The sequence below is a fragment of the Diceros bicornis genome, chromosome 16 (assembly GCF_020826845.1).
Source record: "Diceros bicornis minor isolate mBicDic1 chromosome 16, mDicBic1.mat.cur, whole genome shotgun sequence".
NCBI lineage: Eukaryota > Metazoa > Chordata > Mammalia > Perissodactyla > Rhinocerotidae > Diceros > Diceros bicornis.
In genome coordinates, this window is record NC_080755.1 from 25,622,029 (window position 1) to 25,694,117 (window position 72,089).

General features: G+C 37.3%; 1 protein-coding gene across 2 annotated transcripts; it reads right to left on the minus strand.

Moving 5' to 3' along the window:
• Positions 1-5,537: 5,537 nt before the first annotated feature.
• Positions 5,538-53,236, minus strand: DSC3 (desmocollin 3). 2 transcript variants are annotated; one of them, XM_058556934.1, is made up of 17 exons: positions 52,850-53,236; positions 42,415-42,499; positions 40,599-40,795; positions 38,729-38,848; positions 34,938-35,093; positions 33,541-33,685; positions 30,528-30,694; positions 27,779-27,913; positions 27,199-27,384; positions 21,250-21,509; positions 20,992-21,134; positions 19,646-19,870; positions 16,677-16,901; positions 14,381-14,502; positions 10,160-10,417; positions 8,337-8,379; positions 8,196-8,258 (listed from the first exon to the last, which is right to left on the minus strand). In XM_058556934.1, exons 1-16 carry the CDS (start codon positions 52,913-52,915, stop codon positions 8,353-8,355), a joined length of 2,517 nt encoding a protein of 838 aa, XP_058412917.1. In that variant the 5' UTR covers positions 52,916-53,236; the 3' UTR covers positions 8,196-8,258; positions 8,337-8,352. The 2 variants fall into 2 exon arrangements, with proteins under 2 accessions (XP_058412916.1, XP_058412917.1); XM_058556933.1 differs by lacking the exon at positions 8,337-8,379 and having other exon boundaries at positions 5,538-8,258.
• Between the last annotated feature and the right edge of the window lie 18,853 nt (positions 53,237-72,089).

Below are 72,089 nucleotides of genomic sequence, written 5' to 3' on the forward strand. Positions count from 1 at the left end.
CGCACTGTGACATGCAAATAAGAGGATCGGGCAGTTGGCCGAGCTCGGGTGCAAACTAAGTTCTAACTCAGGGAGGCGGTAAATATAAGACAAAAAGCAGAAGGAGAAATGAGCAAGAGGAAGAGTCTGAGGAGGAGAAGAAAATAAAGGGAAGAGAAGACTGAAGGAAGAGAAGTAAGAGGAAGAAGAAAACCTTTTGCGTGTCCTAACTCATCTCACCTATGGGGTCGCCACTGTTGTGACTCATGTCTCTCCTCTGCTCAGAACCCTCTAACAGGCTCTTACCTTATTCAAAGTAAGGTCTCAGACCACTATTATAGACACAGAACCCTACACGATGTGGCTTCCCACTACGACACCACCTCCCTACCTCTTCGCCCTCTTCCCCTCTTCCACTCAACTTCAGCTGCGCCAGCTTTATGCAACATACCGAGCAAAATCCTACCTCAGAGCATTCATGTCAGCTGCTTCCTTTTCCCAGAGCGTTCTCTCCCCTCTCTTGCTCCCATATCTACGTGGCTTCCTCACTCACTTCCTTTAGGTTTTTGCTCAAATGTTGCCTAATTATAAGCGCCTCTGTAACCACTCAATAAAATAATAATCTCCCGTAATTCTCTATGCCCCTTATTCTGCTGTATTATTTCTTTATATCGTTTCTTGCTGCATGACATATTATACACGTATTTGTACGTTTGTTGATCTGTCTCCCCTCCCTTCTTGGGATTTAATTGTCACAAGAAGACAGAGTTTGGCTATTTTATCCACTGCTATATCTTTAGCATCTAGAACTGTGCCTGGCATGTGCTTGTTGACGAAGAAACAATTGTCAATGAATGAATGAATGAATGAATGAACCTTGCTTTAAACTGAAACACGTTGAGATTAAGTAGTTTACCCAGGTTACTTGGCAAGTTAAATACTTTTCCCGTGCTGAACCAAACAATTTCTGTACCTATTTAGAACATAAATTGCATTCAAATTTGAAGCTTATGTTTTGTTTGCATGCATGTGTGTTTTGGGAGTTTTTTTGTCCTTCTCTTTGGATCATTGTTCTAATGTTGTCTTAGCCTCATCTATCAAGATAATAATCTTACTCTATTGTTACACATTTGGTATGCGTGATGGTGTGTAAATTGGAGATAGGAAATTAGTTTAATTGGCTGCCTCACATCGTAATTTGCTCGATTAGATTACCTAGTAAATCTGGTCAGAAGATAGAGGAGCTGATAACTTTTTCAAGTGTTAGTAAATATAGTAAAAAAAAAAAAAAAAAAAAGGAGTGGGGGCCTCCTGCTGAAGATCTCAGGAGGAGAAACTCTTCATGCAGATTTCCAACTGGGTGACGTAGCATAAACTCGCTGAAACTTGGACACAATCCATGAATAGATGAGTGAGAGAGAACCCTAATTTTAATCTGATAAAATTTACATTTTTATTTCTTTTTTGCCACATAGCTAATTAGGGGGTGAGGGGAGTGTCAAGGCAAAGGCAAATTAAGTTATGAAAAAATATTGACATTTTCTACATCTGCATGTGTGATCATGGATAATACTTGTGGCCTAGGTTAACATTATGTATAACACAAAATTCATTCTAAATGATACATCATCTCTCTGAATCAAGAGGGTGAGGTGAATAAGGTTTCCTTTTGAAGAATACAGTGTTTTGAGAATTGGACTGAGGAAAGTATTCGTGTCTAACTCTGAGGCACCATTCTCACTGTGGATCACATAGATCCAGCTTCACCAAGTTAGAATCACAGAACAAAAACACAGCCAAACCAATGTGATTCTAATAAAAGTCACATCACCTTTTTTCTCTCTACTTTGTTTTTTCTTCCTTCTATGCCTAGTATACTCAAGCCATTTTCTTGTATTTCCCCAAATAACCTTATATTATTATACATCTGCTTTAACTTGTCTATGATGATTCATATTAAGGAAAAACACCAGAAATTTCAACATATTAGGAATCTCTTGAAATTGCATTTCAGCTTGGAACCCATCACATCATGTCAGAGAAATTTGCATCGTCTATGAGCCAGAATGCCAATGTCTCAGCACAACTCTGTAACCAGTAGTGCAGTTGAACTCCACAGACTCAGATTTACTTCTATACAGGAAGCGAATCCATTAAGATTAAAATGGAAATCTATCTTTTAATAAAATAAATGTATATACACTTATATCACACAGCATATATTTACCTTAATGTATTTTGAAAACAATAAAATCAATAAAAATAATTTGAGAATTTAGTAACAAATATTCAGGTTTCTTCTGGAAACACATTGCATCTATTAGCTTGCCCTGATGTAAAATACTGGCTGATAATATCCAAAGTCTATATTTTCCTCCCACTATGTTTGCATTGTGTACTGGAGATGGAGAATGATTACAGAAGAGATAGGTTGCAAGCATTGGCATAGGTTGCCAATGTGGAGCATTTTTCAAATTGGCTTCTGAAGATCCTTCTGCTTTTGAAGTCATATGTAATAGCAACAATGTGCTTCTCTGACACTGCCCACCTAGTTGTGCAGCCCCAGGGGTCTTCTGGCTGCGCTCAGGCACAGAAGAGATCTGAGTGACTGAAGGATGTGTCCTCCACTCTCTTGTAGATGCTTGAAAAGGAGCCAAGGACGCTGGGAGCAGGAGGCGAAGACAGAACACCAAGCCTCTCCTACCTTGAGGACTCATGGAACTCACCTGGCCCGAAGAACACTGTAAACAGTTTATCTTAAAGGGAAGTATGTGTTTGTTTTTCAATGTGGTGAAAACACGTAACATGAGATCTACCTTCAATAAATGTTTAATCCTTTAAAAAAAAAAATTAAAAATGTTACCAATGTTCATTGTAGAAAATAAACACAAAATATAAATCAACCATAATTCCATCGTCTGGAGAGAATCTGTTAAGGTCTTCCATTTTCTCTATATAAGCATAAAACTTTTTGTTAAAAAGAGATTAGATGTTGGGGCCGGGCTGGTGGTGTACGGGTTAAGTGCGTGCATTCCGCTCCCGCGTCCCGGTGTTCACAGGTTGGGATCTCGGGCGCAGACCTACCTACACACTACTTATCAAGCCATGCTGTGGCAGGTGTCCCACATATAAAGTAAAGGAAGATGGGCATGGATGTTAGCCCAGGGCCAATCTTCCTCAGCAAAAAGAGGATGATTGGCAACGGATGTTATCTCACGGCTAATCTTCCTCACCAAAAAAAAAAAAATTAGAAAAAAAAGAGATTAGATATTGTCTTGTGGTATATTCAACTATATAATTTTACTGCCTATATACCTAACACTTATAAATCTTTTGCTATGTACAAGCAATATTCTATGTGCTTTAAATATATTAACCCATTTAATCATTCCAACAACCCCATGCGGCTGGTATTGTTATTTTGATTTTAAAGATGAGAAAACTAGGACTTACACAGGGGATAAGTAGCCTTTCTAAAGTCATATAGACATTAAGTCACAGAGCCAGGATTCACATTCAAACAGCAGGCCTCTAGAGTCTACTCTTCTCAACCACTATGACCCAATATTTAACCAAACCAATTCTGCCGGACACCTGGAATCTATCCAATGTTTTGCTATCACAAACAGAAATTTAGCAAACATTCTTAAAGCCAAATATTTGCAGACAGAAATAATGATCACAATAAAAGTTCCTGAAATTGAAATTGCAGTTCATATTATATTAAAATTTAAAGCTTTGATACAACTCAAATTTTTGAAATGGTCAGCCTTACATTTGTGGGAAGCATACACACACACACACACACACACACATACACATGCGCACACATACACATGCGCGCACACACACACACACAGGGAAAAGATTTGCACTGAGCACACAGCACATAATTTGGTTATGATTAAAACTCAGAGGTCATATACCCTGTAAGTGGCAGAACCAAGATTGGAATATTGCTTGTTTTTTTTTTTTAAAACTCATAATGTTTCCCTTTGACGACACTGCTTCTCCAAATAAGAATCCTGTATCAGTGTGTTATTTCTGGAACACTCTGCAATTACAACCACCTTCTAATACTTCTTTGCCCAATCAAAATAAGATAGATAGACAGGTAGATAGATAGATAGATAGACAGATAGATAGATATAGAGATAGAGACAGATAGATACTGTTTATAAAGCTGTGCTCCAAATGGCAACCTCCCTCCAAACAGTATGATATATATTAATGATGTTGACAATTTGATAATGACCTGATCTCTAAAATATCCGCCAGTAATACAACGATGACATTACAGAGGATCTCTATTTCCATGCCAGCCTTAAGCACAATTTTTCAATATGATCACCTTGGAATCATTTAATCTCTAAACACAGCAAAGACAAGAAATCAAGTGAACATTGTTTTATTACATCCTATATCTGTAAATACTACTTTACACATCCGATTTTTGCTTATTTTAAGCTGCCATGTTTCTTTAAAAGCAAAGTAACTTCTTTTAATAGCAAAATTAAAGCTCTGTTAGAAATGTTGCAAAACAAACCTTACTGCATTTCAGACAGTTAACTGCTTCTTTATAAAAATAAGAAAACACAATCTGTACGTTTACATTAAAATTCAAGAGCATTTGCTGGAAAAAAATGAAAGCTTTAAAAAGATATTTTCTTTCACACTAAAACAGCATAATTTTCACCTTACACATATAAGGAAAGAAGAATACTACATGTTAAAAATAAGAAGACTTTAAAAGGAAAATTACCCTTTCAAAAGAATAAGTCTAAAAATCTAGATTTCAGGGCAAATTAGAAAACAGAAAATGTAGCATCAAATAAAAAATTTTAGACACATATTTAATTGAAGACCTTCTATCTTAGTGCCCAGAGGGCTCCATAAGGAATAAACATTCCCTCTGAATGCCTTGTTTGTTCTGCACAACCGGTTCAGGCCCATTCTGTAAATACCTTAGACTCCATGCAGTCAGCTCTCTTCTCGATTCCACACTCCAAATAAGGTGAGGTGGGGAGGAAGGGTTGGTGATACTTCACCAAAATCAAATGCAGCTGCCACAGGCTAGAAACAAGAAGGAAAAGGAAGGGCCTAGCCTAGGAAAAATTAAATAGCAAGCAATGGTGCCTTTACTACCCCTCACGTTCCTTTGTTGGCCTCTCTCCTTGCCCTTGAAGGCCTGAGTTTTCATGTTGTTCTCTGACTGTCCAAATAACCCAGTTGAGCTTGTACTCTCCCAAAGTTCCCTGTATCCCGAAATGACGACTTTATCTTTTTCTTTCCTCTATTCAAAATTCCTATTTCTTTTATTATTTTAAAAATCCTCGTAAGAAATCAATCTCATAAAAATTAATTAATACTAAAGGGTGATTGACAGCCTGGAGCCTTTTGCCGCCTAAGTGTTATTGACAATGTTGGGAAAGAGATTTGGGGGCCTGATAGGTGGGCTGGATTTCCTTCAATCACACTAGCACTACTTTAAAAGAGGGCACTGAGGGGACCGGCCCGGTGGCGCAAGTGGTTAAGTGCACACGCTCTGCTGCGGTGGCCCAGGGTCCGCCGGTTCAGATCCTGGGCATGCACCAACACACCGCTTGTCAAGCCATGCTGTGGCGGCATCCCATATAAAGTAGAGGAAGATGGGCATGGATGTTAGCCTAGGGCCAGTCTTCCTCAGCAAAAAAAAAAGAGGAGGATTGGCAGATATTAGCTCAGGGCTGATCTTCCTCACAAAAATAAAAAATAAAAAAAAACAGAGCAGTGAGTATGAAAATGACATTTTACAGTTCCCAGGCTCTGATTAGAACACAGTGCAAACGGTGACAGGTTTGTGGGCTTCGGTCTTAAGACAGTCAGGCCCCACTCAATCCTTTCAATAAGATTTGCCCCCCCTCAGCTCCCTTTATCCTCTAAAATCTGACCAAGAGGACATGGTTATTTGGCTCTAAATTTTTTTAAAATGTTGCTTGGTAGGAGAGAGAAAGAAAATGGTGATAGATGATTTATTTTCACCAGAATTAGCTTACATAAAGTTTTTAGTAATAGCTCCAAGAAAAAACATTTCATCTCTGGAACCTAGCCACCAGAGGTCAGGAAACCCCAGCTGTGATAGCCATTCACCAGTTTGCACCCAATTTGTGGATGCAGAAATAGACTGCAAGGCAAATCTACTGCTCCACCTGGTTCCCTCTTTTCTTTCCACTGAAACCAAAAAAGTTTAATTAGCTGTATGCAGTCTTAAACAAATTACACAAATGTACATGAAGTATTTCCTGCTATTCTTAGTCATCATGCAACACATAAGAACTAAGCATGAGAGGCTCTCTCTTTTTTAAACACTCTATTTCCATTGTAGGACAGACTCCAGCCTCATTTTAAATGATTATCATCTCCTTTGTTTTTCATTTCATTTTAAATGTTGCATTGATTGTCACATATGTGTATGTGTGTACATACAGTCAGTTCAAACTACATTCTTACAGAACATTGCCACTTCATGGGCTAGCTCAATAAATTCAGCCTCCAAAGTCAAATTTTTGGGGGTGGGGTGAGGGGTTAGGGAACAAGTCTCAATTCTTTATAGCTGCAAAATTTTTATGTTAATTTAGTCTTAATTGTTTCTCTTCCAAAATCTTCTTCAACTGGTGATACCAAATATTTGTTGTCTATTTTTTATACTGTCACTTGAAATGAGTATACGATAATGTGATATTAGATTTATCATAAGATTAGATATTAGTTATTTTGAGTTTAAACAGCATTGCTATGGGGTATTTTGCAAGGCCTTCCAGGGGTTCTATCGCATGAACAAATTTGAAAAGCACGAAATTTAAGCAATATCTTGGAAGGTATTAAATTGCACCTAGGGGTTAAGTTTCACTACATTCTTTTGGTTCTTTACAGCATTTTGTAATATTTACGTGCTTAATAAGGAGCAATATATTTTATTTGATAATGATAGTGAATGGAAATGCACGCTTATCCCTCGTTGCTACCCATAACTATCATGGGAGTTTGTTTATTCAGACTACATAGCATAACCACATCCACCTCAAGACAACATACTCTAATCGCAAATGACTACCACTGAGAGAAAATAAAGTCATACGTGCTAAGCTCACAAATGAAAATATGAAAGTACAATATCCCAGAGAAGAAAAGCAGCTTTTTCTCAGCATAATTTTCATTACAGGCGAGTTATCAACAGCAGTCGTGAATCTCAGGGAGAAAAAATGTTAAGACTTGTGATTACAATCTCAATAGAAGATCTTAGTATTTTTCCATTTAAAATATTGGCAATAACTCTCTGTATGGTGAATATAGTTTTGTTTTTTGAGAATAAGGAAACAGACATATTCCTCATAATAATCGTTTTGTAAACCATAAAACACACTTTCAAAAACATAAAAACAACACAAATTTTCGGTCTACACTTTCTTAGTATAGTTTCAAGTTGTGGCTATGTATTTTTGAGACCCTACTAGAGCAATCAAGTAGATAAGACTACTCTTCATGATCTTGTTGCTAACCAGAATGAAAACAAAATTCTAGTAGTCTTAGGGGCTACTGACTAGGTGCTACTTACTTTTTAGAACTAAAACATCCAACATCATTTGTCATAGTGTTTGATATAATCCTATTCCACTTAAATCTAAATCTGGGACAAGAAGAGAATTTCTAGCCCAGATAGCTGTTCTGCTATATTCAAACATGCACAGCTTACCTATTGTTGGACTAATATTTACCCAACATATTTATTAGGAAAATATCTGTAAAGGAGAGCAGGTCCTTTATAGGCCTTAACTCAGCGCTACAGCATGAGATTTGCTAGTTGTCTTTTTACTCAGTGGTAAAAAAGGCAAAATACGTTTTAACGTTTTAAACTTCTGGAAAAGATAAGCAACAAATTGCTATAAAAATACAAATTGGTAAATAGCACAATTCACAATTTAGAAAAACTGTTATATATATTCATATATATATATTAGAAATTGAAATTGAATTTTACGATATCCCTTTTGGAATCCTCCAGAATGTCTGGCAAAGACATGCCTAATTGTAGCACTTCAACGTTATCTCTTTGTGCATGTTTCTGCTAATGCAGTAAATTTGGCTTCCAAATTATTTAAAAAGTCAAGGCCATCTTCCTCCTGCTTTTCACTGCAGCAACCTACAGAACCAGCTGGAGATCCTCTTCCTTCATAGTTGTATGAAAGGACATAATCTTGAGACGGCATGTGGTTTTCGCTCTGATTACATAGATGCAACTTCTGTAAAATACGAAAAAGAATTGTATTATTGTTTTAAACACACAAACATATGAACATAAAATTTATTTTTTTATTTACCTTTTATGTTTAATTTTTAACCAGTGTGTCCTCTAATGGGGTCCTACACACAAAAAATGCACATGATTGGTCGATATCACAACCATACCATAAAGTCAGTATATTTTACATTTCTAATCATTTATACAAATAAAAAATTATATATACAAATATATATAAGTACATTTGAATCATCATTAAATGCTTATTCCTAAATTTTATATTTAGTGTCCAGGCTAGTCCACAGCATGGTGACAATATGCAAAGTGGTTAAGAATTTGAGCTTGGATAGTCAAACAGTCCTGATTTTGAGTCATAGCTCTGGCTTTACCAGCTAGCTTTATGACTTTGAGAAAGTTACCAAACATCTTTAAGTTTCACTTTCCTTACATCTAAAATGGGAATACAGACAGTGACTGTCTCACAAGATTGTTATTAAATGACAAAATAAGAATGCATGAAAAATACCCTTATTATGCCCAGCATATAGCAAATGTTTAATAAATGTTAACCAAAATTGCTATTATATGCATTTATAAACTAGGTAAGAATTGCCTTCAGAATCGAGTTTCCAAGATAGCCAAAACATGACAAAATGAGAGATGCACAGGGAAATTAAAAATAATCAACATAACCCACGTTGCAAAAACTGGGCCTTTAGAATAGAGAAGCCAAGCATACAGCCACATCTACCCTCACTATCTGTCACTGGCCCGTCTGTCGATTTGTCAACTCCTGTGCCTCCTCCCTTTCTCACCTGTGTGCCCAATCCCTCCCTAACCCAGAGCTTGTTTCCTTGGCTTACATTATCGGGTGTCTTTCTTCATGGCCATTTTAGCCTCACATCCCATTACGTGATGTGCACATTGAATAACACTCCTAAGAGTGCTTTTTAAGCCTCACTCCTTCTCAACCTGATCTGATATGATACTGACTGTCTAGAAACAGAGAAAGGATTAACACTTGAATTTGACAAAAAAAAATTATGCTATGGGCATATAATAAGCTACAGCCATGTCATGGAATGTTGCCCATTTGCAGCCCATCAAAGGATTAAGGGCTTCTGGTGCAGTGTTTCTGTTACAATGGTACTGAAACCCTCTGATAAAAGAAGTGAAAACTTAGTACCAGAAAGAATATTTAATCAAGTGGTTCTCTACCTGGGCTGCACATCTGAATCACCTGAAGAGCTTTAAAAAAACAAAAAAAAGCCAAACCAATGAAATCAGTCTCTTTCAAGGTGGAGTACAGGGATTAGTATTTTTTAAAAGCTCTCCAGGAGATTTTGATGTGCTGCCAGGATTGAAAGTCCCTTATTTAACCACTCTTTCCTTGCTTTCTTCTGAATAAAAATACTTTATCTTTGCATCGTGCTTTTTACGTTAAAAATAGTTCATATAGATCATATTATTTAATGTTCATCCTAGAATTGTGTACAGATGCTTTGTTTTCACAGAGAAATGCAGATTTGATTTGCAGAGTTTTGTGATTGTGAGGAATGAGATTTTTTTTCATATTCTTCTTTATTTATTAAAAGAGTTCATGAGGTAAACACATACCTAAAAATGAAATGTAACTTTAGTGAGGGATATTAGAAACCTCCAATTTTCATGAGATCTTAGGAATTAAAAGAAATACGACAGATGAAGTAAAATCCCTTTTATATTAAATAATGTAACAAAATCAAAGAGCAGAGAACAAAATAGCCAGAGAGTGAGAGAGAAAGAAGACACATTGAAGAACACAGAAAAGTAGTTTCTGAAAAATATATGCTAATTTCAATTTCTTATTGTTCTCTACTTGGACATTTAAATTGCGGGATCAAATCACTTAGGGAAACTCACTTCACCAAGTCGGGACTGGGTGTAATTATACCACTCTGAGCAAGTGTATCTGCAGTTGTCCGTCTCCACGTGTCCTCCCCTGCAGGAATCCAGGGTGTGATGATGTCCGGCCCCGCAGGACGATTCCAAGGTCTGGTGCCCTCCTTTTGTCATTTCAATGGTTTCCTGTCCTCCATTTTTGACTCCGGATCCCACAATCCCACAAAAGCCTTGACTGGAGTTGTTGACTGTCTGGATCATAAACTCATTGCCAGAACACTGAAATAAAATAATATAAGACCATTCACATTGGGAAGAAATGGATTTCAAGTAAAGTCACAAGAAGGCAAGGGAGAGAGAACATTTACTCAATGTTGTATTCATTCACTCATTCATTCTACAGACATTTATCACTTTGCAATTAGGTGCCCAGTCTAGGGATGCAAAGATGGATATGGTCCCTCAGTGGCTCCAAGAAGCTCTTATTCCAGTGAGGCAGAAAATAGATTATTACTTTAAGAATGTAATTATTCTGTTATATTGGTGAACACAGAATGCTACAGGAGCACAGAGAAAGAGCATTAAAATCTAAACCCAGAAAGGATAAGTGAGGTAGTCTGGGAAAACTCTGAGCTGAGGGACTCCTACGAGAAATGCGGAGAAGAATACACTATCTGCAGGATGGTCTAGAGACAAAGGCAAACAGGATGCTTTAGGGGACCTCAACTTCAACCTGCTGAGAATGGCTACCACATAGAGTTCAAAGAACAAGAGAAAACTGAAAAGGTTATAAAAGGCCAGAAGACATAAAGGTCTATATGCCATGCTGAAAAATTTTGACCTTCATGGAGATTATGGGGATTCAAAGAAGAGTTTTCATAACAGGGGAGGAACATATTGTAAAAAATCATTCTAGGCAATAATGTGGAAGACAAATAAGAAAAAGACAAGTTTAGTGTCATGGAGATCAAAGAGGTCATTGTATTATTCTAGGTGAAAAATGATAAGAATCTAAGCCAAAGTAGAAGTAGTGATGATTAAAAGAAGTGGATGGACTCCATAGAGAGCTTATTGGTGGTCAGGTGGATGAGGCAGCAAAGGGAAAGTCCAGGAATCATTTCTATGTGTTCTGCTTGTGCAACTAGATTGATGGTACAATTCACACCGAAATAGGGAAGAAGGAAGCGCTTATGGGCAAGAGGAGGGTGAGCAATTCAATTTTGGACATGGTTAACTTGAGAAACTTGTGGGACGTCCAAGATGAGTATATGAATATGTGGATCCGGAGCTCAGGTGAGAGATCCGAGCCGGAGATAGAATTCTGGAGTCATTACCCTATGGGTGGTAGTTGAAGCCCTGGGAATAAATGAGATCACACGGAGAAAATTGCAGACCAAAGAAAAGGTTAAGAATAAAATCACGCACAAAAAAATCACATTTTAAGAGGTGGCTAAAGGAATGAGAGCTGTGACAGAATTGATCTGGAATAGCCACTGAGATGACAGAGGGAACTGAAGAGGCACGACTCTGAAGCCATGCAAAGAAGGATTATGGTGAGGAGGTCAATATTGTAGGAAAAAAAGCAACGTAGGATAAGAACTGGTTCAAATAAAGTAAGAACCTATTGGGTTCAAGTGAAAAAGTGGCCAATGAGTGAACAGGAAATGATGTCATAGAGAAATTGAGTATAAATCTTTCTTTCCAAAAGATCAGTTTCAAAGAGAAGGATATGGAGGGAACTAGAGAAAGACAGAGTCAAGGGAATGTTTTAAAATGAAAAAGATTGGTTGATGAAACATTAACGTAATGTTGGAACTTCACACCAACCCTCTAGGCCATAGGTGAGACGTTTAGTTACAATGGTAACCTCAGCGTGGCGGTTCTCATTTTAAACCGTTACTTTCATGACAAGACCTCCATTATAATCAGGCTCCATTGTGCCATCTTCTCGCCAATTTACTCTTTTTCGTATTTAATAAGCAGAGCCTCTAACTAAACTGGAAGATTTTCAAGTTGAGATGATTTACTGAACCTGAAATATATCTGTAAATGTCATACACACTATCTCACTGCCTTAGGAAAAAATGTCAGAAAAAAAGAAGAGAATTTGCCACCTACCCTATACGTTTGCTTAGGTTGCTGCTATAGTAAATTTCTATTACAAAAGACAAAACTTCTGATGATCAAATCTCCTTGATGGTACAATTTTATCACTATATATACATGTTCAGAGGTCATATTTCTAAGCTAATGAAAGGAGAATTGAAAAGAAACTAAAATCAAGGCTGAGCCCAGAGTGCTGTTTCGCATTCTCTCTCCTCCCTTCCTTCCTACCCACCTCCAAGTGCATTCCCCAAAGTTTATTCTCACAGGGTATCAACAACTCCCCCTCCATCTCAGTGATTTACAGATTTGCTTTTCCAGTTCTGATCTGTCACCCGACTCCTAACCCCATCTGAATGCCTTTAACTTGAACTCAGATCCAGAACTAGTCACCACCTTTACTCATCGTACTAAAATGGGTTTATATATTCACTATGAAATTTTGTTACATTTTGTAAAAATATGTCTAAAATTATGTTCTGGTATAAACTAATAATTCCAAGTCCTTTTGAGCAGTGTTCCTAACAGAGAACAGGTAAATATGTGTGACTATGATACAGTGAAGCGTCTGATCAGCTCTAGCTTCAAATGGCAAAGAACAAATATTAAGTAAAACTCATTCATTCCATTCTCAGATATATAATAAAATTTACTATCTATACAAGGACTATCAAGGCACTGAAACTATTTTCTGAATGGGAGATAATTACAGGGTTCCACATGGAGACAAAGCTATGATTTGGCACGATATTGGGGAAGAAGTGAAAGAGAGAATAGTCAATAAGAAAAGCATCTTCGCCTTGTGAGATAGAAAAGGCTTAATACATCCTCATTGTTCCTGGCTATAGTATCTGTCACTTTGACTCCACTTTTTACTTTGTCCCTCAAAAGTAAAAAATCTTATCATTTATACATTTAAAACATTCCTTATCCATCCCTATTTTAATATCCCAATTACCATCATCCTAATAGAGTCATCTCATGCTTAAATTATCAAAAGATCCTAATCCTTTATCTTCCCCATCCCTAATGTCGTCCTATTCTTGTTAGTCACCCTCCTGATTCAGCATCACACTGCTCACATTGTTTCACTTCCGTGCAAAGCCTTGACTGGCTCTCTCACCAAGAGAATAAATCCGAAATCCTTAGTGTGACATACGAAAGTCCCATCTCCCACTCCTCTCTTACATCCTCTCCCCTCAAAGCCTACCTCAATCTTCAAGTCTCTATTCCAACTCATCACTTCTTCCATTCCAAGTCAATTTATTTACTATTCGTTAAATAATCCCTAAACTTTATCATCTCCTTTCTTATTCTTTTGCCTGTTTTCCTTCTCTTTAGCTATTCCCACCATCTCTTCACTTTCAAACCCTTCGTATTCTTTAAATTATAGAGTAATCTGCACCTCTTTCACAGGGACTTTGGTTGATCCAGATGACATGAATATACTCATGTATCATAAGTATCTTTGAACTCAGACAGTGCTCTATCATATTGGTGCTAGTGGTTTACTGTCATGTTCCTATTTATTTTTCCCATGAAAGTAGTTTGTATTTCTCATAAATAAATTTGAAATCTTTTTGAGGGGGAGAACATGGCCTGTAAGAACTTTTTTTATGTACTTCCCAAAAAACAAGAAGCGTGGTGCCCAGCTCCTCAGAGGTCCCAAGAAATATACAAGGAAGGAGAGTAGCAGTAATCTTCCAATCTCTACCCCCCACCCCCACACACACTTTATTCAAACATATATTTCTTTGATATTTTTCTTAGTTTATCTTGAGAACTTTTAGCAAGTTTATTTTTCCCATTATAAATGGTCAAAGAGTTAGAAAAACAAATAATATCTGGAAATATACATTGTAGAGAACAGCCAAAAAGATTGTTATAAATTCACAACATCAAAGAACAAATTTTAAATCATAACACTACAGAGGGGAAAAAAGATAACTAAAACAATACATCTGGTTTAAGAAGTTTAATAAATACTGCTACATAAATATTTGAATATTGACAGATAAAATACTTATGCCTACAAAATCTGACCAAATTAAAAATATAAATTAACTCCTAAGTTTTGATGAGTTAAAAAATTTTGGGGAGATACTCAGAGATAAATAGTTATTTAAAAAAATTACTTACCACCTTATCATTGCCAGGTGCTTCTGTGTTTGATATAATTAAGTTTTGCTGTGCTAAATCTTCAGGAAAATGTTTCTTATTTCTGACACCAACAACTCCACATACTAAAGTTAGCAAGACACCTAAGTTACAAAAAAAAAAAACAAAAAAGTTAACATATATAGAATAAAATAGTCATCTTTTATTTCTTATTACCTAAGGCACACAGGAGGAAAATTAAACCACTAAGCATGGTGTCCCATGAATTACCTTGGCCTTGCTAAATTGACAAGCCATGATTTAGCTTAGAGTTTAAAATTTGAAGTGATTATATGTATATTTTGATTATAGCCCTTTTTAAGAGTCTGAATTCTACCCATCATGTTGAAGTACTTAGAATCATGAGTTAAGTAGTAAATTTTTTAAAAAATGACATTTATTTAAAAGGAAACTTTAAAGAGATTTACTGATTCCCAAAAGGATGGTTTGCCTTTAGGAAAACATGACAAAACAGACTTTTTTCCCAGAATAGATTTATCTCCAAGTATCTTAAAACCTACTTTGTACTTGGTCTATTCAGAATTTTCATTCTACATCATAATTGTGGGAGGTTGAAATATGTGATAATAAAACTAGTAGTAATAACAACAACATTCTTTACAATGTTCTACAAGCCCCTGTACCGAGGATTGCCAAACCACCGCCCCAAATTCAGCCCACCATGTGTTTTTGTATAATCCATGAGTTATGGTTTTTATATTTTTAAGTGGTTGAAAAAAATCAAAACAATAATATTTTATTACATGTGACAATTACATGACATTCAAATTTTAGTGTCTATAAATAAAGTTCTATTGGAACATAGCCATGCTCATTATTTAAATATATTCCATGGCTGCTTTCTTGCTACAAGGGCAGATTTGATTGGTTACAACTAAACCGTATGTCCTGTAAAGTTTAAAATATATACTATCTGGCCCTTTACAGAAAACATGTACCAACCCCTGCCTATTCTCTGTGGCCCCTTGTTACCTTTTTGGTTCCATTTCTCACTCCTCTTCTCCTCATCCACTGCTCTCTAGCCACACTGGTCTCCCTGCCATTCCTTCATTTCTCCATGCTTACTCTCATCTTACCGTCTTTGAACTGACTTTCCCTCTGACTGAAGGCTCTTTGCCCAGGTGTCTCACTTGGTTCACTCTCACTTCTTTCAAATATCATCAAAGGTAACCTTCTCGGTGAGGCCTGACCTAACCATCTAATGAAAATTGCAATCACTAGCGCCAATCCCCCGCACTCACCCACACACTCTCTACAGCTCTACAGATCCTAATTATTTTGCTCTATTTTTTTCCTCTACAGAATTTAATTTATTTGTTTACCATCACAAGGCAGACTGTTTGTTTTTGTTTGTACATTTTTGTGTGTTTTGCTGATGGATGAATCCCAAGCACCCAGACACGGTTTCCAGCATGTAGTAGGTATCCAATATATATTTATTTTGTTGAGTTGATGAAAAATAATGAATACTTATTGGAAATATACCATGCACTGTTCTAAGCTCTTTACATGCATTAACTCAATTAATCCTCAGTGCTACCCCATAAAGTAGGCAACTATAATTATACCCTCTTACAGAGGAGGAAACTGAAGCACAGTTAAGTAACCTGCCCCAGGTCACATGGCTTGCAAATGATAGGGCTGGGGCACAAACCCAGACAGTCTGGTTCCAGAATCTTACTCTTAACCACTACTCCTATCACAGAACCAAGGAACAACAGCTAATCTAGGCTGGAGGTTTGGATAGAAATAAAAAGGGAGGAAAAAATATGATACCATTGGGAACTACACAACTGGTGAGAAGAAGGTCAACAGAATTCCAAACTGGCAAGATATACCCAAGAAGAGATATTGCTGTTATCTGAACGCCTCCCATAAGTCTGTGGCTGATGGTGAGAAGGCATGAAATGAAAGTGGCTTTTAATGGACTTCAATATAGCAGAAGATTTAGATTATTTCATTTAGACCTAAAAGGGATAGTACTAGCACCAAGAAATAAAAGCTATACGTTGACAGATTGGGCACAATCTAAGGAATTTTCAACAGTTTTGTCCAAGTATGAAATCTTTTATCTCAAAAAGGTTCTTGCTCCCTCTCACAGAAAATATTCAATCAAAACTCAGCTAATAACACAAAAGGAATTTGTAAAGGGGTCTCACACCTGATGGATGGTTGAACAAGATTACTTTTTGTAGATCTTTTCTTGCACTCAGATATTTATTATACATTTTAACTTTAAGTAAGTAAAAGGACTTACAGGAAAGTAATGCCACACCCAGTAGTATTGCAAGGATGGCCCATTTTCCAAGGATTACATCTGCACTCCTTGAAGTCGCCCGACATTGACTTGGATAAACACAGTCACATAGATTAACTCTCAAGGTTTTTGTCGTAGATTGACCTGCTCTATCTTTTACAGTAATAGGAACATTATATTCTTGAAATGCAGCATTTTTCCGATATGAAAGACGGGCAGCTGTATCTGAAAGAAAATAAAAGAATTATATTTTTAACGAACATTTATTCCTCCTTGGCATTTGTTTCCCCACACTTATTTTTAAAGATATTATTCTCAAGGAACCACCTGCCATATGAAATGAAAAAAAATGGATGATGACCTTCAACTTTTTCAAGCACCAATATTACCGTATATGTGTTGCCCATTATAACTTTTTAGAAGAGAGCCTTAAAGAAATAATTTGGCATTGGAATGACCCAGTAGCATTTCAGCAACATTAATATTCCCTTATCTATTCCTTTATCTACAAACTAATGATGCTAGATTTGCTCTTGACATACACTTCAAGCATTTTTCTGCAGTAGCAGTTTATGGTTCTTATAAAGAATTAACACCAATCGTTACACATAAGGATGTCTTAAGTTCACATTCTCTTATCCATTTACCTTCTGGTACCTGTCCATTATCCTTATGTACAAGGTAATTTTTCAAAGTACAATAGACCCTTTGTTATTAATGCCTTCCCTCCGGAAGTAATCTCAATACCAGAAAGCTAATTAATGTCACCCAGGTTATGTATAAGGCTTACACAAAAACAGATACATCTATATCATAACTATACATTTTTATCAACTGTGATGTTTCCCCAATAGTCTTAATATCTTATTTTATTGACTTTATTATCAACTGACCAAAAGCTCCACATACTTTCTTTCTTTTTTTTTTTTTTGTAAGGAAGATCAGCCCTGAGCTAACATCCGTGCTAATCCTCCTCTTTTTGCTGAGGAAGACCAGCTCTGAGCTAACATTCACTGCCAATCCTCCTCCTTTTTTTTCCCCAAAGCCCCAGTAGATAGTTGTATGTCATAGTTGCACATCCTTCTAGTTGCTGTATGTGGGACGCGGCCTCAGCATGGCCGGAGAAGCGGTGCGTCAGTGCAGACCCGGGATCCGAACCCAGGCTGCCAGTAGCCGAGCACGCACACCCAACCGCTAAGCCATGGGGCCGGCCCTCCACATACTTTCAATGACAATTACAACCTTTGAGTTTTGCTATAAGTGAAATGACAAAGTAGCATAATGTACCTCCTGCAAGTCATCTGTAATTTCTAAGCCTTTTTTTTTTTTTTTTTTTTTTTTTTCCCCCAAAGCCCCAGCAGATAGTTGTATGTCATAGTTGCACAGCCTTCCAGCTGCTGTATGTGGGACGCTGCCCCAGCGTGGCGGGAGAAGCGGTGCGTCGGTGCTCGCCCGGGATCCGAGCCCTGGCCGCCAGCAGCGGAGCGTGCGCACTTAACCGCTAAGCCACGGGGCGGCCCTCTAAGCCTTTCTTAAACGCACTGTTATAGCTGCTAAGAACTTTAAAGATTTTTGGCTGCACCTCCTACTTAAAGCTCCCCAAAGGCACGTGAATTACTACTTGGGCTTATTTGGAACCCTTCAGGATCATATTGGGCCTAAGGTAAAACCCTTCAAATCCCTGTGCTCCCTCAAGACCACAAGCTGAGCCATGTCATGTCTCATTCATTCATACTAGTGCAGCAGCCTCTGAATTTCCTTGCCACTCAACTCTGCCCTCCTCAAATAGTCCTCCTAACTGTCACCAATGCCAACTTCTGAAGACAGAAATCTGGATACAGCACTGCCTTACTAGCACACTCCCAATGCATACCTGCTGTCAGCTACTGTACAGAGGTCAGTCTCCTCTGCCTGGTACATAAGGCCCTTCACCACCAGATTCCATCCTTCCTCCCACTCAATCTCCCGGCATTCCTACCAAAAGCTTCTAAACTCCAACAACACTGATTACTTATTCCCCTTGTATTTTCCTTCTTTATGCATATATATTAATCAATTATTAATTAAACAAATATTTGTTAAGCAGTTAGTAACCATTAAGCACTAGGCTAGGTGCTGGAAATACACAGATGAACCATAAATATCCTGAGAAACACATGTACTGGAGGAGAAAGGTAAATAGATGATAATACAACATGAAAGGAGCTATAAAAAATGTAGGAAAAGGTCACAGTGCCACTTCTACGTCAAGAAAGACTTCATAGATGTAAGCATCTGAGCCAGAGTCAGTTCTGTCTTGTTAATCTCTCTATACATCCCCAGAGTCTGGAACAGTGCCTGGTAGATAGTAGGTGCTCCATAAATATTATGAATTAATACCAAGCTAAGAAATGGAAAGAGAGGTATTCTAGGCAGAAGGGACAGCATAGACAAAAGTGCAGTTGCATGAAAGAGCATGGCATAGTAACAAAACAGCAGTGAACTGTGGCTGAAATATGGAATACTATGCCCTCCAGAAACCACCATCACAGAAGGCAGCCCTGACAGCTCCAACACCATGCCTCTATCTATACCCCACCATCTTTCCTTCCAGAATACCATAGAGTGCTTGTCCCATACACCCAGACTCCTCATTTCCAGAGTTTGCTTACAATAAAATTGAAACTGCCCATCTTCTGTTCTCTCCTCACCTCACTAGAGTTGCTTTAAAAACACAACAACAATTTGTCTTAATGATAAGTGGAACAATATTTTAACAAGCTTTTGTCTTTGTTGTAAATGTAAATTTTACCTTTGTAAAAATTATGATGTCTTTCATGTTATATACAATAGATAACACAGACCCCTTAAAATATTTGTAAAAGGTTAAGTTAGTCTTCTAAAATATGTTAATAAGAATATTAAAGTAAACAAGTAAATCTATTCTCCATTATTTCAGAGCATATACATCATTATTTTTTATTAAATACCATTAAGTTTGGTGAGGGTCCATATTTTATTGATTTCTGGAGAAGTGTTTGCCAAGCTGAAATAAAATGGAGCACCATGGATAGGTTCATCATGATCGACAGCTGAAATGTCAGTATACCCCATCTTGGGTTTGCAAATTACTAGGTCATTTTGAGGTATTTCTGGTGGATTATCATTCACATCTTCAAGGTTAACTACAAGTGTTCCAGTACATGATCTACCATCTAGGAAGAAAGGAAAAATGTTTAGTGTAGTTTATAAATTCTTTTATAGTTTTCTAAGGAAAAAAATCAGCTATATTCTATATATAATATTTTTTTAATAAACTCTGATTACTAGAGGAAACAGTAAATAAGAACATAGATGGATACGTGAAACCTGTACATCATCTAAAATGAGTACTGCTGTTAATAATATCAGCTACAACTGCCAACAAACCTTTTACCAAAATTACTACCAAACAATGAAAATAAATGTCTGAATGTCAAACTCTCTATTTCCTTGGGTTCCTTCTGGTGCAGATGTTACCAAGCAGTAAAGTAGCTACAGAAAAGTTATCCTCATCTCAGTACACACTGTCACCACCAAGAGAGATTTTTAAAATATATGACATTGGGGCCAGCCCAGTAATGTAGTGGTTAAGTTCATGCGCTCCACTTCAGGGGCCTGAGGTTCACAGGTTCGGATCCCGAGTGCGAACACACACACCACTCGTCAAGCCACGCTGTGGCAGCGTCCCACATACAAAATAGAGGAAGACTGGCACAGATGTTAGCTCAAGGACAATCTTCCTCACGAAAAAATAAATGAATAAGTAAAATATATGATGCTCAGGCTCCCGAATCAGGGATTCTGATTCAGTTCGTCTAAGGTAGTGTCTACACAGCGACATTTTTTTAAAGTGCCCCAAATGATTTTAATATGAAGCCAGGGCCGAGAAACTCTGGGTTACTTGAACGAACAGAGTTCAAGGAAAGGATCATTTTGACCTAATTATCAGCTGTGTTATTTAAAGGCTCAATTTAAAGTGACATAAAGAGATCTAGAAGAGTCTAGTGAGACCATTTCATCTAGTCCTAGACTTAAGTTTCATCTTTGTCCTCTAACCTAGAGATCTATAAACATTTAAGGTCCCGTCATGTAGGGGATATAAAGATGAACAAGACATGGCTTCTTGTTGCCATGCACTTTCACCTTGTTAGAGGATCAAGAGAAATAGGAATAGTCTTTAAAGTAATTTCTAAGAATTCTATATACCTATCACAAGAATAATTCTGTTTAAGAATAAATTGCAGTTTATTATCCAATTCTTTTCTAAAATATCATGTTAAAACTTTTTTTTTACCTTGGTCAATTGCCAGGACTGTAATATTATATAAGTCATTTCTCGGAGTCATGGCCTCCCTGTCCAGAATTTTGGAAGTTGTGATTGATCCCGAAAATTCTTCAATGATGATCCACTCTTTAGGATCACGCAATTTTTTGTACCTATTAATAAAAAATAAAAATAGCCGTTAGCAATATAACACGTATTAAAATAAGTTACTGTCTCAATTATTACAAATATAGTTGTATTAGTGTGTGGTTATAGTTTTCTTTGTACCTTAAGCCTTTGCTACTTCTAGTTTCAGGGTCATATGCTTTATAGCCATTGATCTTTGTCCCGACTGCTGAGTTTTCTTTAATTCGTACATATTGGGCTGCAGGGGTGCATTCAGGCCCTTCATTCTGATCCCTCACATGAACTGTGACCAAGGCTCTGCTCATGGTGGTCATTCTGAGTGCAACATCTCTAGTAAACGGAGCTTCATTGCTCACTCCAATTTCCAGGATCACTTGACGGTTTTCTTCATAATTCAGTGGCTTTAAAAAAAAAGTACATGCATATCAGCATCAGTGTAAAATACATTCGGTATTTCTAATAGCAAGTGAACTTTTGTAAATATAAACAGTGCTGCATAAATTTTAAGTTCCCATTTAGTCAATATTGACTTTCACCCTTTGCTAAAAAAATGGCGAGTCTTCACTAAGCCTTTAACAAGAGTGGTCCAAAAGTTTCTGCAGGTAATTTTATAGAGTTATGGAAAAGCAATTCCTGAAATATTTGTATAGTTCATTCTTACCAAGGAATGTGATTCTGAACCTGGAGATAATGCAAAAAGATGACAGTGTTCTTATGGCCCTTAGAGACCCCCCAATGGGTCATCTGACTCTCTAGGGGAACACAACTTTGGCTTATTATTTACTATTGACTAGGGCCTAGATATTTTATAGCTCTCATAAAATTAGATACTGACTTAAACAAAACCAAAAAAGTGCAATGATTTTATTTTCTCTCTCATAGAAAAAACATTCCAAATGTATGTTTTAATTATGCTATAAGGCATGTAACTAAGAAATCTTATTTCAGCTTTTCCTTTTATCAAAATCAATCCAGGTCCTCATTTCTTCTTAGGAATCTGCTTTGCCTTTTCGCTGATTCTTTCATTACTGAGTTAAATAAAACTTTTACCCATGCTCACTGTCTCTTTTCATGAGAAATACATTTTTGACAATTTGAGAATTATACTTCAGCATTGTCTGTAGTTTATCCAACGAAATTCTCATAATGAAAATGCAGAGGAGTGAGACAACTATGACGTGCCTAATGATACTATTATTATCATCATCCCCATTTTACAGAGCAGGAAAGCAGAGAAGAGGAGATAAACTGATTTTTCCAAGACCAAAAGATACTCATTTGAGCTGGAGTTTGAAGCCAGTTAGCCTGGCTTGAGTCATTTCCTTAACTGCCACACTATAATCCCTCAGCTATACCATGCTGCTTAATTAGTTCACCAGCCTCTAAAAATTTTTAAATCAATTCTTTGATTATAATTGATTTTTAGACAGCAACTCAAGCAAAATCCGTAAAATACTATTTTACACTGTACTGTAAAGTTGAAGCACCTTTTCTTTGATTCTCTTTCTGCTTACCAAAACAATCACTGGCTGAACATTGAACAAAATCAAAACTGATGAGTAAAATTTTTCTTTTAAACCTTTCCCCACACCTAGGTATTATCAGTCTGAGATACTAATAACATGAGTCCACTAGGAAGTCAAGAAGATTTCTGAATCTTAGAATCCACAAAATGTATGTGAAACTTTTTGATTTTTTATGAATATCCCAGAAACAGGATAGTCAAGAGGGAAAAGGATTAATATCTTTGCTGATGAACACGATCTCACAAATTACACGTTGGCATGATCATGCAGAGAGTGAGAGCATCTGTTGGCAATGAGAAATGGATGGAGATTCAGGAAACAGCTGCTGCACTGGAGGAGGTTATTCAATCCAGAGCCACTTGCTAAAGCCTTAGAATTTCTTTATGTAATTTTTCGGGGCTTAAGCTGGATATTGTTTTAGCGGCTTAAAACTCTGCAAGATTTGAAATCTGGTGGGATGAAATCAATGATTAACAAAAAAATATGAATTCTCTTCCATCACTTTTTGTTGCATCAATTGAAAAAGAATGTTCAAAAATATCCTATATCTGCACTGAGATGCTAACAACTCCCTAGAAAATGAAATGTTGTATTGTTGTGGAACTGAGGACTCTCTACGTAGAGAATGACCGAGAACAATGTCTTCCTCACTCAAGCCCATATGCACTGCTGTTGCTGCTGCTGAAATAGAAAGCATACACCGAGATGGAAAGATTAGCCAGGACTCAGCTAAAGACTGTATCAGCTCATGCTCTACAGTTCCAGGAAAGTTCCCTATTATGGAAAATTAACACACTAGTCCCAAGAACATGTTAAGACTTTTAAAAATATAATAATAGTATCCTATTGTTTACCAAGTGCTTTCATTTTCCTTATTATAATTGAATAGCTACTAAGGAGACAGAGAGAAGTATTATTTGTATTTTACAGATAATACATAGGGTAAATTTCCAAGATCACATAGCTATGCAAAGCAATTTGACATAGTGCTTAAGATCATATACTTGGAATCAAAGAAACCTAGGTTCAAATCCTGTCTCTACTTCGTCCTAACTGTGTCACTTTGGGAAAGTTTCTTAATCTCTCTGAGACTAAGTTTTCTCTTCCATACAAATGTTGTAAGAATGACATTTAACATTAGAACACATAGTAAGTGCTTTACACTATAAATTTTAGTAATCTATCAAGCTGTCACACAGGCGAAGGGGAAAAGTGGTGCATTTATTAACAGCCAATATAATGCAATAATAGGAAACACCAACTAAAGAGGCAATGCTTGGAAGCTTTGTTCAATTAAAAGAAGTAAACCTGATCAATCTTTGGTTTAACCTACTGATTACTTAATCCTTTAGGGTATAAAGGAATGAATGAAGTGAACTTCTATCCTGAACATAATCCAAGTGTACTCTATCCTGAACATAATCATGGCTAACAAGGAAGAACTAGAGCAGTGGAAAAGGATTTCTTTAAGGCAATCAACACATTGACGTCATTCTTTACTTTAACCAGTAGGGAGAATATTCATCATCAGCTATGTAGCCTACATGACAAAAAGATGGATTTCAAAAGCCCTGATTATACAGTGCTTATTTTAAAATAGAATATACCTCATCAAGGTTAGAAAGTACTTGCAGATATAACTTAAGATTTATAACACAAATCTATAACACAAATCTTTGTCAAGGAAAAGGATAAGATACCTTTAAAGACCAGTGTGGCTATCAAAGGAGCTCTGTGATGAATTCAGGTTTTCTAAGAGTTTGCATAAAATATAGAAAGGATGACATAACATGGCAAATGCAAATTTTATTGACCAAAACATAGAGAATACTATGAATGGCTCAAAGAAAGAGAGAAGGTAAGATTAGCAAAGGAGCTGATAATGACAGAGGAAGGAGAAAATTTAAAGAGTAAACGCAGAGCAGTAGAAATGAATTGAAGTTCTAAAAAAAGATAGGGATAATAATAATACCTTATCCTAAGATATTGTGGGGGATGTGACAACTAACTATAACTCACAAAGGTGTCTAATATCATTCTCTGTGACATAAAAGGTGCTCAGTATATGAAAACTATTTTTAAAATTCTGAAAGTATTTCCTAGATGTATGAACTAGGATTTAATTATAAAATGTAAGTGCAACTATCTTATATTTAAAAATAATGGAAATAAATGCATACATATTTTATTAGGAAATAAATTTTCGATATTCTTCATAAGTTAAACTAACTTAAACTGAGCCAGAGACAAAGCAGTCAAGTATCATCATCTAATTGCTCTCCCTCCTGGGGAATCCTGGGGTGGTACCCAGAAGCTGTTCACCAGAAATGAAACAGATGTTTATTAGTCATATGGGGTGACAAATATTCTAGGAGATAGGCTACAATTTCTAAAGATACTTGGAAATAGTATCTTAATATCTCTGTGATTAGCACTCCTTGGGGGGAAAAAAATTCACTCCCTGGATTCTACTCCTTGGAATTCTGAGTATGAAAAAATTGAATGTGTTGATATATACATATTTTATTTTTTAGAATATATTCTTTTGAGAAAGTTTACTAAAGATCATTTTGTATTGGTCAAAAAAACTCACAATAAAAATTTAATTGCTAATCTTACTTAAATTTTGCCTCTATAAGCAAGACAAAACCATTGAGATAAAATAATAATAATAATAATGAGTTTAACTAATGGCTTTGAATGAAAGAGACCTGAGGAGAAGCCCTCTGACCAAGCAGCAGTTAGAGAGCACGCTAAAAGGTCTGAGCTTGGGTCTCCAACTTGAGCTACTGCAGTTGACATGATGTGTCCATCTCAGATCTCAAACTACTCCTTTGACTTATTTCCAGAATGAGTCAAGGTGATGGGGGGTAGGGCATGGAGAAGGATGTCCAGAAGAAATCTTTTACAAAACATCTGTTGCCAATCACATCAATTTTGAGGCGAATGCCTGTACTACATAAGTGTATCCAGCTTTGGAAACTATAATAGATGCATAGCGGCCCTTTTCAAAAGAATTATACACCACAGCCCCTCAGCCACCCCTGACTTTAGCTGCAGCTGTGATGGACACCTCCCATTTACACTGACAGATTCACATCTCAAGCACACCAAGACGCAGCTCTTCAGATTCAAAGTTTTTTCCAAAGCCAGAAAGTGGGCAGGCACAGCCCAGTCCAGAAGTACAGGAGAGTTGAGGCTCCCTTGGGGTAAACTTCAACCAGTGGGGCATGGGTATTGAGAATGAGAGCTGATGGATAATGCCCCAGGAACAAATCTTTGAGGATATAATTCTGAAGTACGTTCTACACGGTTCATTGTATGGTTGCACACCAGAGGTGACTAACTTAACAATGCAGACTTGAATTGCTTTTCATTCTTTCCTGTCTTACTTTCTCATTTTTACTCTGGCTTTCTAGAATCCACTTCCTAAATATCTACCTTCACTGAGGTCTTTGTTTTGGGCTCTGCTTTCTGGGGAGTCCAAATGAAGACTGGATGGAATTGGACCAATGAGGAGAAAAAATGATCAGTACTGTTTCCTTATTTCTTCTCCTATTACTCTCAATTATAAAACTTCATTTTTTTAAGTAGTTGGTTTTAGTATTCAATTTGAGCAGATCATGTTATAGAAAACTGAAATAGGGAGAGGTTTGATGTTGAGAGTCATCTGGAACCAATATATTTGACTACTGACATCTGGACAGAACTTGCCAAGTCTTAGTACCCAATTTCTGGAAATTCTTACAGAGGAAATAATTACAAATAGAGATATTTATGTACCAAAGTCTCCACCTTCCTGTTATTGGCATATAAGCTTCCTTTATTCAATGAATGACCCTTATACCTGCCCACAGGACAATTTTCTTTCTTGTTCTGGGCTAGGAATATAAAACCAAAGATCCTTCCTAAACAGGGATTTTTCTGCCCTCATAACCTGGACCCTAGAATGTAACAGTACAACCAAAAATACAATACATAGAAGAAAGATTAAGTTCATTCAGTTCTGTCTAATGTAATATTATATTTCATCTTCAATGCACCTTTAAAGGGATTAGACACTACTAGGCATATATTCAAGAGAAAGAGAGTGAGAAGAATATGAGCTTCTACATTATATCATGTAGGGAACAGTTAAAGAAATTGGGAATATTTATTCTAGAGAAGGTAAGTCTCAAATGGACATAACAGCTTTTTCAAAAGAATTATACCTGTTTCATACAGCATTAGCAATAGAACCCAGATCAAAGACATGGGATATAAGGAGAATAATTTAGGTACAGTAGAAGTAAAGACTTCTGAGAATCAGAGCTCTACAAATATGGAATAAGCTGCCAATGGTGATCCTTATAATTGAGAATGTTCAAGCGTTAAGTTAGGTGAATAATAACTGGCAAAAAAAATTACAGAAGAAAGGCAGACATTAGATGGGAACAGTTGGACTAAACAGACGAAGTTCTTTTCCAACTTGCAGAGTCTATGAATTGAAACTATTTAGTTGATTAAATCATTAGTTGATTAAAACTTAACTTGCCAAGTTGTCAATTATCTGTTATTACTGTACCTTTACAACACACAGAACACCTTCATTAGTTTCTTTGTCTGTACTGATTTTGAAATATCCATTTTCATTGCCCTTTAAAATGGTAAAATTGGCTCTCCAATTGGCAGTGTTAATTAAATCCTTATCTTCTATAGGCGTTCGTAAGATTTCCACATTGACTGTATTTTCCTCTACTGATGCTTCATACTGAAAAGGAAAGAATTCATTGAAAACTTACTATATAAAGAAAACTTTTACAAAGAAAGTATAATGTTTCTTCCACTCTGAAAGTGCTTGTTCTTATAGTTTTTGCCTAGATTATTTTAAAACCACAAATCACAAAGAGTATTGTTTCATTAAGGGTTATCTTTAAAATGAAAGAACTTCATTACCAATGGAGACTAATGTTACTGGCCTTTAACAAGAGGGAGATAATACAAATACTACTATGAATAAATAAAAGATATTTATGTGTCTGCTATTTAATTTTATTTGTAAAATAAACATATATTTCAAATTATGATAAATGTTTTATTAATTCAGATTAAATAACAAATAACAATACACAAAGTAGAGTTAGATTTTGATATTATATACTTACAGCATTTTGTATGAAAGTGGGTATATGGTCATTTGAATCTTTTACTGTTATGATACAAGTTGCTGTACTCATCAATCCAAAAAATTGACCGTCCATGTCTTGTACTTTCATTATCAATGAGTACTTGTCTACAACCTTAAAACAAAGCAAATATTTAATTAGTTTTGAAAAGCTTTGTTTAGATTTATAAATGCAACTTCAGTTGTACACTCTTCTATTTATGAGTATCCATGCTTTTATTTGATTTGCACATTTGCATACACACTAAGAATTTGGTAGACAGGGATAAAGCTGAAAAAGTAGGCAGAGGTTAAATTACAAAGAGGTATACAAGAATTTAGACTTATGCTTAAGCAGCAGGTAATAGGGAAAGATTTTATGGGAGTCATAGGGAGAGCGCAAAATAAGAACATTTGAGTTTCAGAAAGAATATTCTTAATTAAGGTTGAGTATAATTTGGAGTGAGCTGAGCTAGAAGTCAAAGAAACCAGTTAAAGAGTTCCTGAAAGAGTCAAAGACAGGTGGTCCAAATCTGAGGCAGTAAAAATGAGGAAAGAGAATAAGGGTGACAGGAAAGTTAGGTGAGGGTCACAATAGAGTAGGACTTGATAACAGATTCTGCATACAAGTTAAGAGAGAAGGAGGGGTTAAGCATGATGCTCAAGTGTCCTAACTTGGATAGATAGGCATACGGGGGTATCACCAACCAATAAAGGAAATGCAGAAAGAGAGAGAGTTCTCTGAGCAAGTGAATACTAGCAAGGTTGGCAAGGAGGGGCAAAAACAATGTTTTGTTTGGCATGTATCGAATTTTATGCGGCTATGGGAAATCTAAGGAGAAACGTCTAGAAGGCACCTGGATATATAGCCCTATACTTATGGGAGAGATCATAGTCAGAAATACCAGTCTGGGAGCCATCAGTATGTAGGTGGCGGTCGAAATAATGGCAGGAATCAGATTATCTAGGAGAGGTTAAAGGATGCCAAGAGCTGAGGATATGGGGGAAATAAGAAGACTAAGCAAAGGACACTAAAAACAAAAGATCAAAGAAGAAGGAGGAGAACCAGAAATCCAAGGGAAGAGAGTTTCAGTAAGTGCCAACAATAGACAGGGGCATGAGGTAACTTGGATTTGGCAATTAGGAGGTCACTATTGACTTCTGTGAATCAAGTTTGCAGATGGTGTGTCGATGATGAAATGGAGTTGTTAGTTTCTGACACAATCATCTTGGTTGCCTTTCTCTTCTGTCTTACTATTCTTTAGCTACTCTTCTTGTTGTTTCATTTTTCTATTTCCTTCTATTTCTTCCTGAGTCTTCATTTAACTTATCTCTCTTCCACATTGAAAATCGACATTCCCGCCCTGAAATGCTCCTCCCATAGGCTCCAGGACTCTCTGATACCCTGTTTTCTCTTCTTCTAAATGCACTGTTTCTTTATCTCCCTTGTTCATTTCTTTATTTCTTGCATTGTTCTCCACAAAATTCTCTTAGATTTTTTTTGATCAGGCACACAGACCTGGGTTTGACCCCAAATCTGTATCTTACAAGCTGTATAACCTTAAATTATTTAATTTTTCTAAGCCTCATTTTTCAATCTGTAAAAAAAAAATGAGGAAAAAATCTTTGCTTTCACTTGATTACCACATCATCTCTACATATTCCACAGATACAAAAACACATTCATATTGTCTCCTTCAAACTTTCCCATTCATTATTACCATTATGTGCTTTATCGCATAAAATGTCCTGCCTGCACATATACACAAAAATAAAAATAACAGTAAATAAAAATTCTGTACTACTTTTGATTCCTTTTTACAAGTTCTCACCATCCCTTCTTTTTTCTTTGGCAGCAAATCTCATTGATTTCTTCTTTATAATATCTCTCCCAGTCATATTGATCCTTCTATTTATGTTATTCTAGTTGTAGTGGGAACCACTGAAGTGTTCCAATAAAACTATTTTGGACATATGAAATTGATTAATGTGTCTCAGTCAATAACGCATAACTCTGAGTTAAATGTAGGCTGAGAAAATGGACAGAGCAACAACAACAAAAGATTAGAAGATTGAGTGTGATAATTTGACTTGGGCAAGTTAACCAATCTTGCTGACTGTCACATCTCTCCTCTATAGATTGGATATATAATCCATTTAGCAAACAAGGAAGTTATAAAGATCAAATAAAATTATGCATAAAGAATTTGAACATAAAGTGCTATATACATGACAATACACTATACTCCAAAAGGTGTTACAGATTTTTAATAATTCATCAAACTTGTCTCAACTAATCTATTCCTGATAAAAAGCACATATCTACAATATCTGAATAGGGACCAAAGTATGATCTACACTCATGGAACAAGCATAACTAATTGTCCTACATGAGGAAGCTAAATGTCCTACACACCCTTACTGAGCTAGAACTAACCAGCCACACACAGGAAATAAATAAATAAATAAAATAATATTCAATAATAACAACTTTCATAAGAAATATCTTTTGTTCCCACTCTTTCTAAACATCAGTTTACCTCTATTTCTATTCCTTATGGCTTCTCTTACATAAGGAAATAGAAGTAATATAAAAAACAGGTAACATGGCCAGGAATTCTTATTATCTTAGGCCTAAATAAAATAAAATTAGAAACTCCTAATCCACAGATAGATAGCAAATTACAGTAAATGGGGGGGGAGGCGCCCAACTCCCAGGAAAATGAGATTCTCTGGAGTGTGAAAGTTACCTCTCTGTTCAGATAAGGAGAGACTGTGGTGATTACGCCTGTGCTGGGATGCACGGAAAAGAGCCCAGGTGACCTTGGCGTCTGCTCCAAAATGCTATACTTCAGGCGTGTATGCATCGTGTCTGGTTCGTCTCTGTCTGTGGCACAAACCACGCCCACTGTAGTACCTACATGTTCAAAAGAAGAGTCTTCAATTTCCAGAACTGCAAAATATGTTTAGGAGTAGTTTTCAAATTTTAGCAATGATGGTGGGAACCTAAATTAAAATATATTTCTTACCAGAAATATTTCATCTTTAGATAGTACTGATGAATATGACTTCAAATTCATAACACGAAACACTTGGATGCTGAGAATCATGGTATATTTTTACTTTGCTCACAGTTTAAAATGTTTGATAGTAAGTTACTAAAAACTTATTTCAATGGCATTTAAGAATAATTTCAACACATATTCCCACATATTGCAATAACAAACCCAGCTGGAGAGACAAGCCACGTCTCCCAAGTAAATCAGATTTTTAAAAATTAAACTTTTGGTTAATAGCTAAATTGAGACTGATTTGGGATAAAATTTTACAGATGGTCAAGTTGACCTTTCACAACCCAGTCTCCTTTCTATGATGGTTTTGGTTTCTGCTAGTCTCTGATTTGCTTCATTTTTTTTCACCAGCTTAGTACCCAAATCCCACTGCTCCGAGCCCCACTTAATCCTCAGGAAGGGATTTCATAGTATGTACGATTCAGAGAGAATTTAAGTCAATTGTTTCTTCAGTTAGAGTTATTAATATTTGCCACTTTTATGGAATGTAAGAATATTGCCCTGGTAAAGGATTTTAGGTATCAAAGAGTACATACAGGTGGTATTTTTATAGTGTAAGAATAGCATTCTAATGCCCATGAAAATGTAATATATAGATCCATTTTGCCTTAGCCTTGTATATAAGGCTGGCCTGAGGAATAATACATAGAAATACAATCACACATAAATATTGTATTTAAAGGAAATAAAAGCCTTAAGACAAGGAAATATTAGTTTTAAATAATTTTGTCACTAAAATATATCCTTAAAGTTTATATATGTGTATGCATGTGTATATGTATATGTGTGGAAATAAATATATATATTATATTTACATTTATATATATAGTGGAGGATGTCCAATTACATATTTATAACTAATGACAAGATTTCTGCAGTGGATCAATATGAAGACATGAAGTAATAATCTTATTATAAGAAAATAAATGTTATTCATCTATCTTTTCATAGAAAAAAGTTTATAATCTTTTTAAGGCATAACATTTTCTTCCTGCAATTCTATTGACAGTCAGGAAGACATAAACTCTATTTTAATCCTCTAGATACAGAACTGCTTTACTTATCATAGAAAATCTTCCTAAAATCTTGAGAATTCCTTTCCGGGAGTGCTATACTTCAGTGTTAGTTGAGCACAATTTGTCCAAACCTTCTGTGTGCGAGTTAAGGCAAACTCAAGGAACACCTATTAGTTCAGAGTATCACAGCCTTAATTGATCTGAACTTACTGGTCTGAGATGCTTAAAGGACCTGGGCTAATCTGGGCATCAAAGTGTTTGTCCTTGATTCTTCTCTGTTACTACTGAAGAGAACAGAATCCTCAAGAAAGAGTTTGAAACCAATTATCCCTCTTTGGGAAAAGAAAAATGTAACAGAGTCATAGACTTGTGAGGCTAAAAACATTATAGGTCATCTAGTGTAGTTAACTCACTTTACAGGTCAGAGAACTCCAAGGGACTTCCACGAGTTCCCAGAGTGAATTAATAGCAGACCCTGAATCAAAAACCAGGTTTCCTAAACTCCAAACCAATGATTTTTACTTTTTTAATTGTAGCATGTGAATAATAAAGAGGTTTAACATCTATGACATCAAATTATTAAGGTAAAATATGAAGGGGAGTAGCAGGTATAATAATGCAGTGAAGATCTAAGTAACTAGTAGAAGCCTTAATAGGCGAGTTAGCAAAGTCATCGTTTATGATTGAGTCCACCTCTTTTCAACTTTACTGTGAGTGGTTATTCTCCATATTGCAGGTCCCTGAAGGCATCATGAACGCCACATTTAAAGGCCAACTGAACTGAGACACTTTGGTTTTCCACATATGAGAGCAAGTGTTTAAGACGGAAAGCATGTGATATAAGCAGTTTCTCTAAAGTTATTTCCAGTATTCATTCTAAATTGAAAGTAGTAAGGTAGTAGTTTTAAGAGAAGAGACAATAGAAATAAGAGCTTTAAAAAAATTATATCCTCAGTGGGTGTCATTCAACACCTCCCCAAATAAAACCTAATAAAAATATATACACTGATTTTAGTTTTATTGTACATTCTACCTAGCATGTCCTCTCTTGGAGGTGACAATAATGATGAACCCACATTATGATAAAATGAAATAAAGTATATAAACCAAATATGGTGCAAAACTTGAATAACTGTTACCTGCCTTTATAATTAATTGGTATAATATTGACAACACTACAAACTCTGGTAATATCCTGTAAGTTACACATTGTTTGGATTTGATGGGATTAAATGTATTCTGGTAAATAGATACTGGTCCAGTATTATCTCAGGGTGATCTGGCCTTGAGTATTACAAATTCAATGTCTCAAAAAATGTACACAAACATATTTAACATAATACCTTTTACTCTTAAAAGTTGTCTTATCATAAAGTCTAAAAGGAAAAGGCCTTTCCAAGTCTAAAATGGACAGATTTAACTAAATGAAAGTCCTGAACTTCTGTACCTCAAAAACAAGCTCTAATAAAACTGAAAAGCAACAATACCCTGAGAAAATATTTACTATGTGACAATAAGTTAATGTCCTTAATACGTAAAGAACACTTTTAGGTAGATAAGATAAACACCAAGGAAAATAAGAGCAAAGAAAATGAACATACATTTCATAACAGAAAAAATACAAATGGCAACAGAAAACATGCCCAAAAAAATTCAATAAAAAAAGGTGGTCTTACCAATTCTACTACTTTCTGGAACTTCAAAATTATAAACTGCTTCTGTGAAAATAGGGTGGTTGTCATTTTCATCCTCCACTCTGATGGGCAGTGGGAGAGGTAAGTCTGCTGAGTACCCATCTGCAGTGGACGCATAGGCAATCAACTGTAAAACAGGAAAAGGCAAGTTCAATCGTCCATTAATATAAGATTCTAGCAAGAGAGAATACTATGCTTTATCTACTACCTTCTTCGCAAATCTTGCAATAATAAACCACTTAAAATTTCTATTCAATGTTTTTTTAATCATCAAAGCATCAAATAGAGAAACACTTTAAGGATAGTAAAGAGCATTCAGTATTTGGTAGAAATGGCTACACTTCAAATAAAACTTCAGAGTACAGCAAAGTCAGGGGCAACTCTGTCCATTAGACTGAGGCAGTAAATATAGAGACTCAAATTATAGTCCTTATTCATAATCAAAAGGTGATGTTGGGGAGAACAACTAAATTCACTGCAATGGGAAAAATCCCTACTACATCATCTAAATGAAGCAATGATTCCCAATCTTGTAACTACCAACCCCTTCTATTGTTTTACCTCATAGGTCACATATTTTAAGAGTTTTTATAACAAAATTTATTTACCAATTTCTGCATTGCTAATTAATCAAAGGCAATGCAATGTCAAATAGAATGTATTTCTGTTTGGCATGTGATTACAACAGAGTTGAAAATTTTCTAACCAAAAGCAAAGAAATGTCATGTGGTGGACATCAGTTACATCTGCTTACCCAGTATCTCTTCCCTCTTCTGGGAAGAGAATCCCTCTTTCCTATGGAGAATCATTCTCCCTGCACCACAGGGATGACCACATGACCTCAGAGCATTTACCATACTAAATTGAAAATTGTGTTGAGTTGTTCCCCCTTGACTGTAAGCTCCTTCATATCAGAATGCTGGCTTATTATCCCTTGTTTAGGTTTAGTCTCCCATTTTTGCTTCCTCATCTAGTTCTCAGACATGATCAGAGAATCGTACAGGTGGAAGGAAGACAAGAAAATTAGTTACAGCAGAAGAGGGAAGAGGGCCCTTCCAATCAACTGTGGCCACGTCCTGGAGAGAGGAAATTGTACCATGACCAGAGACAGAATGAGTATCTCATAAGCAAAACCAACTCCCGGAAATTTACTGGAATTTACATCCAAATGCAATTAAAGCTCTTTGCTTTGTTTCAGGCTTACCTAAAAGGAGTCGAGATAAAGAGCAGACCAAGTATTGCAAAATATTGCACAATATATGTCCTTTGACTTTAAGAAACCCTCTAAGAAGAGAGTGCAGGAAGACAGAAAGAGTAGATGGAGTATCAGAAGTAAGAGTTTAATCATCTAAAGTCACGTGTATCAATAATATTCATACATCAAAAACATCATATTCTTCACGATCCACAGGCCGAGTACAATACAGATTTCCAGTGTCTTTTTCTATGAAAAACAAATTTAAAGGTTCTTGGTCAACTCCACGCCCACTTATTGAGTAGAAGATGGTATAGTTCTGTGCTGCATCAGATTGAACCTAAAAGGAAAAATACACATATGTAAAAAACTACAGTCAAAATGCTATTTTGAAAAATGCAGCTTATGTGTTTATATTTTTCATTTTTAAAGAAGTGTCTTAATAAAATAACAATCACATTTGTCACTTCATCAACACACAAAACAGTAACGAGATTTGGCAAAAGATTTTGTAAAACTATTCAAATTTAATGAAAACAATGTTCAACATAAATAGTAACCAAAGAAAACCTAATTAAAAACAATAAGGTATAATTTCCCATCTAGTGATTTGGCAAAGATAGAAAAGAACAATAACACCCATTTTTGGTAGGGGTGAGGCAAACAGGGACTCTCATATATTGGTGAGAAGAACGCCAATTGGCATGCTCCTTAGGGAGGGGAACTGACAAAAATTAAAAGAATGAGCTATGAGAATAAACAGAGAACACTCTTCCCGGCAGAGGAAAGAGGAAATGCAAAGGTATCACTCCAGCCTAGGGTTGTGCGTAGAGTGTTCAAGGAGCAGCAAGAAGGCTACTGAGGTTGGAGCAGAGAGAGCTGGGGGAAAGAAGTAGGAGACGAGGAGGAATACAGCAATAGGGGGCCACATCATGTAAGTGATTCCAAGGATGTTGGCTTTTTCTTAGAGTCAGATAGACCTGAGTAAAATTATCTGAATTACATTTTCAGAGGGTGATACTTGGTGTTTTGTTAAGACCAGCCTTGGGTGAGTGAGTGGGTAAGGGAAGAAGCAGGAAGACCATTTAGAAAGTTACCACCAAAATTCAGGGGAGAGATGACAGTTTGTTAGACTAGCATGGTAGCCATAGGGGTCGTGAGAAGTGGTTAGATTCTGAATATAATTTGAAGGTACAGTCAGCAGTCTTTGCCGATGAGTTGGATGTGTGGTGTGAAGATGGAAGTCGAGGATGACGCTACGTCAGAGGGTGCCAATATCCCCTAATATCTACTCTGCCAATCTTCCTTAGTATTAGAATTTATAGCTGAGCACAAGTTTGCCCAGAATAAAGACATTTCTCAATCTCCTTTGTAATTAGGTATGGCCACGGGAAAAGGTCAGGCCAATGGGATGTGAGCAAAAATAATATATGCAAGATCCAGACTGTGCTCTAGAAGGTGAAGGAATGTGTTCTCTCATTTGGACACAGCGATGAGCCATCATGAGCCTGCAGGCATGGCCAAGCTAAAAAGGAAAGAAGCCTGGGTCCCTAGTGTTTTCTCAAATTATAACCTCTTTCCCAGATGACACTTTTACCTGAGAGGAATAAATCTCTATCTTGCTAAAACCACTGTAATTTGAGATCTTGGTAAATGCAGCTATACCAATATCTTATAATAATACTGGAATTAAAAGTTTAACTGAAAAGAACAGATGGATATGGTAAATTGGGGCTCAACATCTATTTTATCCTCCTACTGTGTCCTCTCATAGTGTAGATGCTAAAAAGATTTAAACAGAAACAAACCCCAAACCCTCCATTTTCCAGAATCTCTTGAAACCAGAGGTCTGGATTTAAATATGGACAATCAGATGTGCTTCCTACGAGATTTGGAGGCTATAAGTGAGGTAGATACCTCATCTTTGCTGCTTCTGCTGTTTTTGCTGGCATCATAGTTTAGATTGCTTTCTTTTTTTTTTTTTCTGCAGCAGCAGAAAACTGTTGGTAGTTTTTCACCAACATTGTGGGTCTTGAGAGAGAGCATATGGATCAATCTTTTTGCTGACATTGATTGCAGCAGGTAAGATGGTGTTCTACAGCTGCATTTGGAGGAGCCACTTCCTGACTGGTGGTTTCTTGACCATGGAAGCTTCCTGACCATGGTAGTAGCACTTTGGTTCTAGAATTAGTGGCTTCCCCACCATGGAGAAAATAGCACGTCCTTTGGCTGCAAATTCTGTGGTGTATCTTGGGGATTCCTTCCTGAAAGTTCAACCTAAAGTTTGTTTCTTCAGCCCTCCCAACAAGTCTGTGAACTGTTTGATACACTGTAATAAATCCTTATCTGTTAATTTCTTGGGGAGAAACATGCTCTTTACAACTAAAACTTTATCAAACAGACTCTAATACCCCAACAACCGAAATGATGGAGCTGCCATTAACTGAGATGGAAAGATGTTTTTAGGAGAAAACCCAAACATTTGATTTGTATATGTTAAATTTAAAATGTTTACTAAACTTCCAAGTGGAAATATCAGTTAGGTAGTTTGGGCTGGAAATATGAAGTCTTAAGTCTACAATGTATAAATAGTAATTAAAGCTATGAGACTGGATGAGATCACCAAGAGAGTGAATATAAACTACCAAGAGACAAGGTTCATGGACTAAGCCCCGCTCTCCAAAGTTTAGAGACTGAGGAAGGTGGTGGCGGAGATGGTAATGAGGAAGCACCAGCAAAACCTACTAAGAAGGAGTAGCCAGCAAGGTAGATGGAAAACAAGGTGAACATTGGCCTAGAAGCCAAGTGAAGAAAGCATCTCAAAGAGGAGGGAGGGGTCAGCTGTGTCAAAGGTACAGATGTCAAGGAAATGAGGACTGAGAGGTGGCGACTGGTTCAGGAATGCACAGGCTAAAATTAACAACGATCACTACAACTTTGATAATCAAAAATCATTTCTTAATATATCTCATCAGTGCTTAAAGTACAATAATCAAAAAGAAGAAACAAGGGTCTAGCACTGGATAGAATAAAAAATAAGTGTGAAAGACACTAGAAAAATAGTCAAAAATGTATCCAAGTAGGACACAGGTCACAGCATTGGTATTAAACGTTAATGACAGTAATAGAAATTTAAGGGGATAAGGCAGGCACAGTGCCAAGGCTCTACTTGAGTAATTGTTTGCACTCTGTATGTTCCATTTAACTCTTTATGAAAAGTAAACCTGACCCTGCTTAAAAACTTCTCCTTGTTTTTAGGAAAAAGTTAAACATCCTAACAGAACACACATGGCCCATTACGGTTTGACCTCTACCTGCCTCTTCTGCCTCATCTCCCTGCTCCACCCCCATCATCTCCATGAAGACCAAGCTACCCAGAGCTCCTCTGAGGAGTCATGGTCACTTTCACCTCTGTTCCTCCCTCTTCTCCCACAATGATTTCCCTGCACAACACTTCCTCATCCTTCGGGACTTAGTTCAGATGTCTCCTCCATCAAGCCTTTTCTTGTTTTCTACCCCATTTCATCTCAGAACTTGGTGCTCCTCCCACGAATTCTCAGATCACCCCAACCCACCTCCATCACAGCACTCATCACTCAGTATTGTAATCATGTGCCTACTTCTATCTTCCCCACTAGACTAATGAACTACATGAGAACAAGGGCCATGACTAAATTTAGTTCTAGCTTCAGTACTTAGAGCAGTGCCCTCCACAGGATATACTAGGTGCTCAAGAACTAGCTGCTAAATGAATGGATAAACTAGTAAAGATCATTTAATGGCTGCAGTCTTTCTCATATTATATTAGTAGTAGATTTTTAGTGATTTTTTTCTCATTTTACTCGCTTTTATTATACTTCATGAAGATCTTCAATCAAATCTGTTTATTTTTAAATGTTTAAAGAGTTGTTAAACCTGAACAAAACAGATTCTTGGAATTAGAGCACTCCCACTCAGAAGGCAAGTAAAACCTACTTGTTGAAGAAGCAGAGGGAAAGGGCCCAAGGAATTCTCTTGCATTGAACAGGGAATAGGTGCCCATCTCCTCTTGGAACGCCTGAGAACAGTTTCTTTAGGATGTCTTTTCCTCAGCACCTGAATTTAGAGAAAGAAAATAAATAAACAAAAGCATCACAGCCTACTTCGTGGTAAAATAGTGGACAGCTGATAATCCTAACACCTCCCTGGACGCTCAGTCTCAGGAATTTCCGTGCTGAAGCTAAAGACCAGATAATAAGGTCTTTTTGCAGTAGAAGGGTAAGAATGAATGTAACCAGATTTCAAGTTTTCATAAACTAGAGAATTTCCTCTTGTCTACCTTTCTTACACTGAGCGTACTTTCAGGTAAGGAAAATCATCCCTGAACTCTTAGCTCTTCTTTTTCTTTCCCCCGTAGAGAAAGAGAACACAACCTCTTCATAACAATCTATAAACAGCACCTACTTGTTCCTTCTGCTAAAACCTCATACTCTTAGGCGAACCACAGCAAGAAAATGCATGTTCTCCACTGCCTTAACACTCTATCTGCATTCTCCAACATGGTAGCCCTAGCCATATATGACTATTTAAATTTAAATTAACTAGAATTAAATAAAATACAAAATTCCGTCCTTCAGTTGCACTAGCCGCAGGCCAAGTGCTCAGTAGCCATTAATATTGGGCTAGCATATCAGACAGAGCAGATTATAGAACATATCCGTCATTGCAAAAAGTTCTATCAGACCTTTTAGTGATTTCTGTCTCATTTCATGGTGTAGCAAGGAAGACATTTTATTTCTTGAGAATTAATTAATAAATAATTTGATTAAATAATTATTAAAGTGCTAAACAGTCATTTAAATTAACTTTATCATTAATACACTCAACATCGATTACTTGTAATCCAGTCTAAACATCTAATCATTTTTGTGACTACTTTCATAATGGCATTCCTCATCATGTGGAACCTAGAACTGCAGTGATTAGTCACCTGAGTGACGGCCAATACCATGCCATACCCACTCTTATTCCTACTTACACATACTCCAGGATTTCCAGCTCATTTTAACATCAGAATCACTGTGGCACTTGAAATCAACCTCTTATTCACTGGGAACCACTGCCCTTAATATTATTTAGCATACATCTATTGACTATGGGTCAGGTATGAGGCTATAAGCACAAAGGGATCAATTCATGCCCTCAAGCAACTACAGATAAATTGTGTGCACTAATAAAAGATTGCAAATGCTATAATAGAGGGATAACCACACTGACACTGTCACACAAATGCAATTAGACTTTGGAGGTGGGAGAAGCCTTCACAGAGGAGACATCATTTAGATTTAACAAAGCAAAATCCAGAACCAATGAATAACCAGTGTTGAGAAAGGGGGTGGGGAGAAAGAGGGTGCAAGGGAGAGAGACAAGGAGGAGGAAGGGAAGGAGGGAAAGCAAATAGATGGGAAGGGAGAAGAAGAGGAAAAAACCCTATTTATCTTTTGGTCCTTTTCGCAATTTTTTTTTAATTTTTGTTTTTTTTTTTTTTGAGGAAGATTGGCCCTGTGCTAAAATCTGTTGTCAGTCTTCCTCTTTTTTCCTTTTTCTCCCCAAAGCCCCAGTACGTAGTTGTGTATCATAGTTGTAGAGTTGTATCTCTCCTATGTGAGATGCTGCCTCAGCATGGCTTGATGAGCAGTGAGTAGGTCCGCACCCACGATTCAAACCGGTGAACCCGGGGCCGTCTAAGCAGAACGCAGAAACTCAACCGCTATGCCACTGGGCCAGCCCCTCTTTTTGCAATTTTTAATCAATACTTAAATGAAAAGGAAAACATGATCTGAAAATATCAATGTACTTTGAATACCTTCTTCTGATGTTCCAGGAGCACAGGTATCTCTTTCTGTGTCTGTTTCTTCGTATCAGAAAGCGATATGGTGAATGATCTTTTCTCATCAAACTCAACAGCACTGGCCGTGTATACCGACCCATCATCTAGAACTTGGAAATCAGGGTCACTGGACTGGATGAGGTCTGCAGACCCAAGGCACTCTTTCAAATTAACTGCAAGTAAAAATTTCCAAGTTGTGAAGTAGAAACACATGCAGAAAGAAAAAAGTGTTAAAAAGCTTATCCAATCTTCTTCAAAATCATGAAGTGGAATGAAATAAACCAATCACTTTGCATTTACCAAATATCTTAACCAATCTCTTTACATGTATTAAAAATTGATCACTTACTTTCAAGGAAAAAATAATAATTCTTGACTGTATACTTGTATTAAATAAACCTTTATATGCTTCTAAAAGACTTATGAAAATGATCTTCCTGTTAAAGAGGTGTGCTTGTTGCAATCATGACAAAGCTGAGCTACACGCTCCCATACAGGCCTGAATAAACAGAAAAGTTTTCTTAATATAATCTGAGTCTTTTAAGAGACACCTGTCCTCAGCCCTAAGTTATACACATGAGCCCAAAGAGCAAAGCCCAAAGAGCAACACGAGTGTGTGAGTTTTGCAAATAGTCACGTAAGAAAAATCTATCTTTGAATTCTTCCCACTGGCACTTTTCTGTTACACTCCACCCCACCACCCCTGCCCCCTGGAACTGCAGTTCTCTTTGTGTTCCCATTCCTTAGCTTTCCAGGGCTCCCCACTGAAACTCTATATGGGGTCTTCTCTCCCTGGGAATTTTCCCTAGTAAAAAGTAATAAGATATAAGTATCAATATAAGTGTTTTGATACTTATATCAAAAGTATCAAATCCATGCCACTCTTCAACTATCTGTTTTAACAGAAACCAAACTGTAATAATCTCTCAAGTAATAATCTCTCAAAGGATTCATATGTGACCCATGTATAATGTTTTAATCTGTCACAGAGGGAAATGTTTAATCAAAAAGAAGTGAACATCTTTAGGAGTAATGACATATTTCTCTCATCTTCATATGTTTGGCAGAATATTAACCTCTGGTCTATTTCCCTAGAGGAATGCCCCTGACCACTCTTTACATCCTTTCCTTTCCTCCTTCCCATAGGAATAATAGTGACACGTGTTTAATAAAATTAAATGAGGCACTTTAACCAGAAATGGGACGCTTTGTTGAAAAGTAAGTTTGGTGTCTCTAGGACAAGCTATATGTCTTAAAAAAAAAAAAAAAAATCATGCTACTTTCCTCCAATATTCTCTGTACCACATGGAAGGTCAACCTGGGCAAAGCTTCCCAGCTTTGGGAAAATTTGAGTTTCCCCAACATCTCAGTATGCAAATAGCTGATTAAATTTAGTTTTGAATGTAATGGCTCACCTTGTTATGTTCCTCAACGCAGCTAGAGCATTGATAAAAATATTGCCCTGATTCAGCTCCTTAGCTGTAGTTCTCTAATGCCAGAATCCTTGAGCAATGAAAGGGCTATGTTCTACAAGTAATTGTTATGTATTTTTTACACTGTTAAAATATAAATGACTACAAAATCACGGCTTAGCACATTTGTACTAGAATCAACCACAGAAAATTCAATGGAATTATAAAGAATAGAAACATATATTTAAACTTATCTTGAATTATATCTAATTATAGATAGATTCAGGCTAACTCCAAAAGGCAAAGACCAGATAACATTATCTTTCCAGCATAGGTAAACTAAATCTCTGATTTAAAAATACTGTTTTGAAATTTCTCACCTCTGCCGACCATTTTGTCTGCCTCTAGTTTAGAAGGTATATTAAATGTCACCATTTTGCAGGCTTCACAAGCAAAACTGAAGACCTAGAATGAAGAAGGTCGCATTAGTACCGCACAGAATAAAGAACAAAGTTTCAGTTATCCAATCTGTATAGCATAGTGCCTATAGTTAACAATACTGTATTGTATACTTAAAATTTTTTGCTGAGAGGGTAAATATTATGCTAATGTCCTTATCACAAGAAAATAATAATACTAAAATAAAAGGAGTGCGAGGAAATTTTTGGAGGTGTTGGATATTTTTATAGCATAGATTGTGGTGATGATTTCACAGGTATATACTTATCTCCAAACTCACCAAGTTGTATACATTAAATACGTACAGCTTTTTGCGCATCAATTTTACCTCAATGGAGTGGTTTTTTAAAAAAGAGTAAAGAGGGGCCGGCCCGGTGGCGCAAGCAGTTGAGTGAGCACGCTCTGCTGCCGTGGCCCGGCGCGCACCAATGCACTGCTTGTTGAGCCACGCTGTGGCGGCCTCCCATATAAAGTAGAGGACGACGGGCATGGATGTTAGCCCAGGGCCAGTCTTCCTCAGCAAAAAGAGGAGGATTGGCAGATGTTGGCTCAGGGCCGATCTTCCTCACACACAAAAAAAAAGAATAAAGAACAAAGCCATATATCATCTCAATAGATGCAGAGCAAGCAATTGATAAAATCCAACACCCGCTTATGATGAAAACCCCTCAACAAACTAGGAATAGAAGGGAACGAGAGCAACTATGAAAAACTTGCAACTAAGATCATGCTTAATGCAGAAAGACTGCTCTCCCCTGACACGAGGAAAAGACAATGAGGCTTACTTTCCCCACTTCTATTCAACATTGTGCTGGGGCTTCCAGCCACAGCAATTACACAAAAAAATTAAATTAAAAGCACCCAGATTGGGAAGGAAGAAGTAAAACTGTCTCTATTTGCAGATGATATGATCTTGTATATAGAAAATCCTTAGGAATCCACTAAAAAAACTATCAAAAATAATAAATGAGTTCAGCAAGGTTGCAAGATACAAGATCAACAGACAAAAATCAGTTGCATTCCTGTACAGAAGCAATGAAAAATCTGAAAACAAAATTAAGCAAATAATTCCATTCACAATGGTTATCCCATCTTCATGCATCAGAAGACATATTCCTAAAATTCATCTACAGATTCAACTCAATCCCTGTTAAAATTCCAAATAGCTTTTTTAAAAAAATTGACAATTAATCCTTATGGAAACACAGGGGACTCAAAGACCCAAATAAACTTGAAAGAAAAGAACAAAGTTGGAGGACTTACATTTCCCAATTTCAAAACTTACTACAAAGCTACAATAATCAAGACAGAGTGGTGCTGGGATAAGAATAAACATATAGATGAATGGAAGAGAACTGAAATCCCATAAATAAGCCCTGATGTTTATGGTTAGCTGATACTTGACAAAGACTTTCAGAAAGTTCAAGGGAAAGAAATAGTCATATGCTTCTGAGATAATTCAATATCCTCATGCAAAAAAATGAATTTCAACCCTTACTTCACACCATATGTAAAAATTAACTCAAAATGGATCATAGATCTAAATATAAGCACTAAAACTATTTAGAGGAAAAGTAAGGAGCATATCTTCACGATCTTTGTTAGGCAATGATTTCTTAGATATAACACCAAAAGCATAAGCAATTTAAAAAAATTGGTAAATAGAACTTAAGCAAAATTTACAACTTTTGCTCTTCAAAAGATAATATAAAGTGAAAATACAACACACAGAATGGGAGAAAAATTTTTTAAATCACATAACAATAAAGGACTTGTATCCAAAATACATAAAAATATATAAAGAACTCTTGCAACTCAACAATAATTTAAAAAACAGAAAAAATGGGGGCAAGATTTGAATAGCCATTATCCAAAGATGATATACAAATAAGCAATAAACAGATGAAAAGATACCCAACATCGTTAGGCATTAGGGAAATGCAAACCTAAACCACAATGAGATGCCCACTAGGACAGCTAAAACAAACAACACAGAAAATAACAAGTGTTGATGAGGATGTGGAAAAACTGGAACCCTTATGCATTGCTGGTAGAAATATAAAACGGCACAGCCACTTTGGAACACAGTTTGGCAGTTTCTTAAAAACTTAAACTTAAACATAACATATGATCCAGCAATTCCACCCCTAGCCAAAAGAAATGGAAACCTATGTCAATTCAAAACTTGTATGTACAAAAACTTGTACATTAATATTCACAGCAGCATTATTCACAATAGCCAAAAAGTAGAAATGACCCACATGTTCATCTACTGATGAATGAATCAACAAAACGTGATATATCCATAAAATGGAATATTATTCAGTTGTAAAAAGAAACAAGGTACTGATACATGCTACAATCTGGACAAACCTAAAAAAACATCATGCTCAGTGAAAGAAACTAGACACAAAAGGGTACATATTTTATTATTTCTTTTATATGAAATGTCCAAAAAAGGCACATATATAGAAACAGAGTAGATTAGTTGCCTACGGCTGGGGATAGAAATGGGAAGTGGCTGTAAATGGGCATGAAGTTTCTTTTTAAGGTGATGGTAATGTTCTAAAATTAGATTGTGGTGATGATTGTACATTCTGTAAATTTGCTAAAATTCACTGAATTGTATACTTAACATGGGTGAGTTTTATGGAATGTAAATTATATCTTCATAAAGCTGTGTAAAACAAAAAAGTATACATTTTCATTAATATAAAAATGATTCTTTCCACACTCACTTCTACAAACTGGCAGGGAAAGGCTCTTTCAGATTTACAAATTCACATAAGTAATTTTAGCAAAATAAAATCAAATAATAACCACAAAGAAGTATTCATTTCTGATATAATCAAATATAAAAGAGACTTCTGTACAAAATTAAAAGATTTTAAGTCATGGTAACATAACTGTAAATATATATATATATATATATATACACACACACACACATAATCAATGTGTGTTATACTAGTATCTGCTCTAAATGTTACTGCACTTCTCTAAGATCTACCCTACTCTTGCTTGAATTAGTTAGGGTAAAAGAAAACAACTCAAAAATATGGACAAATAAGGTCAATGTGTAAGTGTTGTTTAATTTAAATATAATAAGCCAAAAAGGCATTTTCAGAAAGTTATAATCTGATTGTCAACTGTGATAATGAAATAGTAAGTTGTTTGGCCTTAAAAACATTCAACCATATTATGTATGCTCAATTGAATATTATCCTTAAGAATATAATTGTTACCTTGGGGTGAAAAATGGTTTTCTTCAATAATGCACCCATTGGTCCAAATATATTTCAACTCTATAGCTGGTATTTTTGAATATCAAAAGAAAGTCATGTTCACTATATTTTAACCACAACTTTTTAAAAAATATTTTAACTATGAAATATTTAAATCAAATAGAACATAATATAATAAATGCTCATGTACCCATTCAGATTTTTTTTAATTACGATTTTGTCATTTTTGCTTCATTTTTAATTAAAATTTACAGATATGGCTAGAGTCCTATGCTCTATTTCATTTCCATTTCTCTTCTCCAGGGAATAGTTTCTTCTAAGTTCATTTTTATACTTCCTCTGTAGGTGTTATACTTTTGTTATATATGCATGCGCCCATAAAATATAAGCTGATTTTGTGTGTAGTACGTGTCTATGCACATCCTTTTACAACTTGCTTTTTTCACTCAATATGTTTAAGATTTTTCCATGAATATACCACAGTTTATTTTGCTCATTCCCTATGATGGTCATTTAGATCATTTTCTTGTTTTCTATTTTCTCTATTACAAATGATACTACAACCAACCACTTTGCAGGTGCAAGAAATCAGGATATATACCTGCAATAGGAACAGAGGAGCATCTCCATAATTTCATTAACTCTTGCCAAGTTGCTCTCCAAAGTACTAATATCACTTATATTAATGCCCCCAGAATATTAGATCTATTTCTCATATCCTCTACTACTATTAACTCTACTTGACTTTTAAATTTTTTACCAATCTTATGACTTTTAATTTGCATTTTGTTAATTTCTAATGAGACTGAGCATTGTTTCTTGCGTTTACTTGCCATTTATCTTCCATAAAATTTCTATTTCTCTCCTTTAATCATTTCTGTATTGTTTTCCTTTTTTAAATTATTTTTTACTTGTAGGCTTATGTGGGTTGCTTTTTCACTCTTTTTGTGGTGTCTTTTGATAAACAGTGCTTCAATTTTAAAGCAGTCAAATGTATTAATCATTTCTTTTAGTTTTTCAAGTAGTCAATTTTATTAGTCATCTCTTCTGGCTTATACTTTTGTATACTCTTCCTCTCTCTATCATAAATATATTACCCGATATTTTCTTCTATAAATTGTAAAGTTACTTCCAACTTTTAAATCTTTTACCCATCTGGATTGTATTTTGTGTATGATTCACTGAGGCTATCTAATCTTATCTTTTGCCATATGATTAGCCAATTGATTCAGAACCATCACTGAATATCTCATCCTTTCTTAACTAACATCCAACATCCATCATAGACATGACATGGCAAATACAGAATCTATTTCTGGGCTCTCTGCACTATTTCATCAGTATATGTGTTTATCTCTACATCAATACTACATAGTTTTAATTAATACAGCTTTACTACAAGTCTTGGTATTTGTTATGGTGATCCTGATCTCCATCATCTTCTCCATCATCTTTTAAGTATCTTCGCTTTTTTTAGCCTTCTACTCTTTCACAAATTTTTTTATTATCAGCTGACCAATTCCATGAAAAATTCTTTAAGGTTTTTTTTTTATCTAGGAAATTTGCTTCCTTTTGTTAGTTCTAGCAGTTTGTCAAGATAGTGTTGGATCTCCCATGTAGCTAACCCTACAGCTGGCAAAATGGCAATTAGATTTCTCTTCTTTAGATCCTTAACCTCTTTCATTATTGCTATTACATATTGTATCTTATTTATGTGCTTGTTAGGACCTCCAGTAGGATGCCAAATAGAAATGTTATAGAGACCATCATGGATTTGTTTCTAACTTTAAAGAGAATGCTTTTACCATTTCACCATTAATTTTGAGTCTCTTCTTTTCTTTCCTTTTTCCCTTTTTTCTTTTACTCCCTTCCTTCCTTCCTTCTTTCCTTCCTTCCTTCCTCCCTCCCTTCCTCCTTCCCTCCCTCTCTCCTTCCTTCCTTCCTTTCTTTGTCTTTCTGTCTTTCTCATTCATTCATTTTTGTTAGGTACGCTTCATTATGTTAAAGATCATTCCTTTATATTCCTATTTTGCTAAGAATTTTCTTATAACAATAAATATAACTTTCCACTTATTTTGAAATGAACATATAGTTTTTCTCTCTCAATATATTACTATGTTAAAATACAATAATTGATTTTCTAACATGAAACCATCTTACCATTCCTGGGATAAACCTCACATGGAGATTATAATTTTTTAAATACATTATTGGTTTGGTTTGCTGCTATTTATTTTAGTATTTCAAATATACATCCATAAGCAAGTTCAGGCTACTACTTTTCAACTTCGTACAATCCTCATAAAATAAGTTAAGAAGAGTTCTGCTTTTTCCTGTTCTTTGAAATAATTTATATAAGGTAGAGATGATCTGTTCCATATAATTATGGAAGAACTCATCTATTACAGGTCTGGGCCTGATGGATGTGAAGGGGTGAGTGTGTGGAGACATTTGGCTTCTAATTCAATGTCTTTAATGGTTATAGGCCTATTTAGAATTTGTATACCTCCTCGAGTCAATGTTGGTAATTTGTATTTTGTAGAAAATTGCCCATTTTGTCTGTTTGCAAATTAATTGGAATAATTGATTGATATTATTATCTATTTTTTAAAAACATCTGTCCTTTTGATAACTGTGCCTCCTTTTTATGCCTAATACTATTTTATCTGTGCCTTTTCTATTTTTTTCTGACTCAATCATAGCAGGGTTTGTCTTTACCATCAAAGAATAGCTTTTGGTTTTGCTGATCCTCTCTATTGTCTGTTTCTTTTTTTTTTAATGTTCTTTGCATAATATATTATAAATACAAAAACTATATATAGCATACAGGTGAGTTTTAAGAAATAATAAAATGAACACTAAGATACTCACCTTGAAAGTTAAGAAATAGAACATATATTATTATCCCTGTATATCTCTCTCCAATTGCGTTTTCTTCCCTCTCTCAACCCCCAAAACTCCGGTAATCACTAATGGATGATTTTTGTGTTAATCAATTACTTCCCTGGCTCTGCTTAATTTTACCCATGTGTATGCATCCCTAAAGACACAGGCTTATTTTGCAAATTTTTGGTATTTAAATCTATGCAGTCATATGGTAATTGTATTCAACTTGATTTCTTTGCTCAAATTATGTTTTTGAAATTTACCCATGCTGAGTATATAGCAGTAGTCCATTCATTTTCATTGCTGCATAGCACATCATTGGAAAGAATGTACAATTAATTCATTAATATAATTTTTGAAAGGGATGATATTGATATATAGATTTCAGTTATGTCATGCTTCTTGAAACTATAAAGTAATTTGGTACTATATTTGTGGGGATTGGATATGTTACTGACAATAAAATAAAGTAAAAAATGTAAAGGCACCATTAGATTAGCAATGATGAACAAATACCTTTTAAAGTTACTTTTAAAATAATTTTTGTATAGGTGAGTGCCCAATAAAAAAACACAACAGACAAAAAAAGATTTTTTAAAGATTGATGAATTATGGATTGACTATTTAAGGTACGAAAAAATCTCTTTTAATGGAAAACACTCCAGGGCAACTTTAAACATCTGATTTATAAAACCCTGAGTTGCAAGCAACTTTAAATTAAAATATAACAAATTAAGTTTAAAAAAATGATAATATAAAGTATTGCATACTGCCGTCTGGGAAAAATGAATTGCTTTCCTTCATTTTACAGTACTATACAAATTTTATTAATTGTATGATAGAAAGCTTATCATACAAATCATTAAATCCTGACAGAAAAATCTAATGCCAAAGGGAGAGTGAAACTAAAGGGGTTATCTGCGATTGGTTCACTTCTGTTCTGTTGTTCAATTTTACAGTGAATACACCAGGTAGGCTTTCTAAAATGACACCCTTTTTCAATGGAGGAAAAAGAAGCTAAAGAAGAGAAATTCATGGAATATCTGAAAAATAAAGGGGATCTCCTTGACTGAGCATAACAGTTATGGAATTGTAAATTCATCATTTCTCCTATGAACACTTGCCTTCCACAAGATGGAAATATTACCTTTCAAATTCTTACCACCTCAAAGGTAAATTGTAAGATTTACCTTTCTGTATTCTCAGTACTTTGATGATTCTACTAAATTTCCTTCTAACCAAACTCTGTAAGATGAGATTCTAGGTAAATGGAAAGCATGATTAACCGAAGGTCCCACAGATACCATATATGGAATGCTAACTGCCAAGGGGATTACAACAGGACCAAAAAATGTGCATGGGCTTATGTCTACTTAGTGACTCAGAAGGTGCTTCAGGATCTAGCTGTATCTCAATATGAACATCAACAATCTCCTTCTAAAAAGGTAGCTGACAATGCACTGATCTAAATATATTCTAAAACATTGACTTCCTTAAGATCATGGTTTTAAAATAAACTAGTTCTCATTTACTTCCTTTATTTGCCTTAATCTTTTTGTTCACTAACGCAAAAGATAACAGAAATTATTATACTCTTATTTTTAAAAATGAATATGTAAAATATTATCAAGATCAACAAAAAATAAAAGTCTAGTAAAGGAGTCAAATTATTCTCATTAATTAACGCTATAAAATCTGAAAAGATAGAATGCCCATTTGTCCACATAAGTTGCAGGTAGAATTCATACACTCCAAGGGAAAAAGTATGTTATGTTATAAAGAAAAACACTATTTCAATTCCTTTTGAAGAAGAACCCTTTTAGCAAAATGGTAGATTAAATGTGTTCAAGTACATACCACTTATATAATAGATAACATAATATAATTCCCAAAGTGGATTTGATACAGCGAACAATAGTAAAAACATATTTAAAAAGATCTCACTATTTGTAACTGGGCAGATGACATTGGAGCAACTGAGCTAATGCCAATTAGTTTTCACCATCCCTAACAGTTTTCGTTACATTAAGAGGAGAAATATTTTAAGAGACATGCAGTACTTTCAACAATAGTGGGATGGTCTGATGTTTCTTTTCTAGTTTCCCCTCTCTCCTCTCTTTCTTTCTCCCCCCTTCCTTTGTGCATAGGGGTAGGATCATTAGGAATTGTATTGATCTTCGATGTAGGAGTTGAGAGTGTACTGATGACAGAGGAGTGGGAAAGGGATGCAGATGCAGGAGGAGAAAAGCACAAATGGGAAGATGCCTCAATCTACAGGACAGCTCAGTGGGAAGGCGGACATGTTAAAAGTCTCAGTTTTGTGTTAAAGACTTGCTTTGAAGAGCTCTCACTTCAAACAAGGAATTGTTTTTGAGAGATCCATTAAGGTATCTATAAAATGAGAACTATGTATCTAAAATGTTACGCCATTAATACTATACTAAAAAGTTGAGGGTCGTATGAGTCAAAACGAAATAGATGGAGGATGGTCAATAAAGGTCTTAATTCACCCATCTGCACAGAAATTGAAGGTGTTTGTAAACTGGGAATTGGGGATGAAAGAAATTATTCTATATACACTCTCCAGTATTCAAGTCTCCAGATAAACCATTTAATCTAAACTTTAGGAAATTCTTTTTTAAAATAATCCTAAAAGAGTATGTCATATACCAGAGCTGATGCTATCTCTCTGTAGATTTACAAGCACCCTCTTGCCTTGCCACACCCCAGCACCCTCACCGCCACCGCCTGTCATCCGACAGGTCCTTGACTTCCACGCCCTCCCCTCCAGCGAATATGGGAAATCTTGGGAACACAGCACCTCCGCAGTTTTTCCTCCCCATTCTCAAACCCGTTTCGCAGAGAAAACACCAAACTCTAAATTCATACTTTTAACCATAAAAGCCGGAAACGCTTTCAAATATATCGTAGAATACACGTTAAGAGCAGTTCCCATTTATAAAGAGTCATTTCATCAGCTCAGACATTTTGTTGGAACAGTTGCCTGGCAGGTCGGTGCGCTCGTTTGTACAATTCCTTGTCCATAAATATATCTTAGAGCATAACTACCAAGCCATTATTCATAACTCGCTGATTCAGAGACCACAAAGCTTAGACCCATTCGCCCGGCTTGGGGGCGGAGGAGCAACAAGAATCTGTGTAGCCAGAGTCGACCTTCTCCCCGGCCAGGCAGGTGCTCTCGCCGCCAGACCCCACGCCTGTCTTTGGATGCCGGGAAGTCGCGGGTCCGCGGCTCCTTTCCGCAGCACGTCCTCAGAGCAACCCTGGTCTCGTCTGAAGCTCCGCGCGTAATCCCGCCATCAGAGGTCTCGATTTTTCGCTTTATGTCTCTTGAGGTCTCGGACAATTGTCCCCAAATTCCTCTCCAGGCGGATCTCATCCTCTGTCGCAGGTTTCCCGGGTACAGAAGACCCCAGGCTGGGCTCTGGGCTTGTGCAGTCCTCCCCGGAGCCAGACAAAGTACAACCCAACCCACGCCTATGCCCCCACCCCACCCACCCTGACCCTACCCGCTTTGCCTCCCACAAGCCACCCTCATCGCACACGGACCGCGACCCCAGCCCTGATCCAGCTTTTCCACCCCCCGGGTGCCTCAGGCACACTCCGCCCCCCGGCCAGGTGGCTGGCGAGGAAAGTCAGCTTGGGTGAGCGGCTGAAAAACCTTTCGCGGAGGCAAAACCTGGAAGCCGTTTTTCAAAGACAACTCCACGCTGGGACCCAGGGGCACTGCTCCAACCCCTCCACTCACTAACGTCCCCAGCCGGCAGCCCCTTGAACCCCATCTCGCTTCTATTTTGCCCACTCAGGGATCCTGAAATACCTGACCAAATATTCTTCCTCCGTGTCCCCCAAATTCGCCCCAACCACTATCACTAGGCCGGGGAGCCAGGGGAGGAGCGCGAACCCCAACCCCCTGCCCGCCCGTAACGGCGCAGCGAAGCCGCATTCAAACAATCGAACATGATGTCGCCAACAAAAGGCTCAATCCTGAGTCGTCGTCCAAGACAAGTTTCCTATCCTCACCCCTTCGGGCCTGAATTTGGGTTTGTTCCTGTCCCGCAGGATTGAGCTGCGCCGTGGACGGCGCCTTTGGGCCCGCTTCATCCCTACCGCTCCCCGCGCAGGACCAGGGCGGATCCACACCCTTCCCCATCCCGGCTCCGGGTGGCTGCCTGCGCCGGGCCCCGCCAGGGCCCGCACTCACCGCGAGGGTCAGCAGCAGCCTGCAGAGGGCTCCGCGCACGGAGCTCCGGGGCCCGGAGGCCGCCATCGGGGCGCGCGGCCGGGGAAGGAGGACACGGGGTGCCGAGAGGCGAGAGCCCGCGGGGGTGCAGCGGCGCGGGAGGAGCGCTTCTCGCCGCTGCTCGTCTTTAAGTCGCCTCGGCCTCTCTCACGCTTGCCTGCCCGGGAACGTGTTCGCTCCTGAGATGGGATTGGACCCAGGAGACGCCGAGACGCCCCTCCTTGTTATTTCTTACGTTTTATCACCGCGAGAGCCGCTGGGGAGCTGCCCGAGCCTGCCCCTCCGCTCCCCGGCGGCCGCGCCGGGCGCTCGCTCGCGGGAAAGCGGTCCCGGGCCCACCCTCTGCCGGCTCTCCCACGCCCCTCGTCTGCCCCGCGGCGCTGCGCCCCGCCTTCCCTCCGCGCGGCCCTGCCGCCCGGATCGTCCCGCCGCGTCCTCCCTGCCGACGCTGCGACCGCATTCCCACTGCAGAGCCCAAATCCGCCCGCGGGGATCCCTGCCCCAACACGGGCGCTCCTGGGTGCCAGGAACACCCTTGTGATTGGATCAGCGGCTCCTCCCTCCACTCCTGATCAAATTCTGGGCAATGGCTCCTGGTTAATACAAAATATATGTATTCTTTCCAAATTTGACCAACGTGATAAGATAAACGACAGAGGGAAAATTATCCCAAGCGGCATGAATAAGCTGGCATTTGGTATACCAGAAACTAAAACCAAGGAAAAGAAATTCTGATATCTGACCATTTTTACACACCCAAAATATGAGGGATTACACCTAGAGCTATTTCTTACTGCCAATTTTGTGGCCGTATACGAGCCTTCTAAGAAATAATTTGTTCTTATATGTAAATTGTTGACTTAGTAATTACATGGTAATTGTACTGAGATGCAGTTTTTCAGTTTGTGGTAAAAGGAAAATCCACCCAAAACTCTACTCAGAAATGAGGCTTACAAATTCAATATCATTCAACAAACAAGTATCAGGGCCCTGAGTAGACCAGGTACTGTGTGAGGGGCTGGAAGAAAGCAAACGCAAAAAATCCAGTTCCTACCCTAAGCAAATCTAACTCTAGGAGGGACTAAGGGCAATCAAAGCCCAGGATGCTAAACTTTGTTAATAGAGAGTAGTTTACAACACTAACAGCACAGCCCTGTATTTCTCTGTGGGTTGAATTTTGTGCCGGCTAAGCCCCTACATGCTGGATTCCGGAGAAGCTCCTTCTTAGATATAGGTTGCTGCTCCTCAAAGTCCATGCACAAGTTCCAAGGCCAGGACCCTCAGATAGTCCCGAAAGTGTTTTCCTAAGGACAGGAGTGTCCCTGAAACTCACAGGCCCCAGCTATCAGGACTCAGACACTGAGTTTAGCTTCTCATTCCCATCTCTGAGGCATCGAGGGCCTGCGTCAGAGATCCTTTCTCACTCTAGAGACCTCTGTATGGAAGAGCCCTTCCAATCTTGGAGAAAGTTCTCCAAACTTCTCTCCGCTCCAACTGTTTTTGTCTCCCACCGGACAAACCTTCACCTTCACCAGTGACCTCAGGGACAGCCTCTCAAAGTTTGGCCCCAGCTAGCCTCTAGAAACACAGGTGGATCATGGCTTTCCTGTAATTTAGATGATGCTATGAATTGTGTCCACTCAAATTCATGTGTTGAAGCCCTAACCCCTAATATGACTGTATTTGGAGATAGGGCCTATAGGGAAGTAATTAAGGTTAAATGAGGTTATAATGATGGGGCCTTGATCAGATGGGATTAGAGTCCTAATAAGAAGAGACACCAAAGGATCCCCTGTCTCTCTCTCTCTCTGTTTTCCCACCATGTGTGGACACAGCAAGAAAGCAGCTATCTACAAGCCAGGAGGACAGCTCTCACCAGAAACTAAATCTGCCAGACCTTGATTTCAGACCCTTAGCCTCCACAACTATGAGAAACAGATGTCTGTTGTTTAAGCCACCAGTCTCTGGTATTTTGTTATGGCAGCCGGAGCTGACTAATACAGATAAGAAAAAGAGATGCAAACACTAATTCCTGCCCCCCATCCCTAATTCACTGTTAGAGAGGTAGGAAGGGGTGGAGTGTTAAGAAATTTTAGAGGATCCAAGTCATCTAAAGTTTGCAGAAGCAAAATGCTTGAGATAAGAACCAACAGAGAAAAGGGGAAGGGTAGGTGCATGTGCCCGGCAAAAGCAATACGGCTAGTGAAGCTCTGGAGAGTCTTGTGAGGGCATCCCACGCCAAGAAAACAGACGGAGTTCATTTAGAACCACTGGACAGAAGAAATCCTGTGGCTGGGAATTAGGTTAAAAAGATAGGCTCGTGGGGCCTGGTGCCGTGACCTAGCTGTTAAGTTTGGTGCGCTCTGCTTTGGGGGGTGGGGCCCAGTTCTCAAGTGTGGACCTACACCACTCGTGGGTGGCCATGCTGTGGCAGCGACCCACATACAAAATAGAGTTAAGATTGGAACAGATGTTAGCTCAGGGCGAATCTTCCTCAGCAAAAAATAAAAAGATAGGCTCATGACAAATCAGGCTGAGGAGCTGAATTTCATCCTGAAAGAGATAGAGAACTACTCACCCAATCTGTAAAAAGGATTACTAACTACAGTTAAGAATTGTCACTTTAAAAATCGTCCCATTTGCAACAACATGGATGGGCCTGGAGCATATTATGTTAAGTGAAATAAGCCAGAAAGAGAAAGACAAACACTGTATGATCTCACTCATATGTGGAATATAAACCAACACATGGACAGAGAAAACTGGACTGTGGTTACCAGGGCAGTGGGGGTGGGGGGTGGGCACAAGGGGTGAAGGGAGTCATATATGTGGTGATGGACAAACAAAAATGTACAACCCAAAATTTCACAATGTTAGAAACCATTAAAACATCAATAAAAAAAAAAAAAAGAATTGTCACTTTGGCTGAGTTAATGAATCATTAACTTCATTAATGAACCTGTTTATGCCCTGATATGGCTTTCCCTTAATATTCACGGAATAAAAGTCTTGAAGTATTTTTCTTTATTCTAGGTAATCCTAGTTTTTCAGTGATTTCAACTTTATCTACTAGAATCTGACCTGATTATTACTGTCTTCCAAGTGACTAAAACTATAAGAGCTATTAACTGGTTGTTTCAGCTGTGCTGTGTAACTGAGGAAATTGTTACACCTACTGGCTTTATGACAGTTACTCTGAGCTTCCATTTTTAGCTTCTACAAATTAAAAGTTATAGAAATCTATTCCAGAAATGCTATAAGAAAGCATATTGGGTATATTTTCAATCTGTACTGCAAAATTCTAGGTACAATATGAATACTGAATGATAACTGGATATAGTATTAGTAACTATCTTGGAATTTCCTGTTTGTTATAACATGTACTTGTCCATCATGAGTATATTAGTCTAAGTCTTAATGAAAAGCAGTACATTTTTAAAATTTAGAGAAGAATCTTTATAGGCAGTTAAAACATAAATATAACATGGATATAAATTAAATATGAGCTTCAGTTTGAACATAGTTAGAACTGGATGCCTTCTATAATAAAATTAGTTTTAAATCATCATGAGCTATCATAAAGCTTAAAGAGTTATCCAGCAATGTCTTTATTTTAGTACCCTATTCCCCAAATTGCAAGGTTGATTGGAAGTCATCACTAAAAGGATAATGTACAAAAATTGGAAAGAAACTTATTATTTTCCCTTTTTATTTTCTTACTTTAAAGAGTAAGAGAAGCAATAATAAAGGATCAAAAATGAGAAGTGATTGTAAGCTAAAACAAAACTTCAGGAATCCAAGTGAATTGTAAAATTTTCGGTAGAAAGCAAACTTAAGACCATTAAGAAGTGTTCTCTGTACCTAGGAGGAATCTCCGGCCACAGGAAGGGTAATGACCTTAGGAGGTGGGAGCTGACTCCCGGCCCACTGAGAAGGCCGCCTTGCACAATTCAGCGCCAACATGTGCCGGTCCCACACACCTACTCACCTCCGTGGCTTACATGGATGGTGACGTGGCAAGTGTGGGTCTCCTCAAACAGGCCTTTAAAATCCAACCAGAACAATTGTATGATGCTTGGAACAAATTTGCTAGTAAAAGAAGAGAAATTTATGAAAACTTAAATTAAAACCAAGTAAAAGATTGGTTTTGAATAGTCCTTCTTGTGACACAAAATGAGTTCTGCCATGAGATGTTAGTTCAGAAGCACTCTTTAGAATATTATTTTGGATAATAGTCACAGTAATAAACAGTAATTGAACAAATAACTCGCTGGAGCAACAGTGAGGAATACTGTACAAATACGTACTCAATTGCCAGGAGCCTTCGCAGACTTAATTTTTAGAAATTAGCTCCCCTGAATGTATCCACTGGCTCTTTTAGAAATGGCTCCTCCCTCATGCTTGGGAACTCGGCAGATGGGGCTGGATTCCCTCACCCCAACTCCTGGCCTCCAGGAGAGAACGCTGCTCTTCCCAGACCACCTTTCCCAAAGTGCCACTGGAGGCTCTCCACTAATTTCCCAGAGCACCACTGAGAATGGCCGTGGCTTTTTAGTCATTTAAAAAGACTGCTGGTGGGGCCGGCCCCCTGGCACAGCAGCTAAGTGTGGGCACTCTGCTTCAGCGGCCCAGGGTTCGCAGGTTCGGATCCCTGGCGCACACCGACGCACCACTTGTCAAGTCATGCTGAGGCAGCGTCCCATATAAATTAGAGGAAGATGGGCATGGATGTTAGCCCAGGGCCAATCTTCCTCAACAAAAAGAGGAGGATTGGCATTGGATGTTAGCTCAGGGCTGACCTTCCTCACACATACACACACAAAGACTGCTGGAGACTTGGGGATAACTGAAAGTTGAAGTCATTCAATATTGCCTTGCTACCCAGAACAAGAGCCATCCCAGAATCCTTGTCTGCCTCCTTCCTCTCCTGTCTTCCCATGGCAAGCACACCTCCTACCTCTAATGCCACCCCCATGGGAATGCTCCCGGCAGCAAAAAGAACCCAAGTCTAGACCAAAAATGACCCTGGCTTCCCAGGGAAGAGAATTTTCCTCTTCCTCCTAGCCTGCCCTGGGTCTCTCAGGTCCTCAGATCTCATCGTAGGATTTATTTCTACTCAGAGTAATTGAAAGTGGGACTATCCATTCCCTTCAGGAGAAAACTCACTCCCATCCACAGAGGTGTAGCATTTCACTATAACCTTGGCAACAGTCATACAACATTGGGACATTTATACATTTCTCAAATTCAGAATTATCTGGTTTAAGTAATACTGTGCCCAAAAATAAAAGTCCAGGACCAGATGGCTTCCCTGGTGAATTCTACCAAACATTCAAAGAAGACTTAATACCTATCCTTCTCAAACTCTTCCAAAAAATTGAGGAGGAGGGGAAGCTCCCTAACTCATTCTATGAAGCCGACATCACCCTGATACCAAAACCAGACAAGGACAACACAAAAAAAAAAAGAAAATTACAGGCCAATATCACTGATGAACATCGATGCAAAAATCCTCAACAAAGTACTAGCAAATTGCATACAACAATGCATTAAAAAGATTATACACCATGATCAAGTGGGATTTATTCCAGGGATGCAGGGATGGTTCAACATTCGCAAATCAATCAACATAATACACCACATTAATAAAATGAAGAATAAAAATCACATGATCATCTCAATAGATGCAGAGAAAGCATTTGACAAGATACAGTATCCGTTTATGATAAAAACTCTGAATAAAATGGGTATAGAAGGAAAGTACCTCAACATAATAAAGGCCATATATGACAAACCCACAGCTAATATCATCCTCAATGGTGAAAAACTGAAAGCTATCCCTCTAAGAAAAGGAACCAGACAAGAATGCCCACTGTCACCACTCCTATTTAACATAGTACTGGAAGTCCTAGCAAGAGCAATCAGGCAAGAGAAAGAAATAAAAGGGATCCAAATTGGAAAGGAAGAAGTGAAACTCTCACTATTTACAGATGACGTGATTTTATATATAGAAAACCCTAAAGAATCCACCAAAAAACTTTTAGAAGTAATAAACAAATACAGTAAAGTTGCAGGATATAAAATCAACATACAAAAACCAGTTGCATTTCTGTACACTAACAACGAAGTAGCAGAAAGAGAAATTAAGAATACAATCCCATTTACAATTGCAACAAAAAGAATAAAATACCTAGGAATAAACTTAACCAAAGAGGTGAAAGATCTGTACACCAAAAACTATAAAACATTGCTGAAAGAAATTGAAGAAGACGCAAAGAAATGGAAAGATATTCTGTGCTCTTGGATTGGAAGAATTAACATAGTTAAGATGTCCATACTTCCTAAAGCCATCTATAGATTCAATGCAATCCCTATCAAAGTTCCAACAACATTTTTCACAGAAATAGAACAAAGAATCCTAAAATTTATATGGAACAACAAAAGACCCCAAATAGCTAAAGAAATCCTGAGAAAAAAGAACAAAGCTGGAGGTATCACACTCCCTGATTTCAAAATATACTACAAAGCTATAGTAACCAAAACAGCATGGTACTGGCACAAAAACAGACACACAGATCAATGGAATAGAATCGAAAGCCCAGAAATAAACCCACACATCTATGGACAGCTAATTTTTGACAAAGGAGCCAAGAACATACAATGGAGAAAAGAAAGTCTCTTGAACAAATGGTGTTGGGAAAACTGGATAGCCACATGCAAAAAAATGAAAGTAGACCCTTACCTTACACCATACACAAAAATTAACTCCAAATGGATTAAAGACTTGAAAGTAAGACCTGAAGCTATGAAACTTCTAGAAGAAAACATAGGCAGTACGCTCTTTGACATTGGTCTTAGCAACATATTTTCAAGCACCATGTCTGACTGGGCAAGAGAAACAATAGAAAAAATAAACAAATGGGACTACATCAAACTAAAAATCTTCTGCACAGCAAAAGAAACCATCAACAAAACAAAAAGACAACCTAACAATTGGGAGAAAATATTTGCAAACCATGCATCTGACAAGGGCTTAATCTCCAAAATATATAAAGAACTCACGCATCTCAACAACAAAAAAACTATCAACCCAATTAAAAAATGGGCAAAAGACCTGAACAGACATTTCTCCAAAGAAGATATACAGATGGCCAACAGACACATGAAAAGATGTTCAAAATCACTAACTATCAGGGAAATTCAAATCAAAACTACAAAGAGATATCACCTCACGCCTGTCAGAATGGCTATAATTAACAAGACAGGAAACAACATATGTTGGAGAGGATGCGGAGAGAAGGGAACTCTCATACACTGCCGGTGGGAGTGCAAACTGGTGCAGCCACTATGGAAAACAGTATGGAGATTCCTCAAAAAATCAAGGATAGAACTACCATATGATCCAGCTATTCCACTGCTGCGTATTTATCCAAAGAACTTGAAAACACCAATGCGTAAAGATACATGCACCCCTGTGTTCATTGCAGCGTTATTCACAATAGCCAAGACTTGGAAGCAACCTAAGGGCCCATCAAGGGACGAATGGATAAAGAAGCTGTGGTATATATACACAATGGAATACTACTCAGCCATAAGAAACGATGAAATCCAGCCATTTGTGACAACATGGATGGACATTGAGGGTATTATGCAAAGTGAAATAAGTCAGAGGGAGAAGGTCAAATACCATATGATTTCCCTCATTAAGTAGTATATAATAACAACAACAAACAAACACATAGAGACAGAGATTGAATTGAAGGTTACCACAGGGGAAGGGGGAAGGAAGGAGGGCGAAAGGGATAATTCGGCACATGTGTGTGGTGATGGGTTGTAACTAGTATTTGAGTGGTGAACATGATGTAAGCCGTGCAGAAATAGAAGTATAATGATGTACACCTGAAATTTATACAATGTTATAAACCAATGTTACTGCAATAAACAAAAAATTTAAAAAAATAAAATAAAATAAAAAATAAGTAATACTGTGACAATAGTCCCATCTGGATGGGGTGTACCAGGTTCAGAAAGGTTCCTTTTCAGTCTCTCCTTATTCACTAATGATTCAAGAACTGTTAAAATGAGTTAACTCTTCCTCCAATAAAATCTTCAGAAGCCCTTATAAATATCCTCTGTCCTGCAAGCAGGGCTTTTAAGGAGAGAGGAATAGTCTCCTGGTAACTTCTCACTGGGCTGGAAGGAATAACGATTTTCACACAGAAAACAAAACCCCATTGTGTGAGTGATAACTTCTTACAGTAACCGGACAACAGCAGTATAACAAAGCCCTGGTATAGGGTGAATTTTTAGTTCCCCTCATCTTGGAATCATCCCATAATCCTTCACTTCAGTTTGCTTCAAAGTGAAAATCTCCTCCCATTGGGTGAGGCTGTAGTTTCTCCAGAACATTCTCACGTCCCCAAGAGCTCATCGTGTGTGTCTGTCTGTTCAAAGGGCATTGCTCAAGCATGAAGGCTACAGGTGTGAGAGGGCTGACTTCCAGATCCCATGTGTCATTTATCCCCAAGTCATTCTCTGATTCACTGTTCCATCAGCCTTCTTTCTTCCCAGAAGTCTAACGGGACCATCCCTCAGCTTCAGCTTGGGGAAGTGTCATATCTCCCAGCTCAAATGCCTATCAACTCGCTCAGGAATAGAAAAGAAGCTTTTCTCACTAGTTCCCTATGGTTAATTATTTAATTCTGCATTTATTAATTTCTTACTGTTAATTGATTATTTTATTTATTATTAAGTATCTATTCATTAATTTTATTTACTCAAGATTTATTAATCTTGATTTGTCTTTTCTTTTCAGCCTGCCCAGTTTCCCAAGCCCTTTCTGTCACTAGATGTGGAGTAGCTTTCCACCAATTAGCTATTTAGTGTCCGCTGAGCAGGCCAGTGCCACAACAATTGGTTCTTTCCTGCATTGCTTTCAAGTATCATACTTGTGTTTGCTTTTCAGTGTTATAGTAAGCTACACACTTCTCTAATTGATAAGCTCTAGTCTTAACTTGCACACATCTATGTAGGGTTATACAAGATCTCTATTCCTCTAAACAAACTTAATGCAAGGGTCCTGCCTGAACATTAAAAAAAAAAAAAAAAAACAGAAGAGAGCCAACCCCGATGGCCTAGTGGTTAAAGTTCAGCATGCCGCACTTCAGCAGCCAGGGTTCAGTTCCTGGGTGCAGAACCACACCACTTGTCTGTCAGTAGGCCATGCTGTGGCAGCAGCTCACATAGAAGAACTAGAAGGACATACAACTAGAATATACAACTATGTACTGGGGCTTTGGGGAGGAAAAAAAATAGAGGAAGATTGGCAACAGATGTTAGCTCAGCCAAAAAAAAAAAACTGAAGTAATATTCATGGCAGGCATGTAGGCATGTATCAGAAAGGCTATTTTGCTGCCCCTTTCTAATAAGATTGCAGTGTTCCTGACATACTCAATAAAATTGACTGTTTTTCCCAGATTCCAAGTTCTGTTTAGATGTGGTCAGAGAAAGTCCTAATCTTAGCTATAATACTTCACTTCTAAAATGAGAATCTTTGACCAAAATCTCCCTGCCAGACCCCCAAAGTGATAAATAAATATTTTTAATAAGTTTTAGAATAAATGATTCCAAACTCAAAGAGACATCGTCCGTAAGAATGTCTTTATTTTCTACTCAAGACAACATTAAGTAGTGGTTAGATATTATCTGGAACAGCATCTCAACTGTCTCATGAGGAATTATCTGATCTCAACTGCTGTACTGTTCCAAAAGTCTAAGCAGAGACTGGAGACCAGTGCCACTCCTCATGCCTCTCATCCTAGGATGGGTGGACAAAAAGAAGTTGGGAATGGATAAGCCCCTGGCTTGACATGACATGGTTTTGACATCTTTTCTCCTTTATGGTGGCCTGCCTTTCTGTAATATTCCCAAGGTAAGTGACAGCAATGTCACCCAATCTCAACTTTTCCTTTCTCATTTGGTACACTGAGAGTCAAGTTTTCTCTCTCCAGAGACATATTGGAAAGTGATAAGCATACACAAGTTTTTATGACATAAGACAAAGAACATCGTATTTTCTGCCACATTCCCTTATTATAACCTGTAAATTATTCCTTGAGAGTAAAGTGGTCTGAGCATTGCTCTGCCAGACTCTCCAGTGACAGTTTTCCAAACTCATCTATTCACAGAAGAAGGCAGTACTATTATGCCAATTGGCCAGAAATACGTCAGGTTTTTTCCCCCAAGTTTGTCCAAGGCCTCTAGCTTATTCCTCCCCTCAGTTTCTTTTTTTAATTTTGAACAATTAGGGGCATTGTTCTTTAGCTCACAATAAATCTTTGTACTTGGCCATTGTTGAGGCAAAATAAAAGACTGTTTTCGGCGACAACATGATGTTAGTAAAATGAAGAGACTTAGTCCAAAAATAACAAGGATCTCAGTCAGCCTGACCTGGTACTCTAACTCCATCTGTTTAGAGATTCCAGCTGAAGATTTAAATTGTCCATTAACGTATTTGACATAATCGCCCTGGGGTAGGTCCATATAGTTTTCCAATCTCTGGCTTATCCATGTTGTAAAAACATAGAATTTGGGGAAAGATTTTTCCTTTTCCATTTGATCCAATTATAGTGATCTATACACATTAGTAGGTCCCAATTTACCTCACCTAGCAGGTCAAACAATGATGCTCCCAAACTTTTTTTTCTTTATTGAGGTATAATTTACATAGAGTAAAATTCATAGAACTTAAGTGTACACTTCAGTAAGTCTTGACAAATATATACACTTGTGTTACCATCATTCAAATCAAGATATAGAACATTTTCTTCACCCAAGTCTACACCCATCTCCACCCTGAGGCAACCACCGTTCTGCTTTCTATCAATAACGAGTAATTTTGACTTCCTTGGAATTACACACAAGTGGAATCACACATTGTATTAATTCTCTATTACATTGCATCACTTTTAATCTGTTGTACATCACTTTTGCATTATTCTACAATTTAGTCACTTAAAACGACTAGGACTTGTTATTTCAGACAGTTTCTATGGAATTCAGGCATGGCTTAGCTGGCTGTTTCTGGCTCAGTCATCTCAAGGCTCCACTGGATCTGTTTTTACGTTCACTTATGTGATTTTTGGCAGCCTTTCCTTCATAACTGTTGGCCAGAGACATCAGTTCCTTCTGCGTGGGCCTCTCGAGGGCAGCCCACGCCATAAGTACCTGGCTTCCCTCAGAACCAGTGAGAAAGATATGGTGCCTAAAATGGACACCTCAGTCTTTTTGTAACCCAATATCAGAAGTGACATTCTATCCCCTGTGCCAAGTTCTGTTGGCTAGAAGCAAGTCAATGGGAGCACTCCAAAGTCAAGGAAGTGTGATTACACAAGGACTTGAATACCAGGAGGCAGAGATATTTGGGCACCATCTTAGAGGCTGATTAAGTATGGTATGTATGCTTTTGTGTCTAGTGTGTTTCATTCAACCTAACATTTTAAAGATTCATTCAATATTGTTGAGTATATCAGTAGCTTGCCCCTTTTATTATTGAGTAGTTTTGCATTATGTGAGTGTACCACAATATATTTAGTTCTCTTTTACATCGCGTCTAGTTTTTAGCTATTATGAATAAATCTGCTATAAACCTTCATGTGCAAGTTTTTTTGTGGGCATAAGGTTTCCTTTCTTTCCTGTATATTCCTAGTCGCAGAATTACCAGGTCATAAGGCAGATGCTATACTTAACTTTAATACAAACTGCCAGACCAATTCCCCAAAAGCAATATATATGAGTCCTAGTTGGTCTATATCCTTGTCAACACAGTTTTGTCAGTCTTATCATTTTAGCCACCACTATGGGTATCTCATTATGGTTTTAATTTACTTTCCCTGATGAAGTGATATCTCATGTTTTGAATTTACTTTTCCCTGATGACTAATAATGTAAAGCAATTTTTCATGTGTTTATTAGTCATTTGTAAGTACAATTGGGTTGTTTGTCTTTTCATTACTGTTTTGTAATACTATTTACTACATATTAATAAATATTTAAATTATTTATATATAATGTGTAATAAATATATCTTATTTAAATATTTATTAAAATAATCTCAAATTTTGTACACTTTGAATAGAACTATCTTTTATTTATTGAAAACATAACTCAGATCTTTCTTCTTTTTCCTCCTCCTTTTCATCTTTATATGGGCTAATGGTCATTATAAAAGTGGTTCCAGTGTCACAGGAGCTATTAAAATCTTTGTTTCATAGATTGGATTTGCAAGTAGGAAGACGGAGGCCAGGGCACCTTTCTAGTACATTATTATTGTCTAATCTTTTGAGCCATAGGACCCTTTTAAAGTTTCTTTTTGGATGCAAGATGAAATGTATAGTCATGTAAGAGAAAGACCCAGCTTTGCAATTGACTGAAAAGTTTAAAAAGGCTACAACAGGGCCAGGACTGACCAAGGTCTGTTACCTCCATTAGTCAAGCTCCAAATTTAGGAGCATTATCACCAAGAATAGTAGTTCTTAACTCTGGTTGCATGTTGTTGCCTCCAGGGGAGCTTTTAATAAACATGAACACTCAGGCCCACTTCAGACCAATTACATCAGAATTTCTGGGAGAGGGGCTCTCTTAAGAGTATTATTTAAAAGCTTCCAGAGTATTCTAATGTGCAGGTCGGGAATGAGATTCTTGCTCAAGATAAGCGGTTCTCAAAATGGGGTTCCCTGACCTGTAGCACATGTACCACTAGCAACTTGGAGGTTCTTTACTCATCCTGAAATGTGATTACAGAGATACAAAACAAATGAAATGATGAGACTAATTTTGGAAGAATTCGAGTTTCTGGGTTTTCCTACAATAGAGGTTCTCAAATAATTTTTTGTTAAATATTTCATTTTGATTTAGAAATAACATCTTCATTTCTAATTTTTTAATTAGAACTCTTTACAGAACTTCTATAATCTAATTTGTGCTTTAATAAGTAAGGCTTAAGTCTGCTTTTGTGTATTTCATCAGGTCCTTTCATGGTAGGCATGATGAAATATCTTGCAGTTTCTGGCCCATTTATTGCCTAGACTATTGTTATCTGTACTCTTTTATTCTTACTTTAAAAGTCTTTCCCTTGATTTAAGTAAATTCCAGTAGAAATCTATATCAAGGAAGTATTTCTCCTACACACCCATTCAAGTCTAGATGTTTCCTATCCTTGGTGAAATATTCATGCTAGAAAGCCTCCAATGCTTCTGCTTTCCCACCTCAATGGCAAGAGTATTTATTCTAACTCTTGGGGCTTGGTGTTTTAAGTGGTTTCCAGATAAACTGTCTATGTCATTAAGATTTTCCTCTGCTTACAATAGACACAATTTTTACAATTTACATTAATGTCCGTAGACACTGTCAAAAAGAAAAAAAAAAATCCCCATATAATTTTGGTGTTTTTTTTCCACTTGGAAAGCCAAAGCTATCATGTAAGACTTAGCATCATGACGCAGTAAACATGGGACAAAGATAGGTGTTTCCTTTGCCTGCAAAACAATATCTGGTTAATTAGCAGTTTATGCCAGTGTTGAAACAAAATCCTACTTCCCTTTGAGATAGCTCTGTTCATCTTTACCTGGAGGTTGTGGGTTTTGTTTTTGTTTTTAATGTCTTCCTTAGTTCATGCTTTACCTATTTTTTTGTCTTTCCATCCCACAGTCTGAACCGGGACAATAAAAATTTTCTTGAGCCACATATAATTGACAGTGGTGAAGACATGATTGCTGAAACCACAAGTTTTCTTTCACACCTCTTTTAGGAAGACCAAATAGTCCTAACACTCAAGCTAGTTTAAATAGCTCAAGAAATGGATATTTTATAGAGGCTATGTGGGAAAGATTTACTGAGATGTGAACTTTGGTTGGAGACCCGAATGATAGAAGGGACCAATGATCCTGAAGAAAAGCTTGCCAGCCTGAAAAAACAGCAAGTGTAAAAGCCCTGGGAGTAACCAGCTTGGTATGTTCAGAGAACAGAGAAGCCAACAGGTACTGGAGTGGAGTGAGGGGTACTAGCACATGAAGTGGTAAAAAGAAACAAAAAATATAAAAACAAAAACAAAACACTTGTAGCCCTTGTTAAAAAGTTTAGGTTTTATTTTAATCCCCTCTGTTCATAAGAAGCCATTGAAAGGCTTTGAGGCGGGAGGGCATGATCTGATTCATACATTTTATAAATCACTTATGGCTTCTACAAGAAGACAGATTGTAGAGGGCAAAATCGGCGGATATAGTAGTTCAGACCAAAGGCGATGGTAGCTTGGCCTATAAAGGTAGTGATAGAACTAGTGATAAAATTTGGATTTGTGGTATAGCTTGACGTTAGACTCTCACAGGACTGGTTGATAGGTTGGAGATGGGAGGTGAGTAGAAGAGAAGACTCAAGAGAGCCTACCAAGGGCTTTGGACTAAGCAAGAATGTGAACAGAATGAATGAATGAATAAGGAATATTGGGAAAGGAACTGGTTTGGGTTAAGATATAAAGGATTTTTATTTGGACCTGTAAATTTTGAGATTATATATCCAAGTTAAGATGTATTATTTAAAACGTTAGGACTGAAAGAGAAAATCTAGAGAATGAGTGAAGATAGATTCCCTGAGGTACTCCAAGAATCAGGAAGGAAGGAGGAACCAGCTTCTCCTAGACTAAGGAGGAGTGACCCGTGAGTGAGGAGGAACACTCCGTGAACCTGGGTCCCATAGCCAAGGGAAGACAGATTGCCAACAGGAAGGAAGTAATTAACTGTGGCATAGGCTTTTGAAAGGTCAAGTAAGATTAGGACTAAAAACTGAACATTGGATTGGACATGAATAAGTCATTGATGTTGATGAGAAAATGAATTTCCTTGAAGTAGTGGTGATGAAGGCATGATTGCAGAGAGTCAAAGAGATACTAGGCAAGGTGATGAGGAAATAGAGACAGAGGCAACTCTTTCTCAGATCATTGCTTCCCTCCACCTATCACGTTTTGGTTCCCCTGAACTCAGAGTCTGAAACACAGATGTGAGAGAAGCTAGTCTGTTAGGAGATAATCCTGGAGACAGAATCAGAGAAATGGAAAAGTGAGACTGGGAAAATACAAAAGTCGATAAAGGGTGTGTTATTGAGTTGATTAATGCAGTGGGCTCTATCCCACTGGTGACTCTGAGAAATGATCTACATTGCACTTCAGAGTTGTATTCTGGAAAGACAGTGTATTACCAGGTAACTCTAAGCTACCACAAACTTAGAGGCTTAAAACAACACACATTTGTTATCCACAGTTTTTGTGTGTCAGATGTCTGGGCGTGAGATAGCTGGAGGCTCTGCTTTAGTCTTACCAGGCTGCAGTTGAGGTGTTGGCTGGGCTGCATGTTCATCTAGAGGCTCAACTGGGGAAGGATCCACCTCCAAGCTCATTCAGATTCTTGGCAGATTTCCTTATGGCTGTATAACTGAGGGCCTACTTTTTGCTGGCTGTTGGATGATGGCCACCTTTAAGTCCTACAGGCCACCTGCAGTTTCTAGAGGCCACCTCGGTTCTTTGTCACATGGACTTCCTTAATATGGCTGCTTACTGCAAGCTAGCAAGGAAAACTTCTTTCCCCAGTCTGCTAAAACAGAATGTTATATAACATAAACACAAAGTGACATCCCGTCACCTTTGCTATAGTCTATTGATTAGAAGCAAGTCACAGGTCCTTCCCTCATTCCACTGGAGGAGATTACACAATTGCATGGATACCACAAGGCAAGGAACTATTGGAGGGTCGCCTTAAGAAATAGAACCCATATATCCACTGACTCTTGTTCCCCTTTGGGTGGGGGTGGACTCTGAGAAGCAATAGCTCCTCTGACTTTCTGGGCTGCACCTAGACACACACTGAGAGACACTGAAGCAGGAGCTTCAGATGAGCACTGGCAGATGTGTGGAGCTGTCAACCTCAGCTATGCTGAAATCAGGCACAGAGGGGTTGTCCTGTGGAGCTCAAAGCCATCTGTAACAGCATCATTTGGGTCTCTGTTATATGGGCTTTTCTATAAAGGGAGGCCAGAGAAAATGAGACAATAGCTGAAGGACAACTTGAGGTCAACTATTTTATTCACATGAATGGAACAAATTACATAGTGGTTAGAGAATCAGTTCTGGAGTTAGATTACCTAGTTCAAATGCTGATTCTGTCACAGCCTAGTACTGCTACCTTGAACTAGTTATTTAACATTTCTGTGCCTCAGTTTCCTCACCCATAAAATGGGAATAATAACAGCTCCTGATCTGAGTGAGGATAAAAAATTAATGTATGTAAAGATTTTACAACAGGATAGGGCATACGATAACTACTACATGCATGTTAACCATTACTTGTGTTAAGTATTTCTGTTTATTATTGGGATGATCCAGGCAAGAGCATTTAATTGATGATGTAGGAGACAGAGGTTTAATTTCATGAAAAAGGATCTTGAGGAAGCAAAAGATCATGAGAATCAGTGTATTAATGGAGACGTTGCCTTAAATAGGAGCAGAGAAAATTCATCCGTTATAAAGGATGAAGGTCAAAGTATACGGTATAGCTGTTGGTAGTCTGATAGAGTTGGTGGTGGAAAGATGAGGGAGTTCTCTTCTGCTTCTATTTTGTCTTTGAAATCAGATGCAAAGTTATCTGCTACGTGAGGAAAGTGGTTTAGAGATTTGAGCAGAGAGTAGATGTAAAATAGAAAATTGACTAGGTCAGCATTTTGAATTTTGGCTCTAATCCACAATAAGAAATGTTTTTAATGTTGTGAACTGGTACACAATTCATACATGTAATCTGGAACAAAGTTTCACAAACAATACTTACTATTCTTCCATGTAATACACACTGACTGTTTCTGTTCATTGTCTTCTAATTCATTAATTAGACAGGTTGCCACTCCTCAAATTAATTGGTTATGTCTCAACCAATTGGCCGTGTCTCACTTTTCGAAAAATCCTGAACTTAAGTAACAGGATGGAATTGTGGATCAGGACTGAAAATCAGCATGGTTAAATCCTTTTTCTTGAGCCATGTTCCAGGGCTCACATAAAAGTGATGAAATAGGTGGTAAAAATAAATAAATTTAAGCTGAGGAAGAAAGGAAATGATGAGATCATTGAGGCTATGAAAAAGTGGTAAGATTTTACAAAAGACTAAAAATTGCCAAAAATATTATTGGAAGCTTTCCTAAAGGAACTCAGGCAAAACAAAAAAAAAAAAATTTTTTTTTTTTTGTGAGGAAGATCAGCCCTGAGCTAACATCCCTGTTAACCCTCCTCTTTTTGCTGAGGAAGACCAGCTCTGAGCTAACATCTGTTGCCAATCCTCCTCCTTTTTTTTTTCCCCAAAGCCCCAGTAGATAGTTGTATGTCATAGTTGCACATCCTTCTAGTTGCTACATGTGGGATGCGGCCTCAGCATGGCCCGTGCAGTGCGTTGGTGTGCGCCCGGGATCTGAACCCCGGCCGCCAGTAGTGGAGGGAGGACGCGCACTTAACCGCTAAGCCACGGGGCCAGCGCCCCCCCCCAAAAAAAAGCAAAAGGGAACTTCCTAAGTAATTGAGTTTCAGGTGCATATCCAGACAAATAATACAAATCAAAGCATCAGAAGAGTCCCGAGACTTCGAGACTGAGACTTGTGGATTTTCCATTAAAGACGTGTTATCAGGGCACTTACCAGCTTCACGTAGGCATGGAGCTAACACCAAACTAATGCAGCTACCCTGCCTCACTCTTGACACAACACCACACCACACAAACATTTGAAATACGATCTCTTTGACTAGGAGATCTTTGGAAATCAATGTTTTACTAACACTGAATTATCATTTCACTCATATTTAATTAACATAGAATCATAGAAAATTATAACAAAGTAACTATATATTTAATCTGGTCTGACTCCTCGTTTTACGAAAGAAATGTATACCAAAGGAGTTATTTGATTTACATAAAGATGCAGAGCTGAGCTCTAAGAAGATTGAGATAAAAATCCAGAATTTTAGACCCTATTCCCTTCTCTTAAAAAATTTTATGGAGATAAATTAATCTGTTAATCAAAAATGAAATGGTTGAAACCAATAGTGTTGTTCTTTTCTTTCATGCTTAAACCTAAAATGTACTGGCAGGGTTTAAATTACTATTCCTCATGAAAGAAGCAGCACACTCAATTATAATCATGGGAAATAAAACTGTATCTGCAAGTTAAATACTGTTCCCCTTTCTAGGAAACTATCCATTTCTTTTATTGTTCTAGAACTTATTTTCTGAAGCCTTGTGAGCAATCAGTGAACCATATAGAGAGTTTTCGAAATACTTCTAGTATGTAGAAGTTTTTAAAAATAGTATTTATTCTCATAAGATTTCTATATGTGTTATGAAAAAATAGGAATTAAATCAACTGGTGTTTATATAAAAACTTTGTGTAGGATAAAGGAAACACTAAAATTAGAAAATGACTGCTATTTTTCATTTAAAAGAGTTCGGCTCCTGACTAGACCACAATGTTACAATGTTTAAAAACTAATGGGGACTCAGCATGGTATTTATTCATTGTGCAAAGATTAACTTTGCGTCTATGACAGGAGAAATCGGAGCAGCTTGGCTTGCTACAAAATGAACAAATTACTTGGTTCACCCATTGCACTCCTGCAAATATTGTTTGAAATATTTCATTTGGCATTTCTAGCAAATTGATTATTTATTCTTAGTCTAGATAGAATATGAAAATTTATTGATGACAAACTCTGTGTTAAAGTAAAATTTTAAGACCCAAAGCATATGAGTGCACCACTCAGAATAATATGAGATGTTAAAATATTTTCTTTTTTTCCTTGCTTCAATTCAATCATTTACTGTGAATATATTATGTTCATTGTAGGCTTGACATATGGTAAAGCTAAGGTTTTTCTTCATAGTTCTGTAAATCTCCAAAAAACATAAAACCTATGAGCTTTTTCTTGCTCTTTATTTCATGTTATTAATTTCCCCCTAATTTTATAAATAATAAACGTCCATTATAAAATGAAAACAGTAACATATAATGAAGAAATATTTCCATCATCATAGATTACCACTCAATATTTTAGAATATTACATACAGTCTTAGATTTATATGAATTTGAGATTATACTGATCTGGAGAATTATCCTACTTTT

Excerpts from the sequence above, each read along its gene's own strand:
- DSC3 (XM_058556933.1), bottom strand. The coding sequence starts at position 52,915 with ATGGCGGCCTCCGGGCCCCGGAGCTCCGTGCGCGGAGCCCTCTGCAGG. Across the intron at positions 27,385-27,778 it reads CCACTTTCATACAAAATGCT|TATGAAGCATCAGTAGAGGA; the intron begins GTAAGTATATAA and ends TTTCCTTTTCAG. Across the intron at positions 10,418-14,380 it reads CACCTGGCAATGATAAGGTG|TGTTCTGGCAATGAGTTTAT; the intron begins GTAAGTAATTTT and ends ATTTTATTTCAG.